Source organism: Bos indicus x Bos taurus, chromosome 11, assembly GCF_003369695.1.
Source record: "Bos indicus x Bos taurus breed Angus x Brahman F1 hybrid chromosome 11, Bos_hybrid_MaternalHap_v2.0, whole genome shotgun sequence".
Taxonomy (NCBI): domain Eukaryota; kingdom Metazoa; phylum Chordata; class Mammalia; order Artiodactyla; family Bovidae; genus Bos; species Bos indicus x Bos taurus.
In genome coordinates this window covers 77,123,550-77,194,914 of record NC_040086.1, presented here as the reverse complement: position 1 = coordinate 77,194,914, position 71,365 = coordinate 77,123,550, and the positions used below count along the sequence as shown (strand labels likewise).

Here is a 71,365-nt window from a genome sequence, read left to right as displayed (position 1 = left end):
CAGTATCTGCTTCCAGGTATGGTTTTAGAGGTCACACAGATCTGGATTTAAAGCCCAGTTTTATGTGGATAAGTTGTAACTTTGAAGTTACTCTGGGAGCCTCAGTTTCCCTGTCTATAAAATAGAGACCACAATGGGCTACTTTGGATTTGTTGTATGAATGGTCTCGCACATAGAAAGCAATCTACTTCCATTAATATTCCTGATGATGATGTTGGTAAAAGAAGAGAGAGAGTCTGTCAGAAACTGAAGGCCTTTAGAAATTACCTGGTTGCGCTGTGGTCTGGAGGAATATGGCAAGGGACTGACCTCCAAGGGGCCCACAGAGGCACGAGAAGCCCAGTGGGCCTTCGGCTGGGATGGCTTTCTTCACTTTGCTGAGTTCTGGGACTTAGTGACCTTGTGAACTTTGTGACCACAGCTGACCTTGGGACTTTGTGAGACGGAGGTGCCATATAGGACTTTTATTACTTCTGATCAACTTATCAATGATTGCTTGCCACTGAGAACTTAGTCCTGTTCTTCATATATATATTGAGGCATCAGCCTCCCTGGAACCTGTTCCTAGTAACTCTGGTGGGCGGGGGGAGGAGGGCGTGACAGAGCCCCTTCTCTGCTGGACACAGCAGTAGCCTGGCTGGCTTACCCAGGTTGGTGTTGGCCCTGGTCCCGTCGCCTGAGAAATGTTCTCTCATGTAACGAGGCCCACGTCGATGCTGTCTTTCAGTTAGAGGCCAAAGCAGAAACTCAGCCAAGACAAAGACTCCCAGTTTGCTAGGTACCAAACGTTACAGAAACTTATGGCTCCTTTTGGGGTTAGTGAAGGAGGGAGGGACTGATGGCCCAGGAAGAGTTCTATTGGTTGTCCAGGAAGAGTGGATTTCAAGTCAGATCATCTGATCCTAATGACAGCAAATATTCCATAGCCTTCACATTGCATCAGTCACCACTCTAAGCAACTGACACATTCAGTTCAGTTCAGTTGCTCAGTCGTGTCTGACTCTTTGCGACCCCATGGACTGCAGCAAGCCGGCCTCCCTGTCCATCGTCAACTCCCAGAGTTTACTCAGACTCATGTCCATTGAGTCAGTGATGCCATCCAACTGACACATATTAATGCCTATAATTTAACAAGAACCCTCTGAGGTAGGTGTTTTTTAAAAAACTTATTTATTTTTGAATAGAAGGATCATTGCTTTATAGAATCTGTTGTTTTCTGTCAAATGAGGTAGGTACCTTTATTATACCCACTTTACACTTGAGGAAATGAAGATTCAGAACAGCCCAGAAAGCTCAGGAGGTCAGAGCCCTGGCACAAAAGGGAGCTGGAATTACATCCAGGTGGCTAGGCCTGTTCTGTGTCTTCTCCTGGAGGATGGGATCAAAGGACAAAGCCCCTTCTTCCCCACTGAAGGAGATCTGGGCTCACCGTTGGGAAGCTGTAAGCCTGGGCGTTTCTGATGCGCAGGAAGCCCTGGAGCGCCTCGCTGGCCGGCCACTCGGAAGCCGCTTGTCTTGCATTCCATGGCGGCCACACGCAGTTGCCTGGAGAGCCTCTGGGAGCCTCATTAATCACAGCATGGCCCCTCGTGGGGGCTGGCCCCACCGCACCCCACCTCTCCTCTCTCACATGCTGAATTCTCACTTTGAAAGGGAGCATGGCCTTCCCTTGGAGAGGGGCTCCTGGCCTCCCAAAGGTGGGGAGTAGGAACCACATCTCCCTTCACGTTGTTCTTTTAGGTTTTGCTGTGTCCTTGCCAGGGGCCCAGACCTAGGAGGCCCGGTCGTGGGCAACAGATTGGATGAGATATGTGAAACCCAGGCCTGGCCCAGGGCACCCACAGGCCCCACAGCCAGGAGAAGGGAGGACGGATGGCTCACAGGAGCATCGGGGGCCCTGAGGGTTGGGGTACTGGGTCAGAGAAGGCCTCCCAGAAGAGGGGGAGTCTGGGGGCTTCGTAGCTAAGAAGATGTCACTCACCCTCTAAGCCACTGTCACACATTAATGCCTATAACTTAATAAGAACCCTCTGAGGTAGGTAGTATTACTGTCCCCAAATAATATCTCCCAGAGCAGATAGGTATGCCATGTCACTGGGAAGGGAGTGGCAGGGCTGGGGGCTGCTGTTGAAGCCCTGGGGCCCCACCCGCTGAGCCCTTTTCCTCCCGAGTCAGGAGACCTGAGCCCTCCTGGTACCCAGCCCCGGGGTCCCCTGGTGCAAGCTCCTCTATTCACCCCTGTGTGCTTGCCTCACCCTTCTGTGTGCCCCATGAGGCAGGCCCCAAAGCACAGGGGCGGCACTTGAAGGGACCACAGAACTAAGGACAAATTACTGGTTGGTGGCCCACCTGGCCTTGGCGCCCTAGCAGGGCCGCCTGGAGCAGATGGCATGGCCAAGTCGAGAGGACGTAAGTGTAGGCTTCCCCTCGCCTTAGCCAAGTACCTCCCTGGCCCTCATGAGCCCCAGATTCGTGTCTGGGGGCAGCTTGCCCTGGTGGCGCTGCCTTTCCCTCTAGGGTCCCCCCTACAGCCCAGGCCCCTTGTTGGGTGTCCTGGGGAGCCCTCAGCACCCTTCCCTCTCACACCTTGTCACCAGGCAGGACTGGGGGAGATGCCCTGAGGTGCCAGCAGTAGGCCTCAGCCCTGACCAGTCCTGACCAGCACCTCTCACTCGGCTTCCAGGGGTAGGGGGGACACCCTTGGCCCTATCTTGGTTTAAGCTGATCTCAAAACAAATACAGTTGCATCTCCTGGGAGTCAGGCCATGGAAGGAAGACACCTTCTCCCTCATTACCAAGGGACGATCATTTAAGATTATGCTTTTCTGGTCCTCTCTGGAGTCTATGAATCCCTAGTAGGGAGCCATTCAGGATTTGCATAGGTGGCGCTAGTAGTAAAGAACCCACCTGCGAATGAATGCAGGAGACATAAGACCTGCAGCTTCCATCCCTGGGTCGGGAAGATCCCCTGGAGGAGGAAATGGCAACCCACTCCAGTATTTTTGCCTGGGAAATTCCATGGACAGAGGAGCCTGGTGGGCTACAGTCCATAGGGTCGCAAAGAGTTGGACATGACTGAAGTGACTTAGCATGCACACACAAGGACTTTTTGATTTTCTGTGGGTTGCTGGGAAAGTCAGTGGAGAGTCTGCTCAGTGGGTGATGGGGTCCTTCCTCCTTGCCCCCCAGGAGGCCTCAGTCAAACCCAACGACCCTGTCCCTGCCAGGGTGGTGACATAGGAAGGAGGTGGCTGGATTCTTGGGGGTCAGAGAGCGTTGAGAGGTAATGTCTCCTGGGGCCGTTGTACATTTTCACCTCCAGCTTTATATTTTGTTCAGAGCTGTTCGCATTACACTTCAGCACTTAATTCAACAGCCATAGAAAATACGCTCTTTTTACTTTTTTCATCTTTTTGACCTAAGATCATGTTGGTGCCAATTTCCTTGAAAATAATTCATTACCTGTAGGCCCCTGGTGGGAAATCCCAGCGGTCACCCACACCGCCCCTCTCTCTGTAATTCCGTGGCCTCCTCTCGCTCACCCTCCCCTTGGGAGCCCTGGCCTCTGTGTTTATACACTAACGTTTTTTCTCACACATTCATTGTGTGGCTTTCCTTAATTTGGTGTCCCGCCGGGCACCGGCAGGAGGCCACTCAAACATTATGTCAGTGATCTCAAAATTGAACCCCAGGGCTTTCTTCTGCCAGCGGCCCGAGCAGATGTGTGGCACACTTTATTAACTCAAGTACCCGCGAGTTGAAAATTTCATTAGTTTGAGGGGAGGGCTAAGTCCCATCCAGAGACCTGGTCTGGACAGATTCTTTGTGTCGACCTGACCCCTAGCAAAACGGATTATTGTTCTAAGTGAGACAAGCGACCCAATGTTCTGCCTGTTACGCACACATGGTCTGTAACCTTTTAAAATACGAGTGTGGGAAAACAGCGCCTTCGGCCACGTCCCCAACTGCACATTCCTGACAGGTGGCAGCCGGACTCCTAGCAACGCCACTAGGGGCCTAGAATTATCCAGGGGCCACAGTGGTTCCCTCAGGGCAGGTACAGGCCGGGACAGGAAGAAGGGAAGGGGGAACCTTGGGGAACCTCCAGTGCCCCCGAGACCTGGCCCAGGTCGGATTGTGGCCTTAGCCTGGTGTGCAGGACAGCCACCCTCCTAGGCCCTCTTTGCCTAGGTCCTGTTTTCCAGAAGTACTGGAGGAGCTTTGCCAGGGAGCATGGGAGACAAGCAGGGAAGCGTTGGTTGGTTGGTTGTGTAAAGAGTTTACCAGGGTGCTGGGCATTAGGTGAACCACATCCCTGCACAAACCCATGTGCTCACCTGAGCCCCCCATCCCCATCTAAGTGATCTTGTGTTCTACCTATTAGGCGGCCATGCTCTGTAACCTTTCAAAACATGGGTGGTGGGGAGGGGATCAGCACCTTCTGCCTCCTCCCTGATCATTGATTCCAGCTCAGGGGCAGCCGGCTCTAGGGGAGAAAGGGCTTGGTAAAGTCAGCAGCCCCTGAGGTTCCCTAGCAAGGCCCTGAACTGTGACCCGTGTGTGAGACGGGGCTGATCCTCAATGGCCCGGTGAGCTGCAGGCAATAATCCGGCAGTCCAGGATGAAGCAGGGCTTCCCAGGTGGTACGAGTGGTAAAGAGCCTGCCTGCCAATGCAGGAGACATACAAGATGCAGGTTCGATCCCTGGGTCAGGAAGATCCTTTGGAGAAGGAAATGGCAACCCCCTCCAATATTCTTGTCTGGAAAATTCCATGAGCAGAGGAGCCTGGCGGGCTACAGTCCATGGGGTCGCAAAGAGTTGGACATGACTGAGTGACTGAGCATGCCAGGATGAGAGGATGGATGAAGGACCAATCGGGCTGGGGGTGCAATCTCCATTTCATGACGTGGCAGGAGGAAGCAGGCAGTTCTGACCAAGGGACCCGGGGAGCAGGAATTGACTGAGGCTTGAACAGGCAGAGGAGTGGGTGAGGGAAGGGTCCTGGGAAGGAAAGCAACAAGCTGCGGATCTTGGTTGGAGTTTTGGGGACACTAAGAGGTGGCTGTGACTGTCTACAGCGTACTGGCTCTGGGCTGTGTGGCTCAGAGACAGGGCAGTTCCTGGGCTGAGAGAGGTTTCCATGGGGAGCCCGCAGGCAACCTTTCTGGTGGTACTGAGCTCTTCTGTGGGGCCTGTCGTGAGCGTCCACCTGTTGACCATCCCAGATTTGGTGGCTACAAGCCTTGAGCCCTAGGGACATGGCTCCCCTCCCCCCCGCCTCCCCAGCCCCCGGCCGGGGCTTGGCTCTCCCCAGAGGCTCCGTGACCCGGCCTCCCAGGGAGCTGAGGAGAGGGCGGCCCTGGCCTCCACCTTCTGACAGACACAAAGCAGAGCTGGTTGTAAAAACTTAATTAAATGAAATATTTTAACAAGAAATTCCGAGAACAGAATGCCCTGCTCATAAGCAAGCCCCCACTGAAATAAAAGCTGACGGGAAGCGTGTGTTCTGTCTGACAAGAGAAAGCTTCTGCAGGAACCATGCTGGTGCAGAGGCAGCCTGTGCTGGGCGGGTGGGTGAGCCAGCCCGCCTGGGTCAGAGCCGTCCGGGGCTGGCTCGGCGCTCTGGGAAAGCCTGGACCATTCTCTTCCCACAAAAGCACGGTGCTTAGCATCTCCTGTGCGCCAGGTGGTGCGCGGACGGAGTGTGCGCCATTCCTGTGCTCCTGCTGGAATGAGCTTTATAAGATGAAGAAATGGAGACTCAGGGAGGATACGTGACCTCCCAGACTTAGGTCAGAGGTGCGAGTGAGGGGGAGCTGCGATCAGAGCCCAGTCCTCCTGACCCCCAAATTCAGTCTTGTTTCCACCTAACTTGCCCTTTCTTTCTTTTTTTTTAAAAATTAGTTTATTTTTGGCTGCGCTGGGTCTTTGTGGCTGCCCCCGGGCTTTCTCTAGTTACAGCACAAGGGGGCTGCCCTCTAGTTGCAGTGGGCAGGCTTCTCGTTGCAGTGACTTCTCTTGTTGCAGGGCACAGTCTCTAGGGCGAGTGGGCTCAGTAGTTGTGGTATATGGGCTTAGTTTCTCTGTGGCATGTGGGATCTTCCAGAATCAAGGATCGAACCCATGTCCCCTGCATTAGCAGGTGGATTTTTAAGCCGTTGGACCACCAGGGAAGCCCCTGACCTGCCCTTTCTACCACAGAGAGATTGCTGGCCGGCCCAAAGAAGCAGGGCCACCTCCAGGGTGGGATGTGCCGTCATTCCTTCTCTTGGGGAAGCACAGCCAAACTTTCTCCCCACAGCGGGCTGAGAGAAGCGGGGAACTTCATTCCCACTCTGAGGAGAGGGCCCCGGGGCCAGTATGGCTGAGGCATCACAGTGAGATCAGACTGTGTCAGGCCCAGTGGTCACATCATAGATGGGCTGCACTGTGGGCAGATGGATGATCAAGGCTGACAGAGCTCAGGAGAGCACTGGAAGGTTCTGGAAAGCTTCCTGGAGGAGGAGACACTCTAGGGGACTCTGAATAGTACTTACAGAGTCAGGGGAATGTGTTCCAGGCTTGGGGGAGGGAATGAGCAAAGCCTGGGGGTGGGTGGCAAAGCTCGCTGAGTAGCCAAAGGGGCAGGAGGAGTCAAGATCCGATGACTGACCCCTAGGATAACCTTGCTCTCGTGTATGTGTCAGTGATGATGGGGCGCTGGGAACCATCTGCCTCCCTGTAGTCTGGGGCCTCTGTGAGGAAAATGTACCACATGTACAAATCAAGTGACCGGCTTAACTTTCTAGAATAGAAGTATTTCTGTAACAGTAGAAACAAATCCTTCCTGGCATAAGCTGGTATATTTACCACATGCCATCTCAGTGACCTCAGTAGGACCTGGCTGAGTACCACCCTGATTGAAGAAAGCTCCATAAAACCCTGAACTGCAAAGAACATTCATTTTAGGTAGAATGGTTTGCAGGATACAAGGACACTGCTTTACAAGAACCTTCTCCATCAGTTTCTCTTATACTGTAAAGTTAAAATATTCTTTGATTTATCAAAGTGAACACCTGCATTTTCTTGAACCTAGTGAATGTGTTGGAGAAGGCAATGGCACCCCACTCCAGTACTCTTGCCTGGAAAATCCCACGGACAGAGAGAGGAGCCCGGTAGGCTGCAGTCCGTGGGGTCGCTAAGAGTCGGGCACGACTGAGCGATTTCACTTTCACTTTTCACTTTCATGCATTGGAGAAGGACATGGCACCCCACTCCAGTACTCTTGCCTGGAAAATCCCATGGACGGAGGAGCCTGGTGGGCTGCAGTCCATGGGGTCGCTAAGAGTCGGACACGACTGAGCAACTTCGCTTTCACTTTTCACTTCCATGCACTGGAGAAGGAAATGGCAACCCACTCCAGTGTTCTTGCCTGGAGAATCCCAGGGATGGGGGAGCCTGGTGGGCTGCCGTCTATGGGGTCGCACAGAGTTGGACACGACTGAAACGACTTAGCAGCAGCAGCAGCAGTGAATGTGTACAGTGAGTCAGGAATGTAGTTGGTTTAGAAATCACCTTCCAATGAAAGTGACTTTTTTTGCAGAAGAAAAATTGCCTGCAAATTCCATCCTCCACCATCCTCCACATGTTTCTTTCCCTTAGACACCAAAAGGAAACACACAGAATATTCCATCAGGAACCTGCATCCACAGGACCCATCTCTTACCACAAAACCAAAGACTTGACTAAATCTCCCCTGTGTAAGGTTTTCATCTCAGCCTTTTGGGAGTAAGCAAATACATGCAGGCTTCCATTACCCATCTACCTTGTCCCAGGAAAACTGCATGAAGAATTCTTTAAGTTAATTTTTTAATTTATGTTTCGCTGTGCTGGGTCTTTGTTGCTGTGTGGGCTTTCTCTAGTCCCAGTGAGCACAGGCTGCTCTTTAGTTGTGATGTTGTGGGCTTCTCATTGTGATGGCTTCTCCTGTTGTGGAGCACAGACTCTAGGGTGCGTGGGCTCAGTAGCTGTGGCGCATAGGCTCAGTTGCCCTGCAGCATGTAGGATCTTCCTGGACCAGGGATCGAACCCGTGTCCCCTGTATTGGCAGGCAGATTCTTAACTGCTGGACCACTGGGGAAATCCTGAGTAAAGAATTCTTGATAAACAGCTTCTTTTAAAAATATGGTAGGATGAATCACTGCCCCATTTAATTTGTGAAAGGTAGAAAAAATTTTAATATTTTAAAGCTGGCTGCAGTTGGAACCTGTTGGCCTTAAAAGAAGGCAAAGTGTTTCCTTATAAGAAGATGCCTTGTTTTATCTTAAAGTAAAATAGGTCAAAAGACCTTTGGGTTATAAAACGGGAGGCCCTAGTGCCTCCCCAGACATAATCACAGAAGAGTCAAGTTGTTCTGCCCTCTGCAGTGACAGGAGTCTTCCTCTGTTGTGTGGGGCAGACAGGGTTTGGAGACCTGGGGAAAGTTGAAGGGAGAGGGGGAAAGAGCCCTAGAGGGATGGGACAGCCATGTGTTAGGGGACCTTGGGTTGGGTGCTATGTGAGCTGGAGCTCAATGAGTTGCTCAATGTTATGTGGTAACGTGGATGGGAGGGAGGTTTGGGGGAGAATGGATACATGTATATGTATGGCTGAGTCCCTTTGTCATTGGCTTTACCCTAATACAAAATAAAAATCTCAACAGAAAAAAAAAAAGAGGGAGACCTTGGAGGCTGGATAGTGTGGGCACATCCAAGCAGCCAACACATGGTTGCACAGTGAGTTTCAGGCTTGTATTTTGTGTGTGTTGGATTTGCTCAAAGAGGGGCACATCACGGTCAGTCCTGTCAGTCCTGGAAGGACCGTAGGAGACGGGGCTGGGGACCCGTGCAGCTTCCCAGAGGCAGTCAGGCCTGCAGCAGAGATGGAGCCAGGAGCCAGGCCTGCAGACTGCGTGGAGAAACTCTTGCAAGCTTGGAGATGGAGACTGCCCCACTGGCCAGATGGAGGACTTCTAAGGGGTAAGATTTCCACTGGGGGTTCCCAGGATATGGTGGCCCGGTGGGGAGCTTGGAGAATCTGAGTGGCCTCAGAGAAGGAGTGGGGGTTGGGGCTGGTGTGTCCCATGTTTGGCTTATTCCCTACTGTTACTGGGGAGTTGAGGCTTCATGTGTCTTCCATCCAGCCCCATGGCTTTCCCCCTACACAAGAGTTGAGGGGAGGCCCTTTACCCCAGCTTATACCTGTGCCTGTTATAGAATGAGAGCCAGTCCTGCGTGGCTTAGGGGACCGGTGACTGGGGAGGCTGGATGTCAGGGCCGGGGAGGAAAAGCTGAAATGTAAAAGCACCGAATTTGGCGTGGGAGCAAGAACCTAGAGGAAAGGGAAGAAGGTGGTCCAAAGTATCAGGCCCCAGTCAGCAAAGGTGACCTCCCATTATCCATCACCTGTGGTATTAAGACCGCTGACCAGAGGTCAAGATAAAAAACAGGCACAGGAAGTGATCTGAGACATCAGAGAAAGGAGGTTCAATGGGAAATGCCACAAGAAATGGACCAAACGAACTGGCTTGAGGATCGAGAGGAAAGGTGACACTCCCAGGACCCCACATCTAGTTTCCCTCCCTGCCCCTACTGTCCCCTGGGACCCTAGGGTGCCTGTGAGTCCTTCTCATCTGGGCCTCCCCCAGCCTCCCACTGCAGAGCCTTTCTTCATCTCTGAATGCTTAGGAGAATGCCTGGCTTAGAGATGGGGCTTAACAAATAGCTGCTGAGGACATGAAACAATTCTCTTTTTGAAAGGGGAGGAGTTTGTCCATCCAAAAATCCCAGGTTGATGCCATAAAGAAAGGGAACCACAAATTAAATTAAGTATTTAATATGTGTCAGGCCCTTGAAAATTTTTCTTCTCTCTTTAAATTTTTGAATAAAAAAGCAATATATTTAAATTAATTAATAACATTAAAAAATAGTTGTTCAGTCGTGTCTGGCTTTTTGCAACCCCATGGACTGTAGACTGCCAGGCTCCTCTGTCCATGGAATTCTCCAGGCAAGAATACTGAGTGGGTAGCCATCTCCTTCTCCAGGGGATCTTCCAGACCCAAGGATCAAACCCCAGTCTTCTGCATAGCAGGAGGATCCTTTACTATCAGAGCCATCAAGGAAATACAGTAAATGGCCCTGAACTCATCGCTCAGCATGAGGGTGAAAGCATGATGTAATTCACACCTACCTCTTGTGTGTCCTCACCTTTTGTGATGGTTAATTTTATGTGTCAACTTGACTGAGCTAAGGGATACCCAGTAGCTGGTAAACATTATTTCTGGGCATCTATAAGGTTGCTTCCAGATGAGATTAGCATTTGAATTGGTAGACTGAGTGAAACAGATGGCCCTCACCTCTACATGTGAACACCATCCAATCTGTTGAGGCCAGGATGGAACAAAAGACAGAGGAGGGTGAATTTGCTCTTTCCTGAGCAGGGATGTCCATTGTCTCCTACCCTTAGACATTGGTGCTCCTGGTTCTTGGGCCTTTGGACTTTGATCAAGTCTTATACCTTTGGCCACCAGAGTCTCAGGCCTTCAACAGACATTGTTGGCTTTCTTGGTTCTCCAGGTTGCATATCGTAGATTATGGGACTTCTTAGCCTCTGTTTTCTAGACAATTTCCTGTTTTATCGATCAATTCTGCTTCTCCTGAGAAGTCTAATACACCCATCCTTACCCCTGCCTTTCCACCATATGTTACCTCTTTTGAGTCTTGAGTTTACCATTTCTTTCCTTTAAAAGTATAATTCCAGAAGATAAACTTAGTTTTAGTTGATTTTGACTTTATTGAACAGGTATCATGCTGTGTTTAATCTTCTGGGACTTACCTTCTCACTCCATTTATGTTGGTAAAATTCCTCTATATGCTTGTGTGTAACTGTAATTATATTTTGCTCACTTGCTTCTATCAAAATGATGCAATCAATTAGTTTACTCACCATGTGCCAGGTATTTCAGGTACCTTATTTCATTTCATCTTCATTACAACTCTATAATGTAAGGGGGAACCACTCTAATCCTGCTCAGAGTACTTCAGACTATTCTTTTATGATTCCCATTTTAAAGATGAAACTAAAAAAATCAAGTAACTTTCCCAAGGTTATATAACTCATGAGAAAGGAAGTCTGACTTTGGCTCCAGAGCTTAGCTTTCTTTTGAGACAAGGGAAGTAGTGGCTGCCGGACTCTGTCCTCTTTCTAACTCTTCTTTCCATGAACTTCCAAGGCATTGTGTAGGAGTGTTCCAACATTCCAGGAGTGTTCTAATGTCCTCAGCTTTGATCCATCTAGCCCAACCCTTGGAACAAGGCTCCTGGAGCTTCCCTGGAGTCTCATTGCTCTATAGGGACCTACATGCCAGCCTGAATTGGACCGACTTGATGAAAGAGAAGGAGTGGCGAGTCCACTTGAGGATCCAGGGGTAGCCGGGCTGCTGACCGAGCCACCCTTCCCTCAGTCTACGCTCTAGCTGAGAGTCTGAAGTGTGATTGTCTCTGCTCCATGTGGTGCTCATGCTACACAGCTATGGCCCAGCCACAGCTTAGAAACAAGCGTGGGGCCACAGCTCCTGGGCCAGCCTACCTTCCAAGGCCATAGTTGTCTTTCTTGATTAAAACTGGGCCTCAGTGGTGCCAGTGGAAGGTGAAGTTAACACAAGGATCAGAACTTAGTGCGTAGTGCCCTGGATATCACTGACGCAAGGCACTGCTCAGACTTGGAGGAGGAGTGAGCCAGTCTGTACAGGAGGAGGAGGGCAGGGCCCTCTCCTCCTAGAAACATGTGTACCTACTCCACCAGCTTTTACGAGGCCCTGGAACGTTATTTGTTGGTGACCACCCAACCATCCCACCAACAAACAGAGTGCTTGAAGGGAGTGCAGTTGACCTCTTAATGTGAAACAGTGAGACAAAGGGATGAGCTAAGAGGTAGGGTCTGTTTCTGCACATTTATCTCTGGTTATTAGACACTTTTAGAGGGAACATCTGTTTGTCCATCCTGGCTCCCATGTTACAGGCCCCATTTGAGGTCCAGCTTGGCCCCTTCTCTGACTGAATGGGGACTAAGTCATAAATTAGAGGCAGAAAAGGGACCTAGAATAAGCAGTCAGAGGGGACTTTGCTCATCTCATAGGTAAAGGGCAATTGGGTTCCTCAACTGACCAGCCTTCACAGGAAAAGCAAAGAGAATGGACAGAGCTCCTGATGCTCCAGGTGGTACCCACTCCCAAGAGACTTAATTATTACAAGGTTTATTCTGGGTACAGAGCCACTGGCCTAAGGCAGAATCCGGGAGTCAAACCAAGTGCACAGCTTGGTCATGCTTCCAAAGTTTGGGACCTGGGCTGGGGTCCATTATCTCATTTCTTCGTTGGTTTTCAACTTCGGATATTTGTTTTACGGGAGGAATAGCTGGGTTTATAGTAGTACTTTCCACATCATCTCACAGTATGTTCTCAGGACATGTACATGTTGGCTCACTCTCAGGTCAATAGGGCAATTATACCAGAGGAAAAACTCTGTTTTCTTGTTACGTTTCTAAAGGTAGGTATAAGGACACAAAATCAATACAATTGGTTAAAATAATCCCTCATTCCCATTTCTCTGGATAGTTTCTCTAGCCCACATCACCAATATAATAATGGAGATATTTCTGCATGGACATACCATGCAACCTGAAGCATACCATGTGATCCCACATGACCGGCTATAAGTCCATGCCTTACATTAATAATCTGTCCCCCACACATTCCTCATGTTTATGCTGATGCCCCGTTCGTCTGCAAGTTATGCAGTTTCAAAATTTCTTAACTCTGAAGTCAGCTTGACTCATTCTGCTTCCTTGTTCTTTGGGTCATCCCAGCCATTTTTGTCTCCAGTGAATCTTCCAGGCAGTTCCAGTCCTCAGAGCTTTTGTACACATCCCTTCTGTCCTTAACAATCAGCCCCACAGCTCTGTCAATTTGTCAGTTATGTCTTCCTGATGCTTCTTGTATCCACCCCATCACCATTCTCAGCAGCTATGACTTGACTGAGATGTTGGGTATCTTTTACCTGGACCTTGCAACAGCTTCAAATCCAGATTCATCCCATGACAATTCATCCTGTAGAAGCTGTGATACCAGTTTTCTTAAGTCACAACTCATTTCACCCTCCTATTCAAACACTTTGATTGGATGCCCTCTCCAGCCAGTAAAGTACCAGCTTTCAAGACCTCTGCTGCCTTTCTAATCCTGTCTCCCCTTGACTTGGCTACCTTCAAACATACCTAACTCTGTTTCTTTGCTATGTTCTTCTGTAATGTCATTTCTCCCTTGCTGCTGCTGCTGCTGCTAAGTCACGCCCTTACCTCTTGTCAAAGTCTATGTATCCTCAAGATCCATTTCAACAGTCTCCATGAATACTTCTTGGTTTTTATCCTTTCCTGTAATAAACCTTCATAATACTTTGTATATATCCATGATGGGACAGCACATTCCACCCCTGATAAACAGATGGACAGACATCCAGGGACTGTATCTTACTGATCTTTGTTTCCTCTATAGAGGTTTTGTGTATAGCACATAGAAGCATTTAATAAATGTTACTAAACTGTCTGGAGAAGGCAATGACACCCCATTCCAGTATTCCTGCCTGGAAAATCCCATGGACGGAGGAGCCTGGTAGGCTGCAGTCCACGGAGTCGCTAAGAGTTGGACAAGACTGAGCGACTTCACTTTTACTTTTCACTTTCATGCTTTGGAGAAGGAAATGGCAACCCACTCCAGTGTTCTTGCCTGGAGAATCCCAGGGATGGGGGAGCCTGGTGGGCTGCCATCTATGGGGTCGCACAGAATTGGACACGACTGAAGCGACTTAGCAGCAGCAGTGACTCTCTTTGGCACCTCAGTTCTAGACAGAAGAATCCTGCAAGGGTACCAAGAGGCTAATGTGTTTCCTAATGCTGTGCATTTTAAGAGTAGCCTTCAAGAAGGGAATGTGAAGGCTTTATGAAAGAATGGTACAGGTTGAAGGTATTTGGGAATAAGAAGGGCCTTTTCCAAATAGGCCTCATGTAGGACTTGGGTAGGGATGAGAGTCTGCAATTTCCTACTCTCCAATGGTCACACCCTTCCTCTGTCCTCAAGTGCCATTGAAATGAATGTTATAGCTGCCCTTCCCAATGATATCAGCTTCTAGCCTTCCTTCACCAGAGCTCACCTTGGATGCTCTGGCTGGATGATGTTGTTGTTTAGTTGCTAAGTTGTGTCCAACTCTTTTGTGACCCCAGGGACTGTAGGCTGCCAGGCTCCTCTGTCCATGGGATATCCAGACAAGAATACTGGAGTGGGTTGCCATTTTCTTCTCCAAGGGACCTTCCCAACCCAGGGATCGAACCCATGTCCCCTACATTGGCAGATTCTCTACCACTGAGTCACCTGGAAAATCCCTGACTGGATGTTACCAGTGTTTAAGATCAGAGTTTGAGGTGAGTGGATGAAGCAAGGGAAACACTTAGGTTTTGATTACACTTAGGATGGTTGGATATTAAGTTTGGAGAAATAAAGAAACTCAACAGCATAAATATATGCTTTATGCCAGTGCCTCCTCTCTTACCCTTACCTCCTCGGCCATGAATGGATCCTGGCCAAGCTTCAGGGAGCCTCTAGGGTCCCTACTATCATGAAGTCCTTGGGGGCTAGGACTTCTTAGCCATTCCTTCTCCATTCCTGGCAGGTGAGTGAAATAAAGGGCCTGGTAATTTATCTCAGAGCCTAGCAGAGAGCCTTGCCTGGCAAATGCAGACTGATTGCTGAGGAAGACTGTGTGTCACATAATGAGATGCTCCTGTGGATCAAATTATGTGAAAGCTTCTGCAAATAATTTTTCATTCTCACTTGGCAAATACACTCTCTGAGATCAGTTACTTCCTTTCAGGTGGCAAAATATGTCCCTTCTTAAATTCTCCTTTTCCCCTATCACTCAAAACAGTATGTGTTCCAGAGGTTTTGAAATGTCAGACAGTTGAATAAATATTCTCATTTTCTCTATCTTTCAATGCGAATGAATCACGATGAGTGTTATAATACATGATAAAGAATTTATTTGTTCTCACTCTCTCAGAGTTTAGCAAAATAACTCAGATCCTGGTTTTCTTGAACTTGCAAAAAATGTCATTCCCCAGAGTTCAGAGACCTTCAGAGAACTGATGCCAGCTTCAGTGCTGGTCCAGTTCATACGTGCTTCTGCTTGGAGCCAGCTGCCTATAACTGTTATAGGGCTGGCTTGGTCAAAAGTTATATTAATACATACAGTTTGAGTTTTTTCCCTACTATGTGAAAGTCTAATTGAAGAATTGCTATAAAAACTCAGAAGGTGATAGTAAACTCTCCTGGAGCAACCTTTATGTAGGGGCTCATGTCATTGATTGTGGCTGATTGTAGCTCTTTCAGCAACTCCATAATATAGTTCAGAAACATGTGGTAGTTTTGAATGGACAGGTCAATCAATCTTTTAGACTCAGAGATGAATTTTTCACAGTAATCAGAGAGCTGGTCTGAAAACTCCTGTAGTTTATATGTGAACTGCTGGTGGTAATCAGAAATTATTTCCTTCACTGCAACAGCCCAGCTTTTAATTACTTCCTGAGCACTGGTAGAAAGCTCTGTAATCTTCTCTTTCCCCCTTCCCTCTGCGTTGGCAAGGATGCTAAGATACTCCTGCAAACTTTTCTGTATCAATGGTTCAATCTGACTTGAGAGTTGGGAAGCAAAATCAGTAGCACCGACAATGTATTTGGAATGGAAGTCCTTAAGGACATCTACTAGGTTCTTGATCAGGTTGATGACCTTCTCTTCAAATTCATAATATTTCACTGTCCAGCCAACCGTAGTTGGATCAAAATATTCTTGGTGAAGAGCCTGCACATACTGAAGGAGCTGCTGTAATTCTTGAGAAGCTACCTGAAGTTTGTTTTGGATTAGTTTATTAAACTCAACAAAGTTATAGTTTAGGTTTTCTTTCAGGAATCTAAAAACAAATGAAATGTATATGTCGGAGATTGTATTGATATTCTGTAGGGTTTGATTAATGAAATCAGTCAATTTCTTCTCCTTGAAGCGTTTAAGTTCACTTTCTATCTCTTGGAAAATGTCTTGTAGAGACCTTTGAAGATCACTTAGCATCTCTGTCATCATGGTAGACTGGAGGTAACTGAGTGCCTTTTGGATCTCTTGTGAGAAAAATAGAAATGTTTTCATACACTCCAAGGCCATATCTATTAGTTGATTGCACATTGATGTAAAAGAAAATTTATTGTTTAGTTCCTTGTATAACTCAGACTCCTCCATCAGGTACAGTAAATAGGAAAACAGTATATGTAATCCTTTATGGATATTTGAATGTACCTGGGACAGTCGCTTCGCTATTTCTTGTATGACCACAGTGCAGAGCTCATCTGCAGTGTAGTTCCTGGCTCTTCCTGGGAGCTGGAATCTGGTTACATTCAGGAGATCAATGAACAAGTCAGTCGCATGCTTGACTGTCACGCTGTATCCCTGAGTAACTCCTATTAAGCTGTCTGACACCTTCTGGAGTCTCTGGAAACCACTGCGGTCCTCCTGAGCCAACAGTTCCTGGTACACACTCTGGGCCTTGTCCTTCCACTGCTGGTAGGTTTCAGTGGTGCCTCTGGCCATCCTTTGGAGCTCCATGTCCACTTCATCAATCTGCCTCATGGCCCCTTGATACACCTGATCAGCGCTGTCCTGTAGGCCTCTCCTCAGTTTTAAAGTAGCATCTTTCAGATCAAGTCCCATGTACTCCTGGTGGTACTTGTTGACATAGTCATAAAGGGCTCCCGTGGCCCTGGGCACACTGTCTTTGAGCGAGCTTAGCAATTCGGACACAGCTCCTTCTTCCCAGTTAGCTTTGATCTGAACTTCATCATCCAATTCCAGGACCCTCAACTCAATTTTGAATATGTTGAGTATTTTATCTGGAGAGGCCTATGACCAGCAGAAAAGGATGAAAAGAACATGTTTTCAATTATCCTGATTACATAATACACTACATTAAAACTTCATTAGCAATTAAAAGTAAAGATCAGAGGATCTTTCATATTCTGATGGAGATTTATCTTTCACATGTCATATCTTTCATATGTGTTTGTCTTACGGTTAAGCAAATACACTCATTAATTCCTCTTTAACACATGCCCCAGAAAGGATAAAATTATGTACGGCATTTGCACAGGGACATTTAACATCAAGGCTTTTCTAGGACTGAAGATTAGAAGAGGAGGAGCAAGTGGAGGAAGAGGGAGGAGGAGGATAGAGAGAATGGGGAGAAAAAAAAAACAGGAAAACACTAATTCAGAGAAAGAAGATGTAACAAAAATGAAAAATGTCCAGGGCTCATCTAGGAGAGACCTAGAAGACCAATATCAGGTGCTATCCATCCTCCAAGCCTATGACAAAGTTTAATAATAGAAACTGATTATTTCTTCTTCTCTACTAATGGCATCTTTGATTTGGCCCCAGCAGAACTTGTATGGTAGGTGAGAGGAATTTGGCATATCTCACCTAACAATCCTATCATGGGGAAGAATTTTGAAGCCTCAAATACTCCAGATGCCCCAATCTGAAAAATGTACTCAGCATATGGCAGAGTTTGTCCATGATTTAGGTGATGAGGCAAAACTCTCATCTTTCTAGAATGACCCAAATGTAATAAAATAATAATGGTAATAGGAAGTCATATGTGCATTTCATACAATCAATAAAAGACTCCTAACACTTTCTGGAGAATAGTTCCTCAGAAGAGAAGTTTAACCAGTTAATTGCTTGTATTTTACCTGGTTTTGGAAAGCCCAGGTAATACTTTGTATGGACTTCAATTTATCTGCCCATATTCTATGTTAGCTCTTGATATGTGTAAACCACTAGATGGGACTCACCTGAGGGCGGTAGTAGAGGTTCCATCCCAATACGGTATCGCTAATGTTTTTCACGTCGATGACCACAGTGCCTATGGCTGGGGAGGCTACTGATGAGGAGAAGTGGTTCTCATCTTCTTGGTAGTGCAGACAGACATCAGTTAATGTTGGGCTGGTGATGTTAAGGTCAACCTTTCCATTCCAGTACCTGAAAGCAAAAAAACCCCAAACCCCCCAGGAAACAGATGGGCCATCACAAAAAGGAGGTGGAGATGGCGGACACCACAATGACTAGAAAAAAGATGAAATTAAAAGTTCCCTACCCAAGTCCTTGATATTTGCCATCTTCTTCATATTCTGCACTGAAGTCACGGTGTGCAAAGGATGCGTTAGTCTTATACACTAACATGCCACCTTCGATTTTGTGTGTTCCTACAACTGTATGGGACAGATTTTATATTTCATTAGATTAGTAACTGCAGGATATAAATATTTTCCTTGTGAAAACAGAATTCTATCTTAACTATATGTCTTATATGTTTGTAACATGCAGTACTAATTTGAAAAAAAAAATAGGAGACCTTATTCATCCTAAAATTATTACAGAAACACCTATTTTCTCTGAAACTATTTCTGTAGAATGTCAGTAGGTTTTCAACAGGATGGTTTTCAAACATGGAGTATAAATGTATCTCCTTCCTGCCTCTTTTAAATTTTGCTACAGATAGCAGCTTTGCCTCAAGTCCTATCTAAATACATAATAATTTATTTACAACTCTCTTTGAAGAAATACAGCACGTGCAGAGGGTGGGGGAGCTTCGCTGGTGGCTCAGTGGTAAAGAATCCACCTGCCAATGCAGGAACCATGGGTTCGATCCCTGATCTGGGAAGATCCCACATGGCAAGGAGCAACTAAGCCTGTGTACTACAACATTTGAGCCTGTGCTCTAGAGCCCGGGAACTGCAACAACTGAAGCACAGGCTCTGCAACAAGAGAAGCCATTGCAATCAGAAGCCCACGCACCACAACTAGAGAGAACCCCTCACTCGCCACAACTACAGAAAACTCCATGTAGCAACGAAGACCCAGCACAGCCAAATATAAATAAAGTCTTAAAAAAAAAAAAAAAAAGAAATACAGCCTGGGGGCTGGGGGTGGGGTGGGGAGTCAGGAAATTTCCTTACCATTTAGGTCATATTCCAGGAACTGAATGGTCGAGCTGCATGTGGAATCAAGGAATGTTTCAACATGATCTCCTTTGTTTTTCAAACCAGCACTCCAAGTGGTGTTATACAAAGGCGAGGCCACCTCAAAACGCGCAGTCAGTGTTCCAAAGGAAGGAACGAGAATTCCAGCAGGTACAGAGAACTTCATGGAAGGAATCTCAAGAGTCTGCTCGGGCACGGTGATGGTCGGCAGCTCAGAGTCTGCGATGTTACTGGCCACTGTGTTTAGATCCAGAACAGTGCTGCCAACTGAAATACTTTTGGGAAGGGTGAACTGGGACACAGTCAACTGAGATGCAGGCACAGTTATCTCAAAAAAGGGAACAGAGGAGGCTTCTGGTTTAGAGTATTGTATTAACACATCAACTCTGGGGAATTTTACTTGGGATAGAGTTGATACGTTGAAGGTCAATGGAAGAGTACTTAGGTTCTTGTAGATTTTTATTTCACTGAGGTCAAGTGTGTAGGATGGAATCTGAAGATCTGTAAAGGGGACTTGGAATGTAGGTGTGACATGAATGGAATTTTGATTATTTCGTTTCAGTCCAGGAATAATGAATTTATCATCCAATTCTTGCATGGGGATAGAAACAAGATAACCATTGGGGTTTTTGGTATATATGAGGGCAGTTGCAGCACGGAGATACTGTTTCCTATTAAGGCTGGTGGTGACATTCAGCTTTAGGAGGTCCCATAAGCTTTTGTCATAAACTGGTAGGACAGTATCTTTGAGGAACCGTAGGTACCCTTCTAAGGAGACTGCCATGTCAAAGCGAGCCACTTCTTGGTCATTAGAGAGCTGTATATTGTTCTGGAGAGACCCAGAAGGAACCTGGACCTCACTGTTCCAGCTGATTTTCTGGTTCTCAGTGTTAACATTCAAGGAGACTTCCTGGCCAAGGAAATTGATTTTAAGGAGGGAATTGGGCTGATGTGCACGGACCTGAACAAGGGCTGATATTTTCCACAGGGAGAGCTCCAGGGTGGCTTTGCTTGTATGCTCTCCAGATGTTAAAATGAGGCCCCCTAGCTCTAAATGGTTTTTCATATTTTGTTCCCAGATGATATATATGCGTTGGAGTGTGGCTTCTCCAGCAAAATTTTCTTTTACTTTGAGGTCCCAGAGACCATCTGCTTTGGAGGCTCCTTGCAGTGTCACAGAAGATCTGGTGCCCTTGGAATTCAAGTAAGTGTTGGCTTCACTGGCAAGAGACCCTGAATATCCCCATGAACCAAAAGAACCCTCAACACCTCCTTTGGTAGACGACTCAATGGAAAAGTAAGAGGTGAAGCTTTCTAAGGTGAGCTTGTGGGCAACTGCTCCCGTAGCAGCAGAGAGCAGTTTGGGGGAATTGAAATTATACTTTAATTCAATGGCTGAAGAGACAGTAGGTTTTGACTTGGTATTCCCATGAAGCTCTTGCTTGAAACTCATTTTCAAAATTGGAATTTGGACCCTTGCTGTTGTCGTCACTGATGCGTCCACATTTTTCTTGGTGAAACTAACGGTACTGTCATGATTGCCCTCCACAAATCTGTTACTCAGGGACAAAGCGATGGCTAACTTTAGTCCTCTTTTCCTCGTCAAACTTGAGGTGCCCTCTAATTTGTACTGCAGTGTATCCATGACAGAAGACGATGAAGTAAGAAAATGAGCGACAATATCTGACTGGTTATACAGACCAACATTGGTATTCAGTGTGATGACGCTCGATTTAAAGGAAAAATCATAGGTAATATTGCCCAGGGCTGGAATTAAAATTTTGTTTATGGTACTCAATACCTTGAACTCTGGAAGAGAAAGCTCAGAAAGTTCCTTCGGGACAGGAAGGGCTGGCAGCTCTAAGAAGGGCAGGACTAACGTGTATGAGGGTACGGAGATGCTAGAACCCAGGACAGTGATGCTGGGGGTGCTGATCTCTTTGGGGATCATATACTCAAATGTTAACATCTTCACTGTGAAGGGAGACACTTCAATGTTGGCAACTGGAATAGTGTATCCAGGAATTTTATAGATCTTGGGTTGCTGGTTAAGGGATTTTTCAACTTTGTACTTATCAAATGTAGTTTTTGCTTCATTATAGGATTTGATAAAAAAATCTAGTGCCTGGTTTCTGACTGTCTCGAAAAGCCTGGAGAAGGAATTGATGTTACGATGGATAAGAGCGTAGAAGGCATCCAGAGGAACTGGGATGGAGTGCTTGTCTTTGTTTTTCTTATACTGAGCCCTTACACTTAAATCAAATGATTGCTTTGTTGTTTTCAAGAAATCCTTCAAGCCTGTCTTTTTCCATAAGGAGATTTCTTTTATCTGGGGAGTTGTGAGCTTTGTGTAAGGTAGAGTCATTTCAGGGATTTTTAAAGGAATGTTTAAGAAATCCAGGTTGGCTTCTCCATTTATTCCTATGTGGGCTTCGATGCTTTTCTCATTGTTGCCAGCAGAGAAATTTTGATGGTACTTATATTGATTGAACCTGCCACTTGCTTGCCAACTGGCTTGCTGGGTACTAGGACTCAGAAACAGTGCATAATTATTCAGAAAGTCTATCTTCCCTGTCAGTTTTAATGGAAAGCTAACTCTCAAGTTCCCTTCATTGTTTGTGGATGCAGTCATCTCATATGGCTGTGCTGAGAAGAAAAGAGAATTTCTCAAAGTTCCAACAACTTTCCCATTTAAATGAGCATCATGGTTGCCAGTTATCTCCGCCTTCCCCTCTTGAAGCAGTGCCAGGCCTTTAGCAGTTAGAACACTGCGACCCACATGCTGACATTCAGCTTGTGACTGGATTTCAAATTTAGAGAAGTTGAGGAATCGAGACTCATATAGTATTTTTTGGTTCACTCTTAGGTGTTTGCTGTTGATCTTATTAGACAATCTGAAGGAAGTGATGGACTCTTCCACAGTAAAGCTGCTTTGGGATTCATGTGTTCCCTCATCTGAGAATTCGTGGCAGGCCAATTTCCAGGATGCTCTTCCAGAAGAAGCCCATGCTATGTGTCCAGCTTCCAACAGGGTCTTGAGGTCACTGTGCAGGTCAGCCTGGCTGGAGAAGTCCAGCTGGGGGATGTTCAATTTGTGGAAGTACTTTGTGTTACTGTCCAGGGTAAGTTGATTACTTATGTTGACGAGCACACTGCTACTGAGCTCCAGTGTATTTTTTTCTGTGTGTATACCTGCCACTGTGTTTGACTTTCCCTCAATAGCATTTCCAACCCAGAGCACCTCACTCTCATGCTCTGTCTTCAGGTACTTGCTGGAGAACCTCACAGATTCCTTCAGAACCAGTGGATTAAGTGTAGGGTCTGAAAGTTGTGCTTTTGCTTGAAAATCAAAATTGAGCACTTCTAATCTGGATGCTCCTTTGGCGGTGATGGAAGCCTCCATCTCCGCCTGGTTTGCCAAAGCTGTTGCATTCTGAATGTCAGCATTTGCATCTAATGTGAAAAAAGGAGACTGGATTTTCAGAATGCTGTACAGCTTGCCAAAAGCAGGTACTTCAATTGTGTGTGAGATATGGGGAAGCTGGAATTCTGGGATGTGAAGGTCAGAAACTTGAAAATCTGTAAGGTTGAGATTCGGGATGACAAATTCTGGAATAGTGATTTCCGGTAAATGGAAGTCCGGCACAGTGATTCCAGCAAGAATGGTATCCACCCCGCTCAGATCCCCCAGGTACACTTCTGGGACTGGCCACTGCAGCTCACTGTTCAGCATCTGGTCAATGGTTCTGACGATCTTTATTTTTATTTCTACGAAGTCAATTGTAAAGGAAGGGATGTGGAGGGTATTAAGGATGGTAAATTCTGGCGTGGAAAAGCTGGATGGGATTTTCACATCCTTCAGTGTTTTGAAGTTGATCTGAAAGGATGGGATCCTCAGATCTGTCAGGGGAACGATGAAGTCAGGAGTCTGATATGTAGCCTCCTGAAGGGCACGGAGACCGATTTTGAAGGCAGGTATGGTCCCAAAGGTGGTCTGGATTTCAGGAACAGTGAACCCTTGTTCTACTAACGTTTTCAGGTTTTCAGCCCAGTCTTGGATCGAATACTGTTCTGCAAAGTCAGTAAGGTTCTTAGCAGCAAGAGCCCACCAGTCAGAAATGTAGGTGACGAGTGTGTTGTAGACCTGGCCCACTAGGAATAGGTACCGCTGGAGTTCCTGCTGTACATCCATTTGATATACTCGGTCTCGAAAATCTTCCAGGGTCTCCTGAAACTTTGCTTTCATGTAAGTTACAGATGTTGAACTTAGAGCCTCCTGTAACCAATCCAAGACTAAGGTGATTTTGGTGGCCTTTAGGTTTTCCAGATAGGTTGAGACCACAATCCTAGCATCCTCTACAAGCAGTCTGAGTGCCTTTGCTTTCTGTGGGAATTCCAGGGCCTGAATTTCATCATTGATTCGCTGAGTCACCTCATGAATTTTGTTATTGGTTTCATCTACAAACTGGTGGTAATCAAATGACCTTAATTTTTTTACCAACATGTCAAGGAATCTGTTTACTTCTTCAAGGAATTGATTAAAAGACAATGCTTCAAGCTGCTTGAGAGCATTGTCGGTAAGCCCAATCAATTTTTCAACAATTTCTGCCATCTTGACCTGCTGTAGGACACTGCTTAGCTTCTGAACAGTCTCCTGCAGCTTATATTGTTGGGCCAACTGCACTGATTTATCCATTAAAGCCTGGATGTGTTGATCTATTTTATACATCTTAATGAACTCATGGACCATGACTCTGAAAGCATTGATTTCCTCAGTTACTTTAAAACCTTCAGAAAGACTTGTAACACGGTATTTGACATGCTCAATAATTTCCTTTATTCTTTGAAATGGGATTGTAGTTCTCAACTGATCTAAAAGCACTCTGACGTCAACAGCTTCAACCTGCTGTTTGAACATTTCAGCAAGGTGATGGATGTCTACAGTCTGAATCTGTACCTTGAGCTGTTGCAATTTTTCTTGTATCTGGATTCTGATTTGATACTTAGTATCCATATTTTGAATCCAAGATGCAGTACTACTTTCAGTTTTGTTAAAATCAAAATTTTCAATAAAAAAATACAGATCACGGATTTTTTTTACTAAATTGACACGGATATGATAATGTTCATCAAGAATTTTCAATTTTTCAATGATTTGATCAATAATCTTAGCAATAGTTGTCTTAAAATCATGCAAATCATAATTATCTTCAAAATACTGATCAAATTGTATCACATATGTTTGCAGCTGAGACAGTTTTTCATTAAGGTTGATTGTGGCATTGTCTAATACAATTTGCAGGTCATTTTCTGTGAAAGCAGTTAGTTTCTCCTTGGCACTCAAAACTTGTCTCTCCCAATTGAACGTGCTCAGATAATCACTAACTTGCTGTGAGAGTCTGTCCAAGGCTTCTACATATTTCCTCATGTGTTTATCAATATGGGTGCGCTTCAGTTCTTTCTGTACAGTCTCCAGTGCACCTATAACTACTACCCGAGTCTTCTCAAAATATTTTGGCAGGAATTTAAAGAATGGGAGATGGATGGTGTGAGCATTTTGGTTCTTATCATATTTTACAGAAGCAGCAAGAGTGAATTCCTGGGGCTGGCCAACAGAATCCCTCATCTCGAAAGTGTCAATGACATTGATGGGCTCGTTGAGGACAAGTGGCACTGCAATAGGGAAGTCCAACACAGTGAGGTCAGCCAGGGCTCGTCCACTGAGCTCAACACCAGCTTTGTCTTTTGTGTTGTAAGCACTGAAGTCCTGGCTGTATTCATTTTGGTTCAACTGGGTCCTGAGTTTCCAGTCGCCTGTCTGCTCGGCCAGAGTGAGTAGGGCACTGACTTTGTGATCAAGAGCAGTGGTGATGCTTCTCTTGGACATGAGACGGTGACTTGTGGATCCTCTGTAGTCATGGGAGAAAGTAAAGGCCAGAGGTTCTGCTTTCAACAGGAATTTGCTGTACAGCTGCCCCGTGTGTTGTCCCCAGAGAACCAGCTCCCCATTGCCATTTGTATGTGTGTCGATGGTCATTGTAAATGGGGCCACTGCAGAGTGGAATGCATTGCTGAAATGCAGGGAGTCTGAGTTGTAGTTTGTTCTGATGTCCACAGTTGAAGCAAGCCCAGCAATGTTCGTGTTGAGCCGATGGCTAAACTCTGTTCCCTGTACCTTAGCTACAGTGTCTGCTTTATAGCTTGCAGATAAGTCAGCATAAGAAAGAGTGTAGATGTGTTTTATTTCATCATTTTGGTAGGCTCCTTTTATGGTCCCACCCACATTCAGCTTCAGAGGTTCTAGCCTTAATTTTCCATTGTTGGTCATATCCAGAGCACTGAATTTCAAGTCACTGTTTAAAGTAGTTACCAGGGAATAGGGCTCTAACTGTAGATTAAAATTTTGCTTATAAAACTTGTCAGAGCTATAAATGTTGTCAAGTTTGGAAGAGAAGTCCAGTGAGAACCCTACAATGTTCAGATTGTTTGTGTAGTCAAGTTTCATTTCATCATATGAACCCATTATGTCATTTGAAAGCTTGAGTCCTTCCTGGTTGATTTTGAAGTGGAAGATGTTTTTGCTGTCGACACCCAGAATCATGGCCTGATAAGCACTTCCCAGCGACACCTCTGTGGGGGCAGCTTTTCCATCTAGACTGAATTTCGCATGGTGTTCTCGAAAGCGGCCGTTTGATGTTAATTTCAGAGATGCCCCAGAGAGGCTGACTGCCGCGTTGAGTTCATTCTCCAGCACTAGGGGATTATACTTCAAGCTGGTCGTTGCACTGGTGGACATTCCGTCCCGGGCAATCCTGAGTGTTGCCTTGTGAGCACCACTGTTAATCTTGTCAGTGCCCAAAATATCGGCATTTAACTCGAGGCCGTGAGAATTTAGAGATCCAGAAAGCAGGGTGAAGAACCTTAGTGCCTTGTAATCAGCCTGATACTCAGAACGGAGCAATGCATGCTGCTTAGAGAAGGTCAGATCCACTTTGTTTGACGTGGCAAAGTCCTCATACTTCCCGTTGGTGTCAGATTTCAGTGTCAGCTCATAGTTCTCATATTTCAGGGAAGCAGTATTTTTCACGAGGCCATCTTGCAGATCCGAGGTAGAGGTAATGGAGACAGTGCCATCATCATACCTTCCTGTTATCTGATTGGTGCCCTGGACATAGGAGGAGTTAAACCTCAGGTTGGATTCTCCAGTGAGCTGGCCCGTGGCAGGATCTCTCTGATAAGACAGGTCATATGCGCCTTTAGCATAGAATGCAGAGGCTCTGAACTGTCCGTCAATCTTGACTTCCTTGACGTACAAATGCTCTTTCTTCTTTGAGTCCAAATGGACTGACGCAGAAATCTGTGGGCCCCAGGCACTGGATGCGTCAAATGTTAGCAGACCTTCTGAGGCCGGACTGTTTCCCCTTTTCTCTACAAGACTGAATTTGACATTTGAATCCAGAAATTTGTGGTGTAGAGACCCATCACCTGAGAAGGTGAGTGTATTCCTGTGGTCATATGCTGTTTTTCCAGATCCTAGCATAAAAATCAAAACACACTGATTAAATGAAGTCATGCATCTTCAGAACAATTTCTATGGTGAAAGGCTTTCAGTAATAAAGTCCCATTGGTCTGGGTCAGTTGTGCCACAGTCTCCTCTATCTGTAGTGTGAGCATAAAATCTGACAGCAAAAGGCCTTCCTCCCAGAAGCCCTCCCTGACTACCACAGACCTTGCTGGGTTTCCCTTTCAAGTGCCTCCACTTTATACCTAGACTGTATCACAGCATCTTTTACATTGAAATCTAATTGCTAGTTTATCTGTTCATTTTCTCTCTTACTGCCTAGTAGGATACTTGATACATATGTGTTTAATAAATATTTCCAAAAGAAGAGAGGCAGGGAGGGAAAAAGGTAAGAAAGAAAAAGTATAGGGTTCCCTATTTGCAGGGCAGCAGTGGATACACAGACATAGAGATCAGACTTATGAACAAGGTGGTGGAGGGGGAGGAAGGAGAGGGTAGGATATATGGAGAGAGTAACATGGAAACATATACATTACCATATGTAAAACAGACAGCTAATGGGAATTTGCTGTATGACTCAGGGAACTCAAACTGGGGCTCTGTAACAACCTGGAGGGGAGGGGTGGGAAGGGAGGTGGGAGGGAGGTTCAAGAGGGAGGGGACATAGGCATACCTATGGCTAATTCATGTTGATGTTTGGCAGAAACCAACACAATATTGGAAAGTAATTATCCTTCAATTAAAAATAATAATAATAAAAAAAGAACAGGGTTCCAAGTAGCAAGAAAAATATCTGTAAGGAAGTTTTTCCCTTCCTAGAGGAGGTTCTCCTGCTGGGACATGCAGCGAAGCCGTTCTGTGACCCTCCCCGCGAGCATGGCTCACCTTGCACGTGGTAGGAGAGCAGGTTGACCACAGAATCTGCCTTCACGTGGTACTGAGCCTGAAGGCTCCAGTGGTCTGTGCTGGTGTTGCCCCCAGTATAGGAGGCAGACCAGTTGTACAAGTTGCTGTAGATACTTGTGGAGAGGTCTAGCACACCCAAGAGGGGCAGCCGCAGTGGATACAAGTTGGGGATGGTAAAAGTGGGGATTTGGAACTCTTGCGATGGCAGGTGGAATCCCAGAGGCTGGAAGTTGAGGGCTGGAGTCTGAATCGTCTTGAACATCTTTAGATCTTCGGAGGATTTGCCACCAAAAGGCAATGGGATCTCAATTTCCATACTGTTCTTGTTCAAGGTGTATTTGATCCGACCGTCACTGAAATAAAGAGCAAAGACAGTGCCCACAGTCAGACAGCAAGAACTTCACTGCCTCCTGACCTTCCAAACAATAGTGCAGGTGTCCCATTGTCAATCCAATACTGCACATTGCTCATGCTCTTCCCAAGGCCTGGAGTCCCTGGTTTTAATCCCTACCTATCAAACTCTCAGATTCATTCAAATCCCTTCCAAGAGCTGCGTCCTTATGACTGCTATTGCTATTGCTAAGTCACTTGGGTCGTGTCCGAATCTGTGTGACCCCATAGACGGCAGCCCACCAGGCTTCCCCATCCCTGGGATTCTCCAGGCAAGAACACTGGAGTGGGTTGCCATTTCCTTCTCCAGTGCATGAAAGTGAAAAGTGAAAGTGAAGTCGCTCAGTCATGTTCGACCCTCAGCGACCCATGGACTGCAGCCTTCCAGGCTCCTCCATCCATGGGATTTTCCAGGCAAGAGTACTGGAGTGGGGTGCCATTGCCTTCTCTGTCTAAGTCATAGTTGTGTGGGCTAGGTTGCTTCAGTCTTGTCTGACCCTTTGCGACCCTGTGGACTGCCAGGCTCCTCTGTCTATGGGATTTTCCAGGCAAGAATGCTGGAGTGGGTTGCACGCCCTCCTCCAGGGAATCGTCCCGACCCAGCGATAGAACTGGAGTCTCTTACAGCTCGTGCATTGGCAGGCAGGTTCTTTACCACTAGCACCACCTGGAAGCCCAAGTCATAGTTTTTCTTGTTCTTACAGTGACATAATCACTTACCTCCAAAAGCGTTTCATAACCGTGAAACATCTTAGGGACAGAGTACTAGGATCTCCTAATTACTTTCTTAGGATTCTTTTTGTTAACTGGGTTGGTGTTCACATTCTGACCTCATATTTACTAATGCAAAAATGCCATAGCATTTATGCTACAGTTACTAATGTCTTTAAATTGCTCACATCACTTCCATTAAAAATGTAAATTGAAAAAAAGCCTAGATCATGCTAAGTAAAATCTTCCATTTACGTCTCATAGTTCAAGAAATTTTTCTGGTTCATTTTTTCACCTTTTCAAGAAGAGGTTGTCTGGGATGTGGAAGTTTGGCAATTCCATTTTCTGGAGGCACAACTCTTGCAGGCCACTGAGTTGGTCTTGTATATTCTGGGCGTAAGGAAGACTCCTCGATGTCTCCTGGAGCCAGGTGCTTGCTGCCTACAAAATAACAGGAGTTTTAAAAGGAGTGGGCATGGACAGGCATCACACACAATTCACATTAGGTGATAATCCAAATTTGACAGCTCTATCATTAAGCAGGATGATATACTCAAAGTTAAAATATAAATCATAAAAATTATTTAATTTTGGTTGGCAGTAATTCATCTCTTTCTGTATTTTATAAAAGGAATGCATAGCATAGTCAACCCTCTAGCCAGTGTCCTGTAGTTCCCTGTGATGTCTTAGGCACAGGTAACTCTTCTGCTTAGTATTCATTTGGTATTTCAAACATACAGCCTTGTGTAAATGGGTAACTAGGCACATGTTAAGGGCTTCCCTGGTGGCTCAGTGGTAAAGAACCTGCCTGCCAATGCAGGAGAAGCAAGTTCAATCCCTGGGTAAGGAAGATGCCCTGGAGTTGGCAACCCACTCCAGTATTCTTTCCTGGGAAATCCCATGGACAGAAGAGCCTGGTGGGCTATAGTACATGGGGTTGCAAAACAGCTGGACAAGACTTAACACCTAAACAACAACCGTGTACACGTCAATGCTTTTTTTTCTCTCCAGGAATTCCCTGGGGTTGGGAAGCATACCTTCTCCATCTTTGGATATTCTCTTTCACCTAATATAGGGTTGACTATGTAATTATCACTGTGTATTTATTGACTGGCTGACATGTACTCACAGCAACTAATTTGGAACCCATGTGCCGAAAAGTCAGGTCTGTCTGAGGAACTCTGCGATCCAGGAGAATATTGGCATACGTATGCAAGCTTTTAGGAAAAGCAGAGAGATCCACAGGGAAATTGGAAGTTGCTTTTTTAGTATCCACATTGGTGCCTGTGTTCCATTCAAATTCAATCTTATCTCCATCTGAAAACACACATGGGAAATAGCTGTCAGGAGCACCAGGTCAGTCCCGACCTATGGCCGTCAGCACTGCCCTCAAGTACACGGAGCTCTTCTTGGGTGTGCTCACGTAGGAGGGACATACACACCATAACGCCATGCCACCTTCTTGGATATTGTTGAGCCGTAAGCCGTGGCAGAGGAGTCCATCTGAAGGAGCAGTTTTGAGGGAGACCAGAGGCTGAGAATCTCACTTCTGGCTTCTGCTTGCAAACGGGGTATGGAAATCACACCTTTGATTTTGCCTTCTTCCTTCCTGTCATAGCTATTGAAAAAGAAAAGGTCAACATCAATGATTCTATTCATTCCAAGGAGATACGCAGGATGAAACACGAGTTCTATTTGTGGTGATACACGAATGGCTCAAAGAAGTGACCAGAGATTAAACTCCTCAACTTCTAAAGCTAACTCGGCACAAATTCAGGACTTTCCAGGGAGGTAGGGGAGAGGTTTTCAAAAACTGAATCCTGCTCTACCCTTTACTGTCTCTGCTGTCTTGGCCAAATTATTTAACCCCTCTGAACTGCCATTCCCTCATCTATAAAACAGAGAAACTCATACCTACCTTGCAGTTTATCACGTGAGATAATTAAAGTACCCAGCACAGTGCCTCATGAATAGTAATACCAATGAATGGCAGGCAGGTCCAACCAGACATGAGCGGACAGTCAGAATGATGAGGGTTCTATCTGTCCCTTGCACTGTGGACTGTGGGTACCCCTGGCCTGGTCAGCTTTAAAGCTGAAAAGGAAGAAAGGGCAGAGCCAGGAAGGTCCACAGCTCTGTCCAGACCCCCTAGACAGTTCCTTACCTTATGTGGCCAGTGAGGGTGACCTCAGTGATTTTCTTGTTCTGAAAGTCCAGGGTGAGCTTGTAAGACTTCTTTTCCTTAGAATGTTCATAATTAACTTTGAGGACTGTCCCAAGGTCAATGTCAAAATCTGGAATGTGGAGTTCACTGGACAAGGTCTTACTCTGCCGGTTGTATCTAAACAGCAGAGTAGCCTCGGTCTGCTTCACACCTGGGAGAGTGTACAAGTCAAGATGCGTATTCATCAGCTCCGTATAGGAAGAAAAGAGAACAAGGCAGAGAAACTTCCAGAACTTAAAGCACTCAACTGAGGACACAGTTCAAGGATTTTACTTTAAATTTTTAAGTCTAGGGTACCTGGACATGTGTTCAGTTTGTAAATATTTACTGATTACTTATCATGGGCGAGACACTGCTCTTGGCACTGGGATTCCCAGTCCTCATGGAGCTGACATTCCAGTGGGACATGTACAGACAATAAGCAAGTACATTGTGTCCGGTGGTCATAAATGTTAAGATGAAAAGTAAAACTGGATAAGATGATAAAGGACAGACAAGCATAGAAGACGTGCTGTTTCATGCGTGGTGGCCAGAGAAGCTCTGATAAGAGGATATGTGGGCAGAGGCTTGAAGGAAGAGAGAGGGTGAGGGACTTCCCTGGTGGTCCATTGGCTAAGATTCCAAGCTCCCAGTGTAGGGGACCCAGGTTGCATCCCTGGTCAGGGAACTAGACCACACATGCCACAACTTAGAGTTCGCATGCGGCCACTAAAGATCTTGCATGCCGCAGCTAAAGACCTGGCACAGCCAAATGAATAAATGAAAGTGAGAAAGATGCTGAGCCAGGCTGTATCCTATGGGGAGAGTAGTCCAGGCAGAGGAAATCAGAAGTGCAAAGGGCCTGACATGAGGAACGCTTAGCATGTTCAGGGATCAGTAAAGGCTTGGCTCTGTCAGGCACACATCTCCGTGTGAGCATCTGCCAATGACATCCTTCCTGGTGCCCTGCCTTCCTCTCTCCCAGCTCCTCCCTTCTTTGTCACAAGATTCCCAGGTTTCCTTCAGTTCACAGGTTTACCCATTTTACATCTCTTGTAAAATTGTTAAATGACATTTTTTTTTTCATACATATCCCCTGTGAGCACCCCCTTCCCTGGGCATTTTATTTTCCTTTTGTTTTTAATCTTGTGACTTACTGTTCCTGCATAAATAATCATCCACAGTGAATATCTCAGCTTCTCCTAAAACCTAAAACCTGCTTCTCCACTGGCCTTTTCCATCTCAGGACATGGCAACCCTGATCTTCATCTGCTCAGGCCAAAATTTTGAGTTGTCCTGAGAGCCTTTTTTCTCTTACACTGAATATCCACTGTATCAGGCAAATTCTGTCTGGCTAACCCTCAAAATATGGCCAGAATCCAACCACATTTGCCACCACCAATCCAATCCAATGCACCACCATCTCTGGCCTGGATTATTGTGACAGGCTGCACCCTAGTTTCTCTGCCCTTGTCCTTCTAAAGTCTTTGCTCAGCATAAACACAAATCAAATAGTTTCTTCTTCAAAACTAAACAAATAGGACATCACCAAACTTAGAGGCACAGCAAAGGAAATCATAAACAAAATGGAAAGAAGACCTACCGACTAGGAGAAAATATTTGCAAACCACAAAGAGCTTAATTTCCAAAATATACAAACAGCTTATACAGCTCAACATCAAAAAGCAAACAACCCAATCAAAAAATGGGTTCTCTAAAGAAGAGATAGAGATGGCCAAGAGGCATTTGCGAAGATGCTCAGCATCACTAATTATTCAGTTCAGTTCAGTTCAGTTGCTCAGTTGTGTCTGACTCTTTGCGATACCATGAATTGCAGCACGCCAAGCCTCCCTGTCCAACACCAACTCCCAGAGTTCACTCAGACTCACGTCCTTCGAGTCAGTGATGCCATCCAGCCATCTCATCCTCTGTTGTCCCCTTCTCCTCCTGCCCCCAATCCCTCCCAGCGTCAGAGTCTTTTCCAGTGAGTCAGCTCTTCGCATGAGGTAGCCAAAGTATTGGAGTTTCAGCTTTAGCATCAGTCCTTCCAATGAACACCCAGGACTGATCTGCTTTAGAATGGACTTATTGGATCTCCTTGCAGTCCAAGGGACTCTCAAGAGTCTTCTCCAACACCACAGTTAAAAATCATCAATTCTTCTGTGCTCAGCTTTCTTCACAGTCCAACTCTCACATCCATACAAGCCCACTGGAAAAACCATAGCCTTGACTAGACAGACCTTTGTTGGCAAAGTAATGTCTCTGCTTTTTAATATCACTAATTACTAGAGAAACACAAATCAAAACTACAGTGAGGTATCACCTCACACTGGTCAGAATGGTCATTATCAAGAAGTCTAAAAATAATAAATGCTGGATAGGATATGGAGAAAACAGAACCCTTCTACTGTGTTGATGGGGCTATAAATTGGTGCAGCCACTATGGAGAACAGTATGGAGGTTCCCTAAAAAACTAAAAACTATAAACATATGATGTAGCAATCCCACTCCTGGGCATATACCCAAATTAGACAAAAAAACCTAATTTGAAAAGATAGATGAACCCCAATGTTCACAGCAGCACTATTTACAATAGTGAAGACATGAAAGAAACCTAAATGTCCACCAACAGATGAATGGATAAAGAAGATCTGGTATACACATACAATGGAATACTGCTGCTAAGTTGCTTCAGTCATGTCCGACTCTGTGCGACCCCATAGATGGCAGCCCACCAGGCTCCCGCATCCCTGGGATTCTCCAGGCAAGAACACTGGAGTGGGTTGCCATTTCCTTCTCCAGTGCATGAAAGTGAAAAGTGAAAGCGAAGTCGCTTAGTCATGTCCGACTCTTGGTGACCTCATGGACTGCAGCCCACCAGGCTCCTCCGTCCATGGGATTTTCCAGGCAAGAGTACTGGAGTGGGGTGCCATTGCCTTCTCCGACTATGGAATACTACCCAGTCATAAAAAAGAATAAAACATTGCTATATGCAGAAACCTGGATGGACCTAGGGATTATTGTTCTAACTGAAATAAGTCAAACAAAGCAAAACAAATATCATATGATATCACTAACATGTGGGATCTAAAAAAAATGATATAAATGAATTTACTGATAAAACAGACTCACAGAAAACAAACTTATGGCTACCAAAGGGCAAAGGGGGTGGATGGGTAAATTAAGACTTTGAGATTAACAGATACACACTATTATATGTAAAAGAGATTAAAAAAGGACCTACTGTATACTGTGTACAGGGAACTATAGTCAATATCTTATAATAACCTATAATGGAAAAGAATCTGAAAAAGTATATATATATATATATATATATATATATATATAACCAAATCACTTTGCTATATACCTGAAAGTAACACATTTTAAATCAAGTATACTTCAATTTTAAAATAGTAGCTTACTTCACTCATTGTAAAAACTAACATCCTTACACAGCCTACATGACCATCCTTCGCCCTGCCCCTATTTCTGACTTCATCTTCTACAGTTTTCCTCCCTGATCTCTGCTTCAACCATACCGACTTCCTTCCTTTTCCTCAAACAGAGGCCATGCACTTGCCCCAGGACCCTTGCACCAGCTGGCCCCTCAGTCTGTAACACTCTTTACATGTGCATTATCCCCTGACCTCTTTCAGGCCTCTTGTTTATGCTCCCTTTACCAGTGAGAACTTCCCTTTTCAATCCAAATGGCACCGGCTTCCCCCATCCTTTGTCCTGGCTTCCACTCCTGACATCCCCTAGGCCCCTCTGTGCTCTATTCTCCCCAGCACTAATCTGACTTTCTGAATATTTACAATGGCACCTCACTCCAGTATTCTTGCCTGGAAAATCCCATTTTTAAATACATTAAATGAAATTCATTCTCCTTGTGAGTCCTGGACTTGAGACTGAGGGCGGAGATGGAAGGGCCCTTTTCTGGATACTTGCCTTCAGTCTGAGTTACAAGCTTCAGCATGTCCACCAAGGCTTCACCATCTCTCCGGAGTTCATAGAATGCCTTGGCAGAATACTGTTCCACTTCTCCTGTGGGTTTCAATTCCAGTTCAAATCTAAAGATGTTACAATGCATGCGATGCATAATGTTAGAGCCTTCGTGATGATAATAATGTTGCCAAAACAACTCGGCCTCAACTGCAACAAAAATCTGGTCCTTATTTAACCCTGTCACTTGTCCTTAACTAATGATGATCTTTAAGGTCCCTTCATTTCCTCCAAAAGCCCAAGGCAAGGGCAAATCCCAGGATGCTTGGGGTTTTTGGACCAGCAGGGGTTGGCTGGTTAAGTCAGCAAAGCTGAGAATAAGGAGTGGGAAGTGAAGTGAAAGTTGCTCCGTTGTGTCCGACGCTGAGACTCCATGGACTATAAGATCCATGGAATTCTCCAGGCCAGAATGCTGGAGTGGGTAGCCTTTGCCTTCTCCAGGGGATCTTCCCAACCCAGGGATTGAAACCAGGTCTCCCGCATTGCGGGTGGATTCTTTACCAGCTGAGCCACAAGGGAAGCCATGGGGTGGGAGTGGCTTCAAGAAAGACCTTGCCCATGTGTCTGGAGGTAATGGAAACATGGATACTGAACTGGGAGCAAATCAGCATATGTCTATGATCTCCTCTAATGCATGAGGGAGAAAAAGGGGGCGCCAAGTGGCAGTGGGTAGTTTCCTTGAGGGAGTTTGATAAAATTTCCTCTGTTTATTTTTGGAGCTAAGACCTCCCTAGGGGTTATGACACCTCACCTTCCAATACTGCCCTCTCCTCCCCACCTATGGGGATGCCAAAACCTAGCCACACAGGTTAGGTAGGTAACCTTCTGGTGTGTAGGGCAGAGGACCTCAGTTCTAAATAACCAAGGCACAGAACAAATTCCTGAGGCTGGTGACATGGCAACACAACACACAGTGTTCTTCCTTGGCTCTGCTTGCATGTGAATGCTCAGTCACATCCAACTCTGTGTTGCCCATCAGGCTCCTTGGTCCATGGGATTTCCCACAGGAATACTGGAGTGGGTTGTCATTTTCTTCTCCAGCGGATCTTCCCCACCCAGGGATGGAACCCATGCCTGTTGTGTCTCCCGCACTGGCAGGCAGATTCTTTATCACTAGCACCACATGGGAAGCCCTGCTAGGTGGTCATAATCTAGGAGGTGAGCGGATGCTGGGCAGAGACACTGAGCATTTCTGACCTGGTGTCCCCAGTCAGCGGGTAGTAGGAGGAAGAGTCTGTGGAGCTGGCATTGGAGTATGCACCCGTGATGCAATAGTTCAGGCCAATGAAGAAAGGCTTGCAAGTTGACCAGGACTGCCTGTTCTCAATGAGAGGTGGGATCACTTCCGTTTTGGTGGTAGAGACCAAATGCAATGTGTTACTAGTGAAAGAAGGAAAAAAAAAAACCTAGTTATTTTCAAGTCATTGAAATGAACATTACTGATTCTCCCAATGTAAATGCCCCCTTACCCTGGCCCCTATCTTCCCTCTGTTCATATCCACCTCAAATTCTTTGATTTATTCAGAAACACAGAACTGTAAGAAGAACATCAATAAGGCGAACAACCCTGTGACTCTTATCATTTCCCAAAACAATTTGCACTAAGACATTGCACTAAGTTGGCCACATTTCCTATCTGTAGTTTCCATGACAGCAGGAATTAAGAGTCTCCCTTTACAGATGAAAGAGACTCAGAGAGGTCAGTAACGGACACTGGGACCCGACTTCATGGCTGCCCCTTCCTTCCTAAAGTGCAGATAAAAGGTGTCCAACTTGTTTTTCACCTGAAATCCCTCTCCACTAGCTTTTCTCCACCAGCACTAAACATACTCAAGTCTCTTTTCCCACTGTGTACACACACTCCACACCCCTTTCCTGCCCTTCTAGCCCCCTCTTGTCTCCCTCACAATCAAGAAATCTGTCTGCCTCTGTAGCCACTACTTTCATTCAACACCCTTCTCCTGAACAGGGGTCTGACGGCCACCCTCCTGGTGCTTCTGAACTGCCTTCATCAGCATCTCCAGTCACCTCCAATGGACATTTTTTGGCTTTGTCTTCTTTGATCTCTTGGAAGCATTCAGTAGAGTTGCTCACTAATGGCCAGATTAAGACTTTAGAGTCTGAACTAGATCTGAAAATATCTGGTATCCTCCTCCCCAGTATGCTCTTAAAAAATTAGTAAGTGCAAGAATATTTCATAATGTCCTGGTTCCACCTAAGGATGGTCTCTTTGATATATCATGTTCTTTTCTCAGGGCTGTTTTCTCATTTTAGGAGTGTGCTGAGACCAACCTTTGCTGGTGGGTTGGAACTCTAAGTACCAGTGATGCCCTGTCCGTGGGGTGATCCACCCCCGTGGCTGCTCCCGGGCTTCTGTGACCGTTTATGGCTTCGGTCACCCCTTATCACTCTTTGCTGTGTATGCTTCTTCCTTTTACATGTGTATATTCTATCTGTTCTTGTCCTAGTCCCTCATGCCTTACTCTACATGAATCACTGTTTGATTTCAACAACCTCTATGTGCCAGTGATGCCCAGATATGTATTTATAGTTCAGACATTTGCACTGAGCTCAGACCTATGGATCTGACGACAGCTGGGTATTCTCAGTCTCCCACGACTTCCAAGCCAGTGTGTTGAAAATGGCATTTGTCCTTATCCCCCTCACCAACTGCTTTGCTTCTTTAGTCTCTATTTCAATGACGAGCACCCCTGACTCCTCCTGACTCCTTCTTTTTCCTCACCCCGCCCCATCCACTCCACTCCCTGCATCCAGTCGATCACCAAGTTTCCACCTCCTAAGGATTTCTGGGGTCAGTTCATTGCTCTGTCTGCCTGCCCTCATCAGGTGTGGCACTACCATCTCCCCCAGCATGGGGTTGTAACCAGGCTCCTGACTCATCTTTCTGCTCTGGCCACGCCTCCTCTCGACCCATCTCCCACTCCAGAGTCAGAGTTTTCTAAAACACCAACCTTACCTCATTTACACGCCCACTTTCAACCCTTTTGCCTTCAGAAGAGCCTACACTCCTGAAGATGGCTCACAAGGCTGACCCCTGCCAGCCTCTCACATCCTCTTTCATTGTATTTCCCATGCACTTGACCACATGGAACTTTCCTTGTAGTTCCTGGAACCACATTTTTCCTTCAGTTTCCTTCAGGTCACTGCAGGTGCTTTTCTCTTTGCCTGGGAGCATTCATTCTTTTCTCTTTTGTCTGGGTAACTCCCACACGGCTTCCAGGGATCAGCTGAAGTGTGGCTTTCTCCAGAATGCTTTCCCTAACTGCCACAGGCTCCACAATACACAACGTCATGGTCCTCTCCTACTTCCTCTAACTCAGCCTTCACTTGACAGTCGCCGCTTATCTCACTATATTTGAACTGATAAATTAATGTGTCCTTATATAACAGTTTTATTGTGGAGGCAGAAAGAGAATGAGAGTAAAATGGTCTCCATTTGTCTTATATTTGATAACACTCTTGCAAAGCATTCAGGGGGTTAGAGTTCAGTGAACATAATAATTATTAATTAAAAAGTGTCCAAAATATGGAAACACTGAGGTAAATCCATGTTTGAGGATTATATTTACCATGGAGCTCTCAATAGGAGGTCGCCTCCCACAGTCAGTAGATTAGGACTTTCATGCTTTATCTACTGAACTTGCCATTGTAGATTGGTATGTCCTTTGGTATTTTCCTTGGGAAAAATGTTCATTTCCCAAGGATGTTTTCTCTATAGCTAGTGTTTTTTTTTTTTTTCCATTCTCAAAAAAAAATCACACAAGAAAATACAATCTAATGGCAACTAATTAATCAGTAGGTCTGAAGTCTCAGCTTAGTGGAATATGAAAAGTCTAGGAAACTTTAATTATGCAGTGAGTCTAGGACAGGTAATCCAGTACCTTCTCTGAGGAAACTGTAGTGAGTCTAGGCAGGTTAAAAGCAGGTAATCCAGTACCTTCTCTCACCCCATTCCCCCCGCCTCCCATCAAGATCCACTGGGGCCTGAATTTTCTCAATCAACTGTGTAGCTTGGCCAAACCCTGCAGTCATAATTTCTTCTACCAAGCTGGCTGGTCAGATCTAAGTGAAAGAATTACCTGCCACTGAACAGCCTGACTGGCCTCTTGGGAGAAGGAATGATGAACTTCAGCTGCCCGGCTTTTAGGACTACTCGTGCTTCCAGGCCTGTTTCATGGAAGAAGTTGGTGTTCATCTGCACCCCGCTCCTGGCAAAGTCTGGGATGACGATGCCCATGTTTGTCACAAACTCCACAGACACAGACGGCTTTGTCACCAGTTCTGCCTGCATCTGTAAGTCAGACAATGACCTAATCAGCTTGGTTCAATAACCTCAGTCCCCTGCAGTCAGATCACCACTCCCCCCACAGCTTCCCACTTCTGGGAAGAATCTCTGGATGGCTCACACCAGAGGAAGCATTACTGAGATGTGTTTGTGGGAGGAAAAGCCATGTTCTCAGTCCTTCAGGGCCAGACTGATACCCAGGACCAGGAAGTACCCACGTTAACTTTAAGTATAACAGGATACAAAGATGACCGAAACACTTAGTTCTCATGTTATAGCCATGCCTGAGCGGAAGTTGCTAGGTGCAACCTGGTGGAAGCCTAATGTTCATCAACACATACACACTACCATGTGTAAAATAGACAGCTGGCGAGAAGTTGCTGTACAACACAGGGAGCCCAGCCTGGTGCTCTATGATGACCTCGAGGGGTGGAGTGGGGGGAGGGGAGAGGGGCTCAAGAGGGAGGTGATATATGTATAATTATGGCTGAGTCACAATATTGTATGGCAGAAACCAACAGAACACAGTAAAGCAATTTTCCTCCAATTAAATTAAAAAATACATTAAAAAAAGAAAAGTTAATGAGGTGATTCCAATGATGATGCACTTCGTTTTGAATTGCAAACACCTTTTTAAATTGCACAAGACACCTGCCCTGGAGGAAAGTGAACAGATTCTTACATCAGCTACTTCCAGTTTCACTCCAGCTTTGATTCCAGGAGTGATGATGCCGGAGGAGGACACTTGCAGTTGTAATCCAAGTCCAGTGGGGAGTTCAAAGGCATTGTCCATGAAGATGTAGTGAAGGAACAAGTCACTTGTTGAACCTTTCCTTATGAGCTCTTTAATCTATATATCATACAGGAGAGAGTGAAAGTAAGCCTCATTGAAGTAGGCTTTCCGAAATGCAGCCTCCCCTATGTCAGACAATAGTTATTCTTCTTTATCCAGATAGAATGAAAGGGACTAGCATATTTTAATTAGCTGAATAGCTTAATAAATAAAGATGAATGATTATTGATTTCAACAAATTGAAATACAAAAATTTGCCCTGGATAGATATCATGTCATTTTCAACTGGGGATTCAAAGGGCATTTCAAGACTATTTCTGGGCCTCTGAGATTTGTGAACTTTAAGTATCATTGCATGGCATGACTTAATTCTGATTATTTGGCATTGGAATACTTGCAGCACAATATATTATGGTCAAACCAGTTTTTTTAAAACTGACGAGCTATTTAGATGATGTACATATCAGTATGCATTAGTGTTTATTCTTTATAACATCTCTGGAAAATAACTTGAGATCTCTTTTATGAAAGCCACATTATTATTCGTTATATCCTAGGGAGTATATTTGGATATTTTCTCCCTTTTAAATAAACTAATAATTATGAATATTTAGACAATGGACTGCAGTTTTCTACATACTTTTTTCATAATCACTTCATCATTTAAATATTAAAGCATATCTCTCTAGGTAGAGAGATACACTTAGGACTGTTTTCCACATGAACAAATGAATGCTGTTAATAGATACGTGATGAATAGCTTAATTTCTAAATGCTATCAATTCCTTAGGAATCCAGGAATCTTTTTCACTGACATTTAAGACAAACTTGCATCTCTGAAGGAAGCACAAGCACTTTCTCTGGTCTGCATGACTGGGATCTTAAGGGAGTCTGGAGATCTCAACAGAGCCCAGGCTAACCCATCACCCTATGATGGTCCACTTACCATCTGAGGGATCCCCTGCAGGGTACGAACACCTTTCAGCAGCAACTTCCCCAGGAGTTGGAGGTCATGGAGTTTGACAAAGCCAAGCTCTTCTCCCAAGATGCGGAGGTAGGCTCTGGCTTCTGGGAAATCTTTGGATTTCAGATCTTTGACCAGCTTCTCAACGTTGAACATGACTCCATTGACCATGTCCTGGGATTTTAACAACAAAATGTCTAGTGAGGTGTGAGTGCTGTCAAACACCCTTGGGATAAGGTGTGGGACCTCCCTGTTGCAGCTGTGATGAGCCTAAATATAAACCCTCGTAGTGGGGACGTGGGGCAGACACTGAAACCAGGCCCCCACCTTTTATCAAAAGACAGACAGCTCCTCCAAACTGACATAAAAAAAAAAAAAAAACAACAAAAAACTAAGGTCTCGTCAGGGACAATGGTGCTTCCACACTGTTCTTAACTTGAATGATGTAGGCATTCAAGTGATCTATGATGTAGGCATAGGTGATCTCTGTTCTCCAGCATGCCAGGATCCCTATGGCTCCCCAAGATTAGAAGATCCTCTGTCCCCCATCCCCTCCCCTGCTTACTCCTTCTCTCCTCCAACAAAGGAAAACCACTAGGGATTTCCTGGGAAAGCATAGCTGCTGTATACATTGGCCAAAAGCTTGAAACACATCTCATCTAGGGAAGCTCTGATCTAGGTAAGTTCTTAGAGATAAGAATTCCATAGACTGGTGCTTAGGCATCAGAGAAACAAAGAGTGATTGAGAAACCCAAAACAGATCAAAGACCCTCAGCCTCAAGTGGAGGTGAGTAAATTAGGAGATGGAGGTGAGCATCGGGGAGTAAATTACCACCCTGCTTCTCAAACTGAAATGTGTACACTGGTCATTTTGGGGTTCTCATTCAAATGCAAGTTCTGATTCCATACAGCCCAGTAGGGCCTGAGAACCTGCATTTCTAACAAGCATTGCTGTGATGCCAATGACTGGACCATGCTTTGGACAGCAAAGAGTTAAAGAATAAGAAGGTCCAGATCACACAATCTATTTTCTGCTCCTTAAGTGGAGGCTTATGCCAACTTCAAAGAGGATTCTGCCTCCATCAGCTAGTGCACGGATGTGGGTGAGAGCCAAAGAAAGTAGTTAATAATAGTGAAAATATGAATTTCAAAATTATAATAGTATCTGCTTCTTGAATAATCAACACAAGAGTCAGGGGCTTTGTTTAGCTTTTTACATACTTTAGTTCATTTAGTCTTTAAGTATCCTTGTGAAGGATATAAGTTATTATTATCATTCTGGGGATGTGGAAACAGATATAACATCAAGCAACTTGCCCAGGTATGCAGAGCTTGAAGAGAGTGAGGTTAGATTTCAAACCCATGCCCCAGAGTTCACATTCTTAATCATTATGCTAGAGAGCCTCTAATGAGCCTGGACTCTGGGCAGACTGAATCTCCAGAAGGCCCATCACTGCAGAGGATACTGTCTCTTATTCCCACTGGACTGGTTAGTAATAGCCATAGTTGTCACTTTGGTTAGATAGTGCTTTGATGATTTCCAGGCTTAGATAAGGACATTTTCGCATTGAGACCCAAAGCTTTCCTTGAGAGGATATGTAAAACATACCTGCTCATGTTTATCATCTTTGGTGTAGCCAAAGTGGTCCACCAAGACCTTGGAGACACGATCAGGAACTCGACCGTTAACCCAGTACAAAGCCTTGTTGACACTGTCTGGGAAAAATCCTTCCTTCCCAAAAAGAGCTTCAAGTGTTGGTTCAAAACCTTTTCCTTCCAAACCAATCTGAGAGAGAAAATCAGGCAAGAAACACCATCAGGTTTCTCTGTTGTCTGTCCATCTCCCATTCCCCTATTTATGCTCAATTTATTAAACAAGTACTTTGTGAATGCTACTGGGCAGGAGTTGACCTGAGCACTCCACAGGAGTTGTCTTATTTAAATCTCACCAGAATCTTGCAAGGCAAAACCTATTATGTGCTTGTTTTTTGGAAGAGGCAGCTAAGGTTCAGAGGGGATATATAGTTAAGCTGAAGATTCTGGTTTGGGGGTGAATTTGGGGTTTGAACCCTTGGATTTAGGGTGTAAGTGCTTTTCTGAGACATCGCACTTCCGTTCATATAAGGAGTCGTGCTCCACATGGCCCCTAGTGGGGAGGCAGGAAGAAGAGGGGGGAGGGAAAGAAGTGATGGTATCACTGCCTGATGATTCTTGTTCCTCCTGTAACTGGCTCATGGCTCCCTTGACTTGACTATTTATGATGTAGGCCAGAATGGGCTAGAAAACATAAGACTCTGGTTCAGGCCCACACATACCTCAAAGAGGTCAGCTGAAGCAAATCCAAAGACTTTGAGGGTCGTTTTCAGCATGCTTTCTTTAGGAAGGTAATTGTTTGGATCAAATATAAGATTTCCTTCGATTTTGGCTGAGACCAGGTCAAGTGATGGCAGAGAAATCGATTTGGAAAACTGATAGCTCCGGGAAAATTTCTTGAAATCCATGATAGTTGGAAGCTGAGATTTTTTCAGAGCTTCTTCCACTAAGCTTTTCAAGCTAGATAAAAAGAAGGAGAGTATTTTGAGCTGACACACATCATGTTACTCTCTCCCAAGTCAACGTGGATTTCCATTCTCTACCAAACTCTTTGGGTTTTATTTGCCCCCAAAGCTTGGCTCAGATCTGCTGCACTTTCACACAGATGTTGGTTCCAGAAGAAAGAACAGCCTGTAAAGGGCAGGCAGTGGCTAAATCAGAATTGAGGTTTGGAATTTCAGCCCCTTGAGGCAGATGCAGGAAAATCACTTTACTTACTCCTGGACGTACAAATCTTCTGAGTTTAAGATGTTGGCGATGTGGGAAGCCACAAAGTTCTTCACTTGCTCATTCTGTTCCCCAGGGAGAAGTTGGGTGATTTTGCTAATATCCGACTGGGAAGGACTCCCCATCAGCATGAGGTAGGCAGCCAGCCGCTTATCCCCTGGAGAGGTGTCATCGAGGAAAGTCTGGAGAAGGACTTCCCGGACCTGTGGCCCAAAGACAAGACTATCATCACTGTCAGAACATGGAACATGTCTGGCAAACATGCCTGATCTTATTTTGCAAGTGGGATTTCTCTCTCTGAATTCTTCAAATGCTGTTACTGAACCTTCTTCACCCAGAGCAACCAGCTCAAGGAAGGGTTCTCAGAAGACACCTATCAAATGTATGTTGAGGGGCTTCCCTGGTGGTCAGTGGTTAAGACTTTGCCTTCCAATGCAGGGGGTGTGGGTTCAATCCCTGGTTGGGCAGCTGAGGTTCCCAAATGCCTTGTGGCCAAAAAACCAAAACATAAAACAGAAGCAATATTGTAACAAATTCAGTAAAGACTTTAATATAGTCTACATCAAAAAGAATCTTAATATGCATGCTGAATTCAACTGCATTAAAATACACAAGTTATGGCCAAGTTATGACTTGTTGGAGATCTGCCACTAACTGAAGATAAAGATGTTTTAACATAAATTATTTCAATATGAGGGTAAAGGTAAGGAGGAATCAGGAGAATTTGATGCTAATAAGTCAGTCAGGTTGTCTGCAAAGCTGTGGAATCACCATCACCACCTTTGAGGGCCAGTTTGACTCTCTTAGTCTAGGGAAATTGGGGGAAAAAAATCAGACATGTTTTCCCAAGATGGGAGTGATGGTCAATCTGGCGAGAGGACAGCAGGTAGTGAAAAAAATCACACTTCGCCTGCTGAAGTAGCAGGAAGGTCAACTATTTTTCTCATGTCTGCATATGGTTAGGCAGTCAATTGTTTAGTCTCTTCTTGTAACCCCATTGACTGTACCTCGCTAACTGTCCATGGGATTTTCCAGAGAAGAATAGTGCAGTGGGTTGCCATTTCCTTTTCCAGGGGATCTTTCCCACCCAGGGATTAAACCTGTGTTTCCTACATTGGCAGGAATATTCTTTAGCACTGAGCCATCTGGAAGCCCCAGGCAGTCAATAGGTTATTGAAATTTGCAATTAAAGAGCAGTAGAATAAAGTCCGGAGAAGGCAATGGCACCCCACTCCAGTACTCTTGCCTGGAAAATCCCATGGATGGAGGAGCCTGGTAGGCTGCAGTCCATGAGGTCGCTAGGAGTCGGACATGACTGAGCGACTTCACTTTCACTTTTTACTTTCATGCATTGGAGAAGGAAATGGCAACCCACTCCAGTGTTCTTGCCTGGAGAATCCCAGGGACGGGGGAGCCTGGTGGGCTGCCGTCTCTGGGGTCACTCAGAGTTGGACACAACTGAAGCGACTTAGCAGTAGCAGCAGCAGAAAAAAGTCAGTAGAATGGTGAGATTTAGAATCTCATTCCAAATCTTTGTTAATCTGAATCAACTCGTCATTTTCGGCCCTCTTCTGCTGACCTTACCTCATCACTAAGCTCCATTTTCCGCAGGGCCTGGATGGCAGCCTTCTGAATCACCAGGGATGGCTGTTCACTTCTGATACATTTCAGGACTGAAGATGTGAGTTTGGGGGTTAGTTGCTCCATGGTTTTACCAATATTTCCTATGACCTGCATTGAAAATAAACAAGAGAGAATCAGGGCACAGAAGGTGCAGTGAGGGGTAGACAGAAAAAGTGTGTTTGAAATGATGCCTATTATACAAAACCAACACACAAAAAACTGAAAATACCCTCAGAATCAGGTAGGTGAGATCTTCGTTCCCAGTGCAGTCATTGCCAATCTGTTCTGACAGGTAATCAGCAATTTCCAGCAGGTCCTGTGTCCATGTAGGGTTTGTCTCATGATAGCTACAGAAGAAGAGTTAGGATTCAGCAAGCATAGCCAGGTTTATCTTAAAATATACACTGATGTTCGCTGATTTCTTATTTCAAGTCATTACTTTCAAAATTGACCAGTAGACAAACGAAAGGGTAAGTATCAGAATTTGCAAGTGGAGGGAGGGTACAAACAGAATACTGACACATGGGGTCATCCTTCGCTCCTACGAGGAGAACCAGTGGAAAACTCACTTGTTGATCATGTGACTCAGAGCATAAAACGTGAGCCGGCTCTGCTGCACTCTTGCGGTGTTAAAGACCTCCCGCAGCCTCTCGGCCGAGGGCTCTGGGATCAGGGCCACCAGGTAGGTCACGGCATCTATCAGAAGGGGGTTGGCTCTCTCATTTTTCAGCCACTGGAGGATGTGAGTGTAGCACTGGGGCTGTCCACACTGAATCAAGGCTTGTAAAGTGATGGGACTGGGAAGAAAAGGGCAGAGAAAGAAAGATCACCTTCTAGGCAGCTAAAACCTCCTTGGCCCACAGTGTTCCCTCTGTCAGGAATTCCCTTATTCAAGATCCAAATCCAACCATCTTCCAGAATCTAACTCAGATCCCTAGAGAACAGAGAGGCCTTCCCCATAAGTAGCATCCCCTGGAGAAGCACCACGGAGCAAAGTCTGAAGAAGGACCCCCTGGACTCAACACCAGAGAGGACTGTTACCCTTTGGTCAGAAGATGGAACATGCCACATAAACACTCGCCCAGTCCCCAGTCCCTTCTCTGACCTTCACAGCACTAAGACTGCACTGAAGTAAAGAGAAGTCACGGTATTATTTGGTTTGCTTGAGTTCTCTCTCCTCTAGCCTACAGGCTTCCAGAAAACACAGACTTCTTTTCCTCTCACACTTCCCAGGGTACTCATTATAGAATGAGGGATTAAAGATACCCATTAAAATGTGGGAAAGATTTTCCTCCTATCTCAACACATAAATATTTATCTACCTTGGATGCAATGTATGCGTGTGTGTTACCCATGTATCTCTAGACACCTTAGCTGACATTTCTCTATCAAGCAAACATTTACTGACTGACTCAATTGATTAAATGGGTTGAAATTTCAATGGTTTCTGAGATTGTCTGGCCGAGGTCTCAGCCAGCTCCCATGGGCTCATAATCTATGAAGGTTTGAACTGCGACTGCTCGAGAAATACCTGGACACCTCGATCAGCTTCGGCAAGAGGGAGGTGACCGCCTCACTGCTGAGGCCTCGCAGCTCGGTCACTAGTTTATGGAAGAGGTTGGCTCTCTGGGCATTCTGCTCAGAGACGTGCAGTTTCTGCAGCTCCTGGAGTGTCTTCACAATGGCCTCAGCGTGGTTTGGAGGTGACGTGGACCTGGTGCTCTCAAAGGCAAGACCCACTGCCTCAGTGCCTGGAAGGAGGAGTGTGTCAGAGGGATTCCAGCTTACCCCTGCATCTCAACCTCATCTTTCTTCTAGAAGCTGGAGATCCAGGAGGGGTCAGCAAGAGGGGGGCGGAGAAAAGAAGCCTCTGACTTCAGTGTTTCCCTAACTTGCCACCCTCTCCTTGTGATTAGCATGAATATTGTGCATACCTGCTGTTGCTTCAGTCGTGTCGGACTCTTTGCAACCCCATAGACCGTAGCCTGCCAGGCTCCCTTTTCCATGGGATTCTCCAGGCAAGAATACTGGAGTGGGTGCCATGTCCTTCTCCAGGGGATCTTCCCAAGCCAGGGATTGAGCCTCAGTCTCTTACATCTCCTGCACTGGCAGCCGGGTTCTTTACCACGAGCACCACTTGGGAAGTCCAGTGTTAATATTATTCCTCAATTTAAAGGTAAGGGAACTAAGACCCAGAGGTGAGCCACTTACCATGCCCAAGACCTTTCTGGGTGTAAGAGGCAGAGCTGGGATTGAATCCAGGCTTGTTCGACTTGTATTGGATTGAATGACCTTTTTGCCCAAAAGAACTGGTGAGGAGGTGCTGCTGACATAACAGCGGAGGCTAGACTCACTGGCCCTCACCTGTCCTGTCTTTCCACTGGGTCTAATGGCAGTTTGTGTGTGTGTGTTGGGGGGATGTTTTGTGTTCCCTCCATCACCCTGTTCTCACCTCTGCCCAGGAGGTGGGTGAATCGGTGGTGCGGAGGAAGGAGTCCTGACTTAGACTAGACCTGGAGGCCCATTCTGTACCGCCTCTAACAGTCTGTGACTTTGAATACATCACCAAGCCTCTCTGTGCATCCCTTTCCTTCCGTAGAATGGGTGTAAAGGCACATGCTGCCACCACCTGACACCACAGGTGGCTGCGAATGAGGTAGGGCACATGGCTCACTGACATACAAGACAGGTGCAGGCCGAGGTTGGTTTCTGTAGTTCCCTTCAGCTCTAAAGACTGATTCCTGACCTTTCCCATTTGCCCTACCTCGCTCAGGCCCAGCTGTCCAATTTACCAAAGGTGGACTTGGGAGGCCAGTTTCCTACTTCCTAAAGCCAGGGAGCTTTGGGAGAACTCTCTCCTTTCCTAAAGGGGAAAGGGATAAATCCCATTGCCACCTGACATTCTGAAATGAACAGGCTTTCTCAGGAGAATGGCCCATGGCCAGAAGCCCAGAGCCCAGGACTCTCACAGGGCCCAGCAAGGAGCTAAGCCATGGTTGGTACCCCATGGGCAGGTTTCCCAACCCTGGCAACCATCACACCTTACCTTCCTCAAAGAAGCGGCTGTTGATCTTAGGTGTGTTTTCAAGTTTCAAAGTCTGTGTGACCTGTGCCATCATCCCGTATTTGTTCCTGGCAACACAGGAATCACAGCACGTCACGGATGGCCAGGCTCCCCGCTGCATCCTCTGCTCTTCACGTGGAATGTCTCCCCTATCTCTGCTCCTCCCCAAATCCTGCTCCCCTTTCAAACCATACTTATTTATATCCAGCTGTCCTTGACCCCCTGTGAACAGCAACAGCTCCTTCTGGTCATGCTGGCTGTCCTTCCATCAGAAGGACACATGCACCTTACACTCTCCACCGTTCCAGAGTGCCCAGAGGGAATGAACCAGCACTAAGCTCCAAAATTCTTCTGTGATCTCCCATAGTTCAGTGCTAAGAATATAGATAGTGGTTACTCAGTCAACACTAGTTGGCTGACCAGTTTGCAAAATGGATATGTAAGTCTCTAGGCCAATTCCAACATCTTCTGTAAAGCCTTTCTAACCTGAGCAGCTAGTAATGGTTCCAGTTTTTCCTGATCTCTAGCCCTTAAAGTCTGGATCTCAGATATCTTTTGTTGGTTTTGAATTGTTCCTCATGCCTAAGTCTTTCCTACCAAACGGCCTATTAGCTTGAGACAGGAGGACAGAAATACATTTTGTTTTGTACCTTTTCACACCTCCTCCCAGGCACAGCCTAGCTTGCAACAGGGCACCGAGAAGCATTCAGCTCCTAATGGCCCCATAAATAAGGAATTGGGGCTACAGCCGGGGACCTACTTGTAGGAGAAGGGCAGGAATAGGTGTTGCTCATTGCAGATAGCTTCTGACACGTGCTTCTTCCTTGGGTCCAGGGTGTACCGGCAGGACTGGCTGCTGCCAATCAGTGTTGACAAGGGGCGGGTCTGTGAATGGGATCAGGGGAAAAGCATTTTCATCAGTCCCTGGGGCTTGAACCTGAGTCTTCTCCCATATGTATTTCCCTTCAGGGAAGAAAGTGGGGGAACAGGGGTTCTGTACCACTAGATAAACTCAGAGAGAGAAGAGAGCTTCATACTTGACTTTTAGTCAAGGGGATGAAAACCCAAAAGCTGAGTCTGGCTGTAGACTTTCCTTATTTCACTCCAGGAGACTTCTGATCTGTACAAAGTATTTATAACCTGGAATCCAGCACATGGGGCTTCCTAGGTGTCACTAGTAGTAAAGAACCTGCTTGCCAATGAAGGAAACACAATGAAACATGCGTTTGATTGTTCCCAGGGTTGGGAACATCCCCTGGAGAAGGGCATGGCAACCCGCTCCAGTATTCTTGCCTGGAGAATCCCATGGACAGAGGAGCCTGGCAGGCTACAGTCCACGGGGTTGCAAAAAGTCAGACATGACTGAAATGACTTAGAATGCATGCACACATCTAACATGACTCCCTGTCCTACCGCACACGAACACTTCACACCTGTTCCTACGCTCCTTATGTTTTCTCTGCCTAGAATTTTTTCTCTGGGATCCCTTCTAGCTCTAACATTCCGTAATGTTAATAACGAAGAGGCTGCTGCCAGTGTGCATAGCAATGCTGATGTGAAACTTACCATGCCTCTAATCAAAGCGAGTGGGCTAACTCCCGTGCTAATGGGCTGGAAGTGATCACACTTCTCCAGGTTTCTTTCAATAGATATTTCTGTTGCCACATTTCCCTTCTTCGTTTTAACAGTAAAGTCTGTGGAGCAGTTTCCATACACGGTATCCTAGGGCAGCAGGAGATACAACAAGTGTACTCAATGCAGGGAACCATCTTTAGGTGCTTGGGGTGGGGCTGGGAAAGAAGCCTGTAAGAAAAGGCAAGGGCAACACGGATCTGGGAGAAAGCTTCGTCCTCTTGGACAGAACATGGGTGCGGTTGGTTCCCGGGCACAGGGTGGGCATGAGAAAACCTCTTAAGGGTGGTCCTGGCTCTGAGGTACACCTCCCTGCCCTCCTAGGGCCCGGCCAACACTGGTTGCATATTCTGTGCTCTCGGAGCCTTTTCTCCATCTCTCATTTATGGCATGTACTCCAATCCGCTTTGTGTTGTATGTGTCTTGGTTCTCCCCCCAGAACCTGAGACCTCCATGTGCAGGGGCCCCTGCGGGATGCAGCAGTGTCTGCTCCCCGTGGAGTGCAGACAGAGCTCAGAACACAGTAAGAGCTCAAAAATGTTCACGGGACTGAACTAAGCTGAATGCATCCTCAGAGCAAAACCTGGGATTCTTAAAAGAGGCTGACAAATAGATTCAATTATTTTCTGTGTTTAAAATGCGCACAGGGGACTTCGTTGGTGGTCCAGTGGTTAAGACTCTGCCTTCCAATGCAAGGGGCACAGGTTCAATCCCTGGTCAGTGAACTAAGATCCCATATGTTGCAGAGTGTGGCCAAAAATTGCATACACACACACACACACACACACACACACACACACACACAGGCCTTACTGTGCTCCACCTTGTGGAAACATAACAAAATCAAACAGAGGGTAGGGTGGTCAGGACTCCCCGGAAACTGCTATAAAATTAGACCCAACCTGCTCAGGCTGTGTGGGCTGGGCCCTCAGTGAGCCCGGAAACCAGGGGAGCTCTGAGCAACATGTTTCACACCAATACAGGGCCTCCTGTGTAACTAGCCATGCAGCTGAGCCCACGATCCAGTTGACGTATAAGTGGAACCCAGCTCCATTATATGAAGAGGAGTTCAAAGGACCACTATTATCAGCTTTTAAAATTCTCACCAGAAATAACACTTGCTTAGCCTCTTCTGTTTCTGGGGGAAGCAGGAGGGCAGAGATGATGCCCCTCTTGATGTTGAGGATGTGTTTAGGCTCTTCTTTCTCTGGGTAAAGTAGAACTTGCTTGCCTTCAGGAACAGCCAGCTTGAGGTCGTACCTGGTGCAGAGAGAGTATGGTCACCGAGGGTCCCTTCTCTACCGTGAGCCATAGGCTAGGTGGCTTTGCAGCCTCCTTTTTACTATTTTCTTTTTACATTGTTTTTGATAAATATCAGCACATATACATATATTTTCAAAAAAGTATACAAGTATGTGTATGCTTCTGGTATTCTTTCATTTCTTTTCCTTTTTTTTTTTTTTTGGCTTGGCTAGGCTCACCCAGTCCCTCTCTCTCCCCATATCAGGCTCTGCAGCCACGCTCCCCACAGAACACCCCACTGGGCATTCCATTCATGTCTCCACACTCATATGATCTTATACAGAAGCGTGGGAGTGAAAACGCCTTCATAGAAATAGTTTGTCACTGCTGGTTTTATCCAAATGGCATGGCATCATGCATACTTGTGTTTATCTTGTGCTTCTCATTTAATTCTACTCCATGAAGTCCAGGTTCGATGCACGATACTGGATGCTTGCGGCTAGTGCACTGGGACGACCCAGAGGGATGGTATGGGGAGGGAGGAGGGAGAAGGGTTCAGGATGGGGAACACATGTATACCTGTGGCGGATTCATTTTGATATTTGGCAAAACTAATACAATTTGTAAAGTTTAAAAATAAAATAAAATTTAAAAAAAGACTTTAATCATAAAAATCTACTTAAAATGTAAAAAAAAAAAAAAAAAAGAAAATCCTTGAGTCATCTGGTAGCACTCTAACAGGTTCTTTTTACAAAGCTGTATAACAGTCCACTCTGTGGTTATCTATTCTTTATTCAGATAGTCTCCTATTTGATGGCATTCACCTTTTCTCTTCCTGGGTGTTTAAATTTTTTTGCCCCACCAACAACACTGATACAAACATTCTTATGCATCTATCTTCACATGTTACTACTTTTCTTTTTAGCTATGTCAAAGGCTCCAAGTATTTTTCATTATAATTTACTCAATTGACTAAAGGCACTCCTTTGCAGCAGCAATGTGTGAGGGTATGCTTTGCCTCACAGGCTTGCCAGCAATAGGTGCTATTGCTGTTTTAAGTTTCTGTAGTCTTAAGGGTATAAGTGAGTATAAGGTGATAAATATCTTGTTGCATTAATTTCATCTCCTGACCACCAGCGAACTGGAGCTTCTTTCCATACATTTGTTGGACATTCCTTCACTTTCATATGATCTCAGGCTATGGCTAAAGCCTGGGTCAACTCTGATTTTAGGGACCTTTCTTTGGGGACTTCCCTAGGGGATTTCAGAGAGCCTGGCACCACCTGCTCTAGCTGAGTCAGAAGAAAGAAAAAGAGATGAGGGATGCTTCCCACAGCCCTACATCCTCTCAGAAAATTCCAGACACTGTGACACAGGCTCACAGGAAAGCCTCAAGGTGGCCAAAAGCAGGAGTCTTTTTTGTTTGGATGAGGGTAAGGACCAAAGAAGACTTCCCTGGTGGCTCAGATGGTAAAGAATCTGCCTGCAATGTGGGAGGCCCTGTTCTCTGGGTTGGGAAGATCCCCTGGAGAAGGGAATGGCTACCCAGTCCAATATTCTTGCCTGGAGAATTCCATGGATAGAGGAGCCTGGAGGGCTACAGTCCATGGGGTTTTAAGTCGAACATAACTGGAGCAACTAGTCAAAGTCAGAGCAACTAACAGACAAAGACCAGAGAGCAACTCCTACCCCCTTCCATCACTGCAGCCCCACTCCCTCCAATGCTTCCAAGTCTTGGATGCAATAAGATGTGCTGGTAAGAGACAGAAGCACCAGGGCCTATTTTGGCTTCCAAGTCTAAGGTTTAACAAATTGAAAGATAGGCAGGGAAGGAGTGTCCATTGTTACCAAATCCACAACCCCATGACTGTCTGTATTTGCACACACTTAGGGCACTACAAGGGCTTCCCTGGTGGCTCAGATGGAAAAGAATCTGCCTGCAATGCAGGAGACACTGCAAACTGTGATCTGGAGATGAGGCAGGGGTGATGTTCAAAAAAATCCAACAACCAACACACCATGAACACTGATCAGTCAGAAGCACTGCCAGCTGTAAGCAACAGGAAAGGTCTGGTCAGCGTGCACTGGCAGGACGTCAGCCCTGGAGGGGGACCCGCTCAGGCCGTGGCTCTCCCCGGACCCCTTGAAGCTAGTATTCTCTGCTGAGCCGAGCCATGTTTGGTCACAGCAAGTCCTGCCCGGACCCTCTCTGAGGACCACCAGGCACAGTCTTGTTTCATTCTTTAAACATGAATTCACTTGTTTAAACAAACCATCTCAGCTTTATTGTCTCAAGGAGTTTTAAAGTGTGAGATCTTTTAGAACCATATTTAAATGATAATTAGGGAAACTTCAGTAGGGGAGGGTAAAGACTACTTCCCTCTTTTTGATTGTTGTGAAAACTCAGCAATTCCCTGTTCTATGGTGAATAGAGTACAAATACGTGTATTCACATATGTGCCCAACAATAAACACATACTCATGTCTCCCTTGGACACACACACACACTCATGCGAAACACATGCCATGATGCCCGGGGCTCAGAAATTTGAACGCACATGCCCACATCTTACTTGGACATCGCAGCAGCAAACTCCTCAGAGTTCTTGGTCTTCTTCAGCAAGGCCTTGCCCTCAGGGTTGAGGCCATCCACCTCTTTCAGGGTGCAGTCACTCGTCTTCAGGATGAAGTTGCAGAGTTGGGGGACCTCCAGCTCCACCTGAGAAGACAGGGTAACAGTACATTAAGATTCTCCACCAAGGACACAAGACTCCTCCCCAGCTCAGGGCTTTCTGACCTTTCCCATGTTCCACGGGACACCATACTTCTGAAGTTTTCCCCTTTGTATGCAAAGGATGATAACTTTTTATTGGTTCTAAATGTACTCCTTGTTAGTATAAAGAGGTACAACTGGCTGGAAGAAATGCAGCTGAGGAGTGAGGGTTTGGAAGAAAACCAGGAGGCAGGAGGAGGGCTATCATTGGTTTCAACAGTAAATGCTTCCTTCATGTCAGTGGAAAAACCAAAAATCCAAGACCATGTGTATTTTTCCGGGCCTATTCTGAGCTTCCCATACAGCTGGAGTTTAAGTAGTTCCCTCTGTGTTACCCGGCGCGGTTTAAAGAGCTTTCTGCAGTGCTGGAGATGGTCTGCTTTCTCACTATCCAATATAGGAGCCACTAGGTGTGGGGGCCAACTGGGCATTTGAAATACAGTTAGTGTGACTAAATACACCAGTGTGAATTTTTACTTTTATTCAACTGATTTTTATTTATTTAAAACTTTTTATTTTATATTTAAATATAGCCAAGTAGCAACTTTTATTCAATTTAAATAGTCGCATGTGACTAATGGCTACCTTACCTGACAGCACAGATGCCGGTGCCCTAAAAATAAGAGGGCGGCCCGGTTTGACTTCTCTTTCCCACATGAACCCCAATAGTTGCCCTTAGATCTGTTCCACAGAACATGGATACGAGTACAGTCTGTCTCAACAACTGGTGAAGTTTTATCTGAGAACAAACTGCACGTTTAAAATTTTCTGTTCTGTTTGTTTTTAGTTGTAGATACTATTTCAGTTAGATGATAAAAGCCACACTCCAGAATGCTTTCCTGGGATGCTCACCCACTGGACATCTCTTAAAATGTTAAATCTATTGGTCTGCAATCTTGACATTTTAGATCACATATTCTAATTACAGCTCGGAAAGAAAAGTGAAAGTGAAAGTGAAGTCGCTCAGTCATGTCCGACTCCTTGCGACTCCATGGACTACCAGGCTTCTCTGTCCATAGGATTTTTCTAGGCAAAAGTACTGGAGTGGATTGCCATTTCCTTCTCTAGGGGATCTTCTTGACCCAGGGATTGAACCCGGGTCTCCCGCACTGCAGGCAGAGGCAGACAACTTCTCAGCACAGAAGCTGACTTGCAAACTGAGGGCCAGTTCAGAACTTAGAGGTTATGACAGTCCTGGCACAAGCCGGGTTTGCTCTGCCCTGGGCTCCAGGGTCCTCCAGTGGTCTTCCCTCTCCCCTCGTACCTTGCAGTTGATCTTGGTGGTGCTTCTTGAATCAGCAGTCCCAGGGACACCACTGGAACTCTCAGCTTCATAGTTATAGACATATTTCCTGAGGTGCTTGAATCGCACTGCATCTTCTACAATGAGGAGAAATCCATCAGCTACATGGCAGAAATAACTCGCCCAAGGATATTCAATCCTGGGCATAGAAGGATAGTGGCACAGATAATGAAAAATGGTAATTAAACTCCAATTATTTTCAATTAATTTTGCCTTATACTTAATTTTTCTTTATAGATTTAACTTCTCCGTTACGACAGTGCTGAGGCTAATATTTAAATTAACTGGTATTCCTTGAATATATAATCTGAAGCACAAGGCAGGGAGTGTCAAGTAATGAGGTTCAGACAGTCTACAGGAAAGACTCCTTGGAAAATTGAGAGTTGACAGAATAAAGCAAATATATCTCTCACTGCCTTTTCAGCATGAAAATACTCTAACTCTGTGGCTCTTTTTAGATTCTACCAAATATCTGAGGCAAAGTTCACTAAGCATCAAGGGTATCTGGCTGACTTAAGAAACCCCCAAGAAGGAATTTCTGGAGGTTTCCGCTGTGCTTGAGAGAAATTTCCTGAACAATTTGAGAGAAAGAACATCTGGGTCCCGAGTCCAGATGCAGTGATGCCAGACGCCCACGAGATGGCAGTGCTGCCCCATCAGAGGTTAGCATCCCGCTCTTTCCGGAGAATACAGGGTACCACTGCAAGGCCGTCTCCTTTGACCCTTAGGGGTCAGGTAAATACAAATCCCAGGGTGAGCATCTACGAAGGTTAAAGTCAGCATTTCCTCTTGTGCTTCAGATTAATGATTAGTCCCTGACAAACAGTCTCTTTAAAGTGCCCACGGACCAACAGGTCCCTTCCCCATCCTATCCCCAGGCTGAAAGTTTGGGACAGAGGGGAAGGGTGAGTGAAAGAGCTGAGATCCCCTCAAGGGGACAGAGGCTCCAGGACCTGGCTTCGTGGGGTCAGAGCAGTGTACACCAATTACAGCATCACGGTGTTTCAGTGATCTGAGGTGCAGAGGGAGGAGTCGGGGGTCGAGGGTCGGGGGGTGGGGTGGGGCGCGCCCTTCCCAGCTCAGGGGGAAATGCCTTACTTGGACAGCTGGGGCTGACATTTTCCAGCACTTCATCTCCTGTAAGAAAGGGAGAAAGGCAACTGTAGGTTTTCCCTTTCTTCCAGCTGGGTCCTAGGGTCTGACCAGGAGGACCGCTGCATTAACCTCTAGCAGGGAAGAAGGCTTTGAAGAATCCTCCGTCCCTCCCATCACCTCCCCGACCCCACCCTGAGTCTAGAGGAGCCCCCCCGCAGCTGGTCCTGTGCCCCTGTCCTTCCATCCTCGGGCTGCCCTCCCTCTGTCCCGGGACCAAGCTGCCCCAGCCACCACTCCGGCCCTGGCTTCGGGCCCCTGGTCCTCCATCCCTTGCCCCGCACCCTGGGGACTGGGTGGCCTCACTCACTGGCCTGGGCGTTGGCGGCATCCAGGAACAGCAGCAGCAGCAGCAGCAGCACCGCAGGCCTCGGGGCGCCCATGGCCAACCTGGGTGGTGTCTCCCTCCCGCCTGCTGTCTGGGCCTGGCCTCGGCGCTGCTCACTGGCTCTGGGGGACGGGCGCCCACAGGCAGCCCTGGACCCACACTTGCACCTGCAGTGGGAATGGACGGCCGGCGCCCAGGGCCCTATTTATACGAGGCCTGAGGCCGCCCTCCCAGGGCTGCAGCTGAAGGAGCACCGGGCAAATTGCAAAAGGTCCAAAGGGCAGCGACCAGGGCCTGTTTGCTTTTCCGCACCAGGCCCGGCTCTGAGCCCTGAGGAGGGGCCGGTGAGGGGGCTCAGCCCAGACTCCTCCAGGGCCACTGGGGCCCCGCCTCTCCCCTGGCCTGTCCTCGGGGGTCTCAGGGCCCGGGGAGACTGCCCTGACCCAGGGAGACGACTGAGCGCAGGATGAAGCCTGTCCCTACTCCTTGCATGGACTCTGTAGCCACTGGATGGCTAGTCCTTCCCAGCATCTAGGTGGAGACCTTCCCCCCACCCCAACTTCCTTCCTACCTGGTGGACTTTGAGGTTGCCTAGGGGCCTCTAACCCAGATCAGTACCCAAGGCTCTGGGTCACCTGCCCTGGACTCAGTCCATCTGGAGGAAGCTGAGAGAGAAGAGAAGGAGAGAGGGGTCTGGAGAGGGACTGACCCCTTCTTGACCTGAGGGACCACATCTCTGTCAAAGCAGAAATCCAGGAGCCAGAATCTTGTGGAAGTCCCAGTGAGGAGGGGCCTTTGGAAAAGGCCAGCCTCCTCCCTCTTCTCCCCTGCCCACCCCAAAGGTCCAATTTCTTCTTGGGAAGTTGAGAGGAGGAGGCTTTTCTCTATATGAACTGCCTTTGGGTTTCCTCAGGGACAGGGGAGGCCAGTGAGGAGAAGTGGAGTAGTGGGTGGACGCAGAATATTTCTCCTAACACACCCCAGAACCTTCTCCATGAATCCGTCCCTTCCTCTCTAGGTCCTGTCCATGTCCCACAGGAAACTTTGCCCAAGGCTCTTCTCCCACGTTTCCTTGCCCTGTCATAGGCAATCAGGCACAGCATAAGTACTGAATTCTTGGGCTTCCCAGGTGGCTCAGTGGTAAATAATCTGCCTGCCAATGCAGGAGACAAGGGTTTGGTCCCTGGGTCGGGAAGATCCTGTGGAGGAAAAAAATGGCAACCCAGTCCAGCCTTCTTGCCTGGGAAATCCCATAGACAGAGGAGCCTGGCAGGCTACAGTCCATGGGATTGCAAAGGGGTGGACACAAATGAGTGATGAGCCTACACACTCATACACTGATGTCTTACTGACCCAGAAACAATCATAAAGGGTGATGGCTGGGGTGGTTTTGTGAGGGGATGGATGAATGTCTGAGACTGGCTATGTCTACAAGGCACCTGCAATCTGACTGGGGAGAAAAGCTGCATAGACAGGAGACAGCTGGTAAGCAATGCAGGCAGGCTGCAAACAAAGCTCAAGGGTGTAGAACTGCTGGAGGAGAGCCAAGGGAGGAGTCGGGGGTGGGCAACAAGCAATGAAGAGAGACTACAGACTGAAGGGGACACGGAGCGCCTGAGGCACAAGTCAGTATATGTTGTTACAATCTGTTATTTATGAGATGCATCCAGGGGTAACGAACCACATGTGAAGTCATTTAAATTTTCTGGTGCCAAGACTGACAGTTCCAGAAAGCTCATGTTCTGAAACAGTTTAGTCGCTCAGTTGTGTCCAGCTTTCTGCGACCTCATGGACTGCAGCATGCCAGGCTTCCCTGTCCTTTACCATCCTCTGGAGTTTGCTCAAACTCATGCCCATTGAGTTAGTGATGTCATCCAACCATCTCATTCTGTGTCAACCCCTCTCTGCCTTCAGTCTTTCTCAGTATCAGGGTCTTTTCCACTGAGCCAACTCTTCACATCAGGTGGCCATAGTATTGGAGCTTCAGTGTCAGTCCTTCCAATGAATATTCTTGGAAGGGTTGATTTCCTTTAGGATTGACTGGTTTGATCTTGTAGTCCAAGGGACTCTCAAGAGTCTTCTCCAGCACCACAGTTCTGAAATAGTGTATGCTGCTGCTGCTGCTGCTGCTGCTAAGTCGCTTCAGTTGTGTCCGACTCTGTGCGACCCCATGGACTGCAGCCCACCAGGCTCCCCCGTCCCTGGGATTCTCCAGGCAAGAACATTGGAGTGGGTTGCCATTTCCTTCTCCAATGCATGAAAGTGAAAAGTGAAAGTGAAATCGTTCAGTTGTGCCCGACTCTTAGCGACACCATTGACTGCAGCCCACCAGGCTCCTCCGTCCATGGGGTTTTCCAGACAAGAGTACTGGAGTGGGGTGCCGTTGCCCCATTTTCTCAGAGGACACTTGAAGGTTTGTCTTGTTCCCAGATCCTGGGCCTTCACATTTCTCCTCTTTCATGTATTGTCCTTAGCTGGGAACTCTCTATTAGCAGCTAAACTTCCTTCAGGGATTAGCTTTTTTGTATCCAAGGTATATTCATATCATTAAAAGTGGGTATTACAAAGCCTTCAACCCAAGGCTGGTCATACCTACACCACTGAGTTGTACAAGATCTGGAAAAAAACAACTGCCCCCAAACCCCATTTCTCTGAGTATTTTATTTGAACTATTTTATGTAGAGTGTCGCTCCACAGGAAGAGTTACTGTCAGAATTTCAGGAAATGGTCCTGCTCCCATACATTTTTACTTTAAGGAGAATGGGCAAACATATGTAGGTACAAAGAAACCAAAAGGAGATGGTTAACTTCAGTTTATGAACACAAGTCCAGGCTTCCTCTGCTGGATGACAAATGAAGCCACTGTCTTAGAGTATGTCAGTGGAAAACATTAATAAGTCTTGGAGATTAATGTACAGCATTATGAATGTAGTTAACAGTACTGCTTAGCATATTTGCAAGTTGCTAAGAGAATAGATGGGACTTCCCAGGTGGCTCCCCAGGTGGTAAAGAACCCTCCTGCCAGTGCAGGAGACATAAGAGATGCATGTTCAATCCCTGGGTCCGGAAGATCCTCTGGAGGAGGGCAGGACAACCCACTCCAGTATTCTTGCCTGGAAAACTCCATAGACAGAGGACCCTGGAGGGCTACATTCCTTAGGGTCACAAAGAGTCGGACGTGACTGAAGTGACTTAGCACACAAAAGAGTGATTACAAAAGGATCACAAGAAAAGAAAAACAAATTTTTGGTAACTGTGTACAGTGTTGGAGGTTGACTTACTGTGATTTTGCAATGTGATCGTTTTGCAACATTGGATTAATCTATTAGAAAAGGTAGAGAACATAATTTTTATGATTTGAGACTAAAAAATGAATCTGCTGACTTGGATACAGGAAAACTCTGTGGGTTGTTTCTATGCCCTAAATTGACTGTCACCATCTCTAAAAGAGAAACCCTAAGACTTGGAAGCACTGGGCTCAGCTTCTGTTTCTTTCTCCAATTTTCTCTGTAAAGTCACCTCAGTGCTGGGCTTCAGCCAGCAGTACCCATGCTCTGACAGGGTCAGGGACACAAGCGCTACAGAGGAAATGTTGATTGTTGAGTTGATTTGGGTACACTCAGAGAAATACTGTAAGGATTAATAAAGACTTTTCTGAAATTACTAAATCCACTTAGACCTTGTGTAAAACACTATTTCATTTTTTAAAAATTATTTATTTATTTTTGGCTGTGCTGGGTCTTCACTGCTGTGCAGGCTTTTCTCTAGCTGCATGAGTGGGGGCTATTCTCTAGTTGCAGTGTATGGGCTTCTCCTTGCAGTGGCTTCTCTTGCTGCAGAGCACAGGCTTCAGTAGCTGCAGCAGGTAGGCTCAGCAGTGACTCACTGACTGTAGACACAGACTCAATAGTTGGGGTGCATGGGCTTAGGTGTTCCATGGCATGTGGGATCGTCCTGGACCAGGGATCAAACCTGTGTCTCCTGCATTGGCAGGCAGATTCTTTACCACTGAGTTGCCAGGGAAGCCCGTAAAACACTATTTTAAAATACAGCATTGTCCGTGACCATAGCTATCACTCCTCATCTCTTTCCCTTTAAGTAGAACATTTCTCAGTTTGTTCTCCTAAACACACTTGAAGTTTCAAAGGACAGCAAGCTGTTTTCACAGACATCAAATAGTGTCAGGAGTCAGGCAATCTTCTAGTATAAGCTATTCACTGAATGGAGAAAACTCAGGTCCTGAGAGGTCAGTTGATATAAAGGAAAGCAGTGTGTGTGTTAGAGTCAAGAAGACCTGGGATTGAGTCCTATCTGGGTTTCTTGTGGGGTTTGTAACCTTGGCTAAATGACTTCACTTTCCCAAGTCTCTGTTTAGTCATCCCTAGAACAGGATTAAAAATATACACCTCCCTCAGAGGAATCTTTGTGAGAATTAAGTGAAACAATTATGTAAATGATTGCATTGATAGCAGGATGTCCCGCAAAAGAAGACAATACATGGTAAATTATCATTTAATATGTGTGTGCACTGGAGTGGAAGTATATTTGGAGGGTACCTACTGAGCTAGCAACCACAACAGATATAGAGACAGACATAAATAGAACAAAAGGAGGAAATCAGGCTAAGGAGAGAGAGCAGAAACAAGACAGGGCATCCTTGAGGGCGATGTACAGCAGACACAGAGCGTCTGTTGGTCACTGATGATTCCTAACTTCTCTGGGGATCTGAAATCTCTGTCTTTTCTGGAGTGAACGGAGGCCTTCCTATAGCAAGCAGACTACTGAGTGACTAGAGTAGACACACATTCTGAAGTTGTGGAGATTCTCAGCTGGTAGCTATGATTTATCAGTGTGTGAAGGCAAAAAGTCCCATTGGGTGAACCACTGGTCTGAGTAATCACAGAGCTCAGGGTCCCCATTAGAAAGCCATCTGATGAATGGAATTTCAAGGAATTAGATAAGGCTGAATACCCCAGTTTCAGTCTTCAGAAACGAAACTATGCATTCTGTTTATCTGCAGGTGACCAGAAGGGTCCTGGTCAAGTTCAGGGACCTACAGGAACTATTCAAGGCCCCTCGGCAGCCCACTATCCTGAGTTCAGCATAGTTTATATACTGAAATGTATTCAATATATATTTGCTGAAAACAAATGAATGACTTTATGACATTCAGTTTTACCTCTGTTGCTTCCAGGACATTCAGGGACAGTGACCATGATGTTAAATATATCTTTTCAGGGACATAAAACAAGAAAATACAATCTGATACAAATTATTCCCAGCTATACTGTTCAAATAACTCATCTGGCAAATAGGGACCAGAATTGACAATGATTAATTGGCTCATTTCTTTTCTGCCTATGACAGCATTATAATTGCTAAATGACGCCCAGAAGCTAAAAGTAAACTTCAAGAATTATAGATGGAGGGATTTCCCTGGTGGTCCAGTGGTTAAGAATCTGTCTTCCAATGCAGGGGATATGGGATCAATCCCTGGTCTGGGAAGATCCCAGATGCCACAGGGGATGAACCCACACGCTACAACTACTGAAGGTCGAAACCGTAGAATGTATGCTCTGCAACGAGAAGCTGCAGTAGTGAGAGACGAGTGCACCGCAATAGAGTAGCCCCTGCTCGTCACAACTAGAGAAAGCCCACACAGAAATGAAGACTCAGTGCAACCCAAAATAATAAATAGATAAACTGAAGAAAAAGAATTGTAGATGGGGCCATTCCCAGTATGGTCTGTGCATGCTGATAACAGAGTGCAGACGCACATATGTACAAACACATACAGAAATGATAAATGTCAAAGAAAAAAACAGTGCTAAATGGTGTAAAAGAAAGATGGTGGGAAGGGCCAGCATCAATCAGATGAAGACATGACTGATGGATGATTCATTTCTGGTGAAGAAGCAAAAAGAAGCCTTCCTCCTCAGTTATTCTGCTATCCAAGAGATAAGGTCAGACTGTTGAGCTGCAGTGCTTACCGAGGAGGAAAGTCCGAAGTCAGCATGGTTCAGCGTGCGGTCAGGTCGTATGGGTGTGTAGCCATCCCTTCCATGACCGTGCAGATCTCAGCCCTCCACCCTGCCAGGGCAGCTCTAGCCCCACCTACTTCCAGGAGCCTTTCTCTGGCTCCCATCGTTAGACCTCCTGGCTTCTGATCCTGGTCTCTCAAGGGTCAGTTCCTTTATAGGGCAACAGTTCCTAAAAGACCTCCATACAGACATCCTGTTGCCCTGAATCTATATTTGTCTCTGGTGATATTATTTAATTTTTATGTGTTTACATATTATCTTGCCAACTGGAGAGATAAGCTTGGAGGACAGGACTGTGTGTTGTTTTCGCCTTTGTGTTCCTCTTCCCTCTCCCTCGCCAGCGCCTCACAGAGGGCCAGGCAGGTAGCAGTGAAGGAGTAAAACCCTGTGACTGTTATGTGAGATGGTCCTTGTGAGACAGGTTTTTTTTTTTTTTTTTTTTTAATTTTTCCATACCTACAACTCAGTTTTACTCTTGGGTGCTGCTGTATATGCTTATATGTTAATTTATTGGGTTGGCCAAAAAGTTCATTTGGATTTTTCCATAAGAAACCCGAACAAACTTTTTGACCAACCCAACAGAATGAGTGGTGGATCTGAATCAGCATGAGATAGGCAGGATCTCAGAGCCGGGATCATGGGACAGTCTCAGACTGAGTATGGTCCCTCACCTGTGAGATGAGTAAACATGATTAGGTGACCTTTTAAACTCATTGCAGCTCTGACTACTTGATTCTGCGGACACTTTGGAACTTAAAGAAAACAACCTACAAATTATCTTGGGTTCCGACTTCACTGTGATGAGGAACTGGGGCTGAGGACGTGGAATCACTGAGCAGGATGCATTTCCAGGAGACCTGAACTTATACTGTGTAAGAAATATAACTCTTCATCTGTTTTAAACAGATTTCCAAATAAGGAGAGGTCCTGCCCTCCTGGGGGCAGTGGGGACTCTTAGGAAGTCCTTCCTCATGTATGCTTTTAGGCTTCATCCTTGCCTTGCCTTTTTTTTTTTTAATTTTGACGACATTGGGTCTTCATTGCAGTGCATGGGCTTCTCTCGTTGTGGTGTTTGGGTTCAGTAGTTGCAGTGCCTGGGCTTAGTTGCTTGGCAGCATGTGGGATCTTAGTTCCAAAACCAGGGATCAAACTGACATCCCCTGCATTGGAAGGCAGATTCTTAATCACCGGACCACCAGGGAAGTCACTTGTCTTCTTTAGACATATCTTAGTTTTTCCTTTGAAAGGCTTTTTGCCGGCTTTAGTCAGCTGCTCTTTACTGACTTTTTTTAAGTTTTGTGTTCTTACAGGACCAAGGTTTATAACACGCTACCCTCAAAGAGCTGACCAGCACTAATGACAAAGAAATGGCTGGATAGCTAAACAAATCCCACCTGCCCCACCCACACAACTGCAGGTTCTCTTCAAGTATTCAGGGAGCCTCTGAGCACTTCATCTTCTGAAAGCTTACAGGTGAGGAGAAGGGCCTGAATGCACATCACAGCTAATAAAAAGAAAGAAAAAGCTAAAGAGCCCAGTGTGGGGTCTACACAGCAAGGCTGCAGTGGTCCGATGTGGGTCTCTGAGGTCCCGCAGGAGGTGGGTCTTGAGTAGATCTTGGATGATGGACAGGATTTGGGTACTTTGACTGGGGGGTACCACTGAAAGTGCAAGGGCCAGAAGTTGAGTCTCTGATGTGGCTGACAGTCTGTAATCCAGCCAGCCAGCTGAGTTCATGGAGAAGGGTGGGGAAAAGTGGGATGCGGATTAGGACGGAGCACAGGGCACTGTGCCTGGGACACAGACAGCTGGCTGGCTAATTCAATCTTTGGTTTAACTGTGAGTTACTGCATAAATGGAATATTTGTCATTAAAAGTGGTACTTTACGGCATTAAGTGGGGCTTCCTTGGTGGCTCAGATGGTAAAGAATCTGCCTGCAATGCAGGAGACCCTGGTTTGATCCCTGGATCAGAAAGATCCCTTGGAGAAGGGAATGGCTACTCACTCCAGAATTCCTGCCTGGAGAATGCCATGGACAGAGGAGCCTGGTGTGCTTCGGTCCATGAGGTCACAAAGAATTAGACATGATTGAGTCACTTTCACTTCACATGGCATTAAACCTCTAGCTAGTATGAATGCAATGATTATATTGCGCTGGATTCTCCTTGTCCAAAGCTGTGAAGGGAAATGGAGGAACAGGGATTCCCAGAGTGTAAAGGCACAGAATATATTAGAGGGTGACTCCAGACAATATTCTTACTCTATAGATAAACTGAGGCCTTGACAGCCTGAGGTTCTTTTTTTTTTGTTTGTTTATTTTTTCCAGACAAGGGCAAAGATGGGGTAAGAACTTGGGTCTCCTAATTTATAATCTAGACTATTCATTATTCTCTAATTGCACTAAATCTATGCTGACTACATAAAATTGCTTGGAGACGCTTTATGAAAATGAATCTTTGATCTCAGTGTATTTCCTTGTAATCTATTGCCCATTAAAAGTGAAAAACTTAATTAATATTTTTGTGGGTTTGTGTTCAGAATAAATGTTGTTATGTAACAAACTACACAGAATCACAGAGATTTAGGGCTTCACAGGGCCATTACAGTCATTGCATCCAACTCATCTCCCAACATGGGTATCTCATCAAACTCAAAATACCTGGGAGCCCATTAGCAAGCTGCCTAAAAATGCTCTAGTTAGCAGAGCAAGTAAAATTCCCTTAAAGGGACACTCCCCCAGCCTGCTTATCTGCAGAGGACCAGCTGGACCCTATGTATGGACAGCAATGCCTGTGGTCATATCTCAGGTCTCTTCTATTTCTGGCCTCTGCCCAGGTCAGATCATCCATCACTGGGAAAACTGAGAAAGGGGCCCATTTGGGGATGGAAGTTTCTCTGATACAGTCTGTATCTGTATTTTGGTATGAAGAGCAAATAACTGTCAGATTGGCTGATATTATTTTCATCTGTACCTCCTTTGCTGTCTGTTAGCTTAGGGGGAGGAGTCAGGCCATTCCCAGAACCCAATCTGCTTTGGTGTTTCGTTATTCAAAACAGAAAGTGGGTAGACCCATGTGCTGTTTAGTATCTGGGGTTCTTTGCCTTTCTTCTTTTTAATGGTGGCACTTAGCTTTTAATAGTTATTTTAAAAAATAATGGTCACCTTCAGCTATTTTGAGATCTATCTTGGAAAAGAATTTTTTAAATCAGCTTTATTGAGATAAGATTCATACCATAAAATACACCCATTTCAAGTGTATAATTCAATGTTTCTTAGTGTAATCAGAGAATTGTACAACCATTACCTCAACAGGTTTTTAGAAAAAATTTTAACATCTCTGAAAGAAATCTTGTTCCAATTAGCCAGCAACCCCCTAAACTCCCCATTCCTTCATCCCCATGCGTGTGTCTAAGTCGCTTCAGTCGTGTCTGACTCTTTGTGACCCTACGGACCATAGCCAGTCAGGCTCCTCTGTCCAGCCACAAACTGCCTATGTTAGACATTTTGTACAAATGGGGTCATAAATGTATTGTTTTTTTGTGACAGGTTTCTTTTACTTAGCATAATATTTTCGAGGGTCATCCATATTGTAGCATCATTCCTTTTTATTGCCAAATAATATTCCATCATTTGGATTTACCACAGTTTATCTCTTCATCAGTTGATGGACATTTATGCTGCTTCTACTTAGTGGCTATTATGAATAATGCTGCTATGAATATTTGTGTACAAGTTTTTGGGTGGATGAACGTTTTCATTTCTCCTAAGAATATGAACAACAACACTTGTTGATTACCGCCATTCTAGTGGGTTTGAACTGTTTTCTCATTGTGATTTTCATTGGTATTTCCATGAGGGCTAGGATATTGAGCATATTTTTTGTGTTCTCACTGGCAATTTGTATATCTTCTTTGGAGAAACATTTATTCAAATCCTTTGGATTTCAAACTGTTTAATTGAGTTATTTTTATTACTAAGTTGTAAGAGTTCTTTGGGGCTTCCCAGGTGGCTCAGTGGTAAAGAATATGCCTGCCAATGCAGGAGATGTGGGTTCAACCCCTGGGTCAGAAAAATACTCTAGAGAAGGAAATGGCAACCCACTCCAGTATTCTTGCCTGGAAAATCCCATGGACAGAGGAACCAGTGACCTACAGTCCATGGGGTCACAAAAGAGCCGGACATGACTCAGTGACTAAGCAACAAAACAAGAGTTCTTTACATATGATAGACACAAGACCTTTATTAGACATAGGATTTGCAAATATTTTCTCTCATTTTGTGGACTGTCTTTTCACTTTCATGGTGTCCTTTGAAATACATTTTTAATTTTGGTAAAGTCTGCTTTATTTATTTTTGTTACTTGTTCTTTTGGTATCTTACCTAAAAATACTGCCTAAAACAAGGTCAAGAAAATTTACTCCTATATATTCTTCAAGGAGATTCATAGTATTAGATATTATATTTATGTGTTCAATCCATTTAGAATTAAATTTTGTACACAGAGACCACCTTTCAAGCCTTGCTTTTGGAAATGTCTGAGTCCTGTGAGCCTGCACATGACTCTGAATAACCTCTCCCTCCTCCCTGCTAACAGGGTGTGGCTCGTTCCCGATGAGAATGACATCAGGCCCCTTGCTCAATGCACAGGGTCAGCCCCTTATCAGGTGCTGCTCCTCCCTGGTGCTTTCCAGGCAGTGACCAGTCACCAGTGCCCGAGAGCCACAGTCTCTGAGAGGACAGGCCTTGAGCCCTTGTCTTCTCAGAAGGAAAAAAGATGTTTTTGGTCTCTGAAGCTGAACTTCCAATCTCCTTTTCAAGTCCATGAGGCTCTCTGATAACCATGCTTCCTTTTTCCTTCCAAAAGTATCCAGTGGTTAGAGAAATGAGGTGTTTCTGCACCCAAGATGGCTCAACATGTTCTACAAGGAAATATACAAAACTAGAGACAAACAAACAAATGAAGTGACATCAAACACATCAGAATGATTGCTTAGTGGGTAAAGGGAAGAAGAGCAGGAGTTGTAGGTGGGAATGGGGAGTTAGGATGGGAAATAAATAAACCAGGAGAATGAGACAAGGATCCCTGCAGACCAATAACTGTGTGTCAGAGACTGGGAGGGGGAACAGTCATGTCTCCTCTTGAGTGATAACAGAACAACACTCCTAACTAAAAATGTTAAAAGAAAAAAAATCGTGTTTCTCAAGTACCCAAAATGTACTAATCACGGTGAGAGTTAACTTTCATAAATCATTTAACATTAAAAAAAAAAAAAGAAAATCTGCAAAACAGGTATTTTTAACCCCTGTTCCTAAAAATAAGGAAGCAAGGGCTAAATTCTACATAAAAGTGAAAGTCTTAGTCGCTCAGTTATGTCTGACTCTTGGTGACCCCATGGCCTGTAGCCTGCCAAGCTCCTCTGTCCATGGGATTCTCCAGGCAAGAATATTGGAGTGGGAAGCCATTCCCTTCTCCAGTGGACCTTGCTGACTCAGGGAGTGAACCCAGGTCTCCTGCATTGCAGGCTGTGTGAGCCACCAGGAAAGTCACAAATTTCACTGTCTTCCTTATGCAAGGTCTTCCTCATGATCCCTAGAAGAGGCAACCATGGATGTATAATAGGATCAAATGAACACCAAGGTTCATCTCAATTCATCTGGGTACATATACTCAAGTGGCTCTTTATCTGGGGAAATAAACTACTGTCTTATTAACAAGAGCTGCAATTGTATCTTGCTTTAAGTTTTGCCAAAGTCTTTGGTGTCCATTATTTCTTTTTTCTAATAACCTTTTGATCTGTTTTTTTTTTTTTTGGCTGTGCTACCTGGCATACATGATCTTAGTTCCTCAGCCAGGGATTGAACCTGCGCCTCTTGCAGAGACAGCACAGAGTCTTAACCACTGTACTGCCATGGAATTTCTAACCCTGTGAGTTTTATATTAGATATTACAGGTGAGGCTCTGGAGGCTCCCTGGAGTTAAATGACTTTCTGAGCACACCTGGCATGTCACCAGCTGAGCGAGAACTCAAGATTAGGTGTTCTGACTTCACATCCCCAGGAATTCATACTTATTTCACCATCCTGAATCTTAATGAGAGAATTAGGGAATCCAGGACTTTTTATGGAATGTGATAGAGGAATAAGGCACAGGGGTTCTGAGCCTCTGAGACGCTCAGAGAGACAACGTGAAAATACGGGAGCAATCCACTGCCGCAGGAGGAGAGGGGGTTTGGTGGTACTTCCGAAGGGCCACCTTTGATAACATGCAGCTTTCTGTTGAAACGCACTTAGGTGAGAAGCAACAATGTGCTGAAACACCTGTGGCCGTTGCTCCTTTGATGTGTTCTTAATGTAAATGCTGTTTCTTGCAATTTTCCCCTTCTCAGTGCCTTCATGCATTTCCTCTAAGTAGGTAAACAAGAAGCTGGCTCAGACACCTCAGTTCTTTTTCCATATTTATCTTGCACATGATGACCTCACATGGTTATTCCTATGAGTGAGAATGTGAGACACTGTCTCATACTCAGAAAATCTGAGAATGAGTCAGTATGAAATGATGTGTCTGTCCTTTTATTCCAGACCAGGTCTTGGGACTGGAGAGTCCCTTGGCAGAACACTGGGTTAACAACATTCTCCATCACTGGCCAACCCATAGGCAAAGCTAATGGTCATTGAAATAACTTAATTTGGAGAAGTCCAATATAAAATGGTCTAAGTGATGGTGCTCAGTTGTATCTGACTCTTTTGTGACCCTATGGACCATAGCCCACCAGGCTCCTCTGCCCATGGGATTCTCCAAGAATACTGGAGTGGGTAGCCATTTCCTCCAGGGGATCTCCCTGACCCGGGGATCGAATCCATGTCTCCAACGTCTCCTACACTACAGACAGATTCTTTACTGTTTGAGCCACCAGGGAAGCCTTGAGGCAATTAACTCAAATCAATATATGCCTCTTGACTCTTACACCCAGACTTCTTAGTTAAATATGGTGATAGATGTCTGAATTACCCAGGTAACTGCTTCATCCTCACTTCATTAATAACAGAACTGTTTCTCCTTGTTAGAGGGCAGATGTGCTGTTTGCCTCCTTACTGCTCAGAGAAGCTAGAACCTTCCTGAAAAGAGGGAGGTTGAGGGTTGGGCAATCAGACAATGTAGCTTCCAGCCCATCCCATGGATGAGAACGCCACCATCTTTAGCTGCCCTGCTTCCACCTCTCTGATGGCCCCCTTCCATGGAGGGAGAGGAAACTCTCCTGGGAGCAACTTCCCTCTCCTCCACTCTCCTCACTTTCTTTCTCACTCTTGCCTCAGCAAATTCACTCTCTTGCCCTGGTCACCAAACCCCAGCCCCAAATTCCATTTTCTTTATTAAAGCTGTCTGTCACATTCTTCGTCCTCTTTCACATTTTCTTTATCATCACCACCAATTTAGCACCTTGTTATCTCTGAATTAATTGATATTTTGAGTTATTTTATGGACCAAGAGGCTGCCATATAAGTGAATATGTTGTCATGACTCCCAACATAGCCTGTGTATTAGTTTGCTCAGGTCACCATAACAAAGTACCACAGAATGGGTGACTTAAACAACAGCAATTTCTTTTCTCAAAACTCTGGGGGCTACAAGTTCAAGATCAAGGTGTTGGCAAGGCTGGTTTCTTTGGCTTATGGATGGCTATCTCCTCTTCCCTCAGTTTTCTCATGGTTTTCCCTCTCTGCCTGCCTGCCTGTCTGTCTTACAAAGATAGCAGTCTTATTGGATCATGCTCACACTAATGGTTTCATTTTAATCACTGTGCTAAAAGCCCCATCTCCAAATACAGTCACATTCTGAGATACTGGAGCTTAAGATTTCAAAGTATGCCTTTGTCTGCTCAGACTGTTATAGCAAAAACCATAGACTGGGGCCTTAAACAACAGAAAATTTATCTTCTCACAGTCTGGAAGCTAGAAGTTTGAGATGAGCGTGCCAGCACGGTCAGGTTCTTGTGAGAGCTCTCTTCCAGGACTGCAGATGGCTACCTACTACCTGTGTCCTCACATGGTAGGGGGGTGAGTGGGAGCAGGGGTAGGAAGCAGAGAGAGAGAGAGAGAGAGAGAGAGAGAGAGAGAGAAAGAGAGAGAAGCAGGGAGCTCTGATGTTCCTTCTTATAAGGGAACAATCTCACCATCAAAGCCCTGTCCTGAAGTTGTCTAAACCTAATTACCTCCAACAGCTCTATTTCCAAACACTATCACATTGGGGATTAGGGCTTCAACATACACATTTGAGGGGAACACAATCCTATTCATAGCAACATCCAAATTTTGGGGGGGATACACTTGAGCCCTATACTCAGTGACTATACAATATAGTCAGAAGGGCTTTATAAACAGAAGTATATGACTTCCTTACAACTGGCAGTTATGCAGACTCTTTCCTGAGAAGGACTCTGGAA

At 45.7% G+C, this 71,365-nt stretch overlaps 1 protein-coding gene across 2 annotated transcripts; it reads right to left on the bottom strand.

Annotated features, from left to right (window-relative positions):
- Window positions 1-15,080: 15,080 nt before the first annotated feature.
- On the bottom strand, window positions 15,081-57,064 carry APOB (apolipoprotein B). Of its 2 annotated transcripts, XM_027555979.1 has the most exons (29): window positions 56,864-57,064; window positions 56,500-56,538; window positions 55,363-55,478; window positions 53,899-54,044; window positions 51,190-51,343; window positions 50,018-50,173; window positions 49,212-49,336; window positions 48,434-48,519; window positions 46,919-47,138; window positions 45,957-46,184; window positions 45,617-45,734; window positions 45,349-45,495; window positions 43,756-43,967; window positions 43,260-43,497; window positions 42,554-42,730; window positions 40,927-41,118; window positions 39,870-40,037; window positions 38,982-39,193; window positions 36,079-36,261; window positions 34,828-34,949; window positions 30,838-31,048; window positions 30,116-30,291; window positions 29,803-29,990; window positions 28,969-29,114; window positions 27,552-27,925; window positions 19,121-26,677; window positions 18,259-18,373; window positions 17,957-18,143; window positions 15,081-17,006 (listed from the first exon to the last, which is right to left on the bottom strand). In XM_027555979.1, the coding sequence occupies exons 1-29, from the start codon at window positions 56,934-56,936 to the stop codon at window positions 15,369-15,371; spliced, it is 13,704 nt and encodes a 4,567-aa protein (XP_027411780.1). In that variant the 5' UTR covers window positions 56,937-57,064; the 3' UTR covers window positions 15,081-15,368. The 2 variants fall into 2 exon arrangements, with proteins under 2 accessions (XP_027411780.1, XP_027411781.1); XM_027555980.1 differs by lacking the exon at window positions 56,500-56,538 and having other exon boundaries at window positions 15,084-17,006.
- Window positions 57,065-71,365: the final 14,301 nt, after the last annotated feature.

What these genes read in the sequence shown, in the direction of transcription:
- APOB (XM_027555979.1), bottom strand. Translation starts at nt 56,936, where the DNA reads ATGGGCGCCCCGAGGCCTGCGGTGCTGCTGCTGCTGCTGCTGCTGTTC. An exon ending in TTCCTGCCCTTCTCCTACAA is followed by an intron (nt 48,520 to 49,211) that starts GTAGGTCCCCGG and finishes CTGTGTTGCCAG; the next exon opens with GAACAAATACGGGATGATGG. An exon ending in AAATGGAGCTTAGTGATGAG is followed by an intron (nt 43,968 to 45,348) that starts GTAAGGTCAGCA and finishes TTTGGGCCACAG; the next exon opens with GTCCGGGAAGTCCTTCTCCA.